The following is a 72,089-nucleotide window of genomic DNA, read 5'->3' as shown; positions in this document are numbered from 1 at the left end:
CTTTGACCGCAGATGCGGAAGTGTTACATAGGCGGATGCTGTGGATTGAGACGCATCCAATGCAAAAAAAAAACGGATATCTCTACCTTAACCTGATGGATTTTTATGGGGATTTTTTTATTATACTAATTAGATTTTCGTGGGGGCGCAGACATCGACCTTAGGGGTTACTGAATTGGTATCCCCAGTGAGTTAGGTGCATGACACATGCTCCCAAATTTTCCATGCTTCTTCTGAATTAAGCAATAAGGCCCGACGGGGTGTGGTATATGGCCAAAATACCACAGCTAAGGGCTGTTCTTAGGCACTACCCAACGCGGATACAGCCCTTAGCCGTGGTATATTGGCAATATACCACAAACACCCGAGGTGCCTTGTTGCAATTATAAACTTGTTACCAATGTAATTAGAACAGTAAAAATCAGTTTCTTACAGGGCAGGCAGAGAGGGAGGTTTTTTGTGGACAGCCAGACACGATCACCAGGCTGGAATACAGGGGCCTGACTGCGGTGGCGGTCGGCTTGGTCCTTCTGCCGACGAATGGCCCTCTGGAGACGGACATGGGCGGCGTCCCAGACCTGTCCGGCCCTGCGGAACCACTTGTTGACAGCGGGCGCATCGTTCTGGCTGGGTGTCCAAGGGGCCAGGGCCGGCTGGTACCTCAGGACACATTGGAAGGGAGTGAGCCCTGTGGAGGAGTGAACAAGGGAGTTCTGAGCATATTCTGCCCAGGGAAGAAACCTCGCCCACTCACCCAGCCGGTCCTGACAGTGGCAACGAAGAAACCTCCCCAGCTCCTGGTTCATGCGCTCCACCTGCCCATTTGACTGAGGCCTATACCCGGAAGTGAGGCTGGCCGTGGTCCGATCTTCTCCAGGAAAGCTTTCCACACTCGGGAGGTGAATTGGGGGCCACGGTCCGGGACGATGTCCTCCGGAAGTCCATAGTGCTGGAAGACCTGTTGGAACAGGACCTCAGCGACCTGGAGAGCAGAAGACCAGTTATTGGAAAAAAACTGCATGATTTTGAGAACTGATCTACAACCACCATGACTGTGGTGAAGCCGTCAGAACGTGGGAGGTCGGTGACAAAGTCTATGGACAGATGTGACCAAGGTCACTGAGGCACTGGTAGAGGAACTAGTTCGCCTGCCGGGGCGTTCCGAGGTGTCTTCATTTGGGCACATACGGAACAGAAGTTGACATAGCGAGAGACATCAGAAGCCAAGTTGGTCCACCAGTATTTTTGTGCTAGAGAATGCAGGGTGCGCGTAAAACTAGAGTGCCCTGCCGTAAGGGTGGTGCGCGCCCAGATCAGCAGGCAGTCACGGACACTGGTTGGTACATTCACGCGCCCCGGAGTGGCTTTGGCAGGCACTGGGTCCTCCTGAGCCGCCAGGTGGATGTCTTCATCCACATCCCAAACGACAGGTGCAATGATGAGTGATGAGGGCAGGATAGGACCCCCCAGATCCTTCCTCTCTACGGTATGGTGCATCCTGGAGAGTGTGTCGGCTTTCACATTCTGGGATCCTGGGCGGTAGGACAGAATGAATTGAAAGTGAGTAAGAAATTGGGCCCACCTGGCTTGACGGGAATTCATCCGTTTTGCTGCCCGTATGTGCTCCAAATTCTGGTGGTCAGTAAGAATCCGGAATGGATGGACTGCGCCCTCCAGCCAGTGTCTCCATTACTCCAGAGCGAGGACCACCGCCAACAGCTCCCTGTCTCCAACTCCATAGTTCCTCAAAGCTTTTTAGAGAAAAAGGCACAGGGATACATTTTCTCTGGCTTACCATGCCACTGGGAGAGGACCGCACACACACCCTCCTCCGATGCATCCACCTCCAGGATGAAAGGACGAGATGGATCTGGGTGTTTTAGGATGGGCGCTGTGGTGAACCTCTCCTTCAGCCTCTTGAAGGCAGCGTCATCCTCAGGGTTCCAGGCCAGCTTCTGAGGCCCACCCTTAAGGAGAGAGGTGAGCGGGGCGGCTATGGCGCTGAAGGACCTGATGAAACGCCGGTAGAAATTGGCGAAGCACAGGAAGCTCTGTAGGCCCTTGATGGTGGTGAGGACTGGCCATGACCTGACGGCGTCCGTCTTCACTCTTTCCATGAACACCCCCTGAGGACTGATCCTGTATCCCAGGAAGGAGATGGCCTGTTGGTGGAATTCGCATTTCTCCCCCTTCACCAACAGGATGTGTTCCCGGAGGGGGAGTAGGACGTGCTCCACAAACGTAGCCGAGTAGATCAGGATATCGTTGATGTACACCACCACCTGTCTACTCAGCATGTCTCAGAACACGTCATTGATGAAGGACTGGAACACAGAAGGTGCGTTGGCGAGGCCGTATGGCATGACGCAGTATTCATAGTGGCCTGAGGTAGTGCTGAATGCCGTCTTCCACTCATCTCCTTCCCGGATTTGGATCAGGTTGTAGGCACTCCTCAGGTCCAACTTGGTAAAGTACCGGGCCCCTCGTAGCTGCTCGATGGCACCAGAGGGAGTGGGTACCGGTACTTGGTGGTAACTGCATTCAGCCCCCTGTAGTCAATGCATGGTCTCAGTCCCCCATCTTTTTTGGCCACGAAGAAGAAGCTGGCGGAGGCAGGAGAGGTAGAGCGTCTGATGAACCCCTGTTTCAGGGTCTCCGCCACATACTTCTCCATGGCCTCAGTCTCCGCCATGGAAAGGGGGTAAATGTGACTCTTCGGGGGGTGTTGTCCCTCCAGCAGGTCAATGGCGCAGTCCCAGGGCCTGTGAGGAGGGAGACACGTAGCCTTTGATGAAGAGAAGACATCGGAGAGATCTGCGTACTCACGTGGAATGTTTGGCTGGAGGGCGGACTCCGGACTCTCCACTGACGTGGAACAACAAACCACCGCCAGGCAGGTCTTCCGGCATGAGGTGGACCAGGCCGTGATCCTCTTGGTGATCCAATTGATGGTGTGGTTGTGTAGTCTGAGCCAGGGCAATCCCAAGACGATCCGGTGAAGGGGTGACATGACGATATGGAATGACAGCTCCTCGTGGTGCTCCGGTAGTGTCGGAATGGTGATGGTGATGGGGAGAGTGATGTGCGTAATGGTGCCTGATCCAAGGGGTTTATTGTCCAGCGAGGTGACGTGTAGTGGAGATGGCAGTGGCACGGTGGGCAACCCCCATTCAGAGACCAGCTCCCTATCTATAAGGTTCCCCGCTGATCCGGAATCTATCATTGCAGTAGAAATGGAAGAGAAGGAATAACCAGTCACCGTTATGGGAACTAAAAACAATGGTTTTGTGATAGGAGATGACGTAACACTCATGGAGCGGCTACGGGAGTCATACCCCCTAGATAGGGAGCTGCCAGGATATCTGTGGTGGTGTAGGGGGTGCTGCCCACCTCCATGGGTGAGGACTCGGAGGCAGGACGGCTTCCATAGCTGAGATGGGGTGAGCGTCGAGGCTCCGGGAGGTGTTGGGAACGCCGTCTCTCTCTCAACATGTCATCAAGACGGATGGACGTGGTGATGAGGGTATCAAGGTCCATCTCGTCGTCCCGACATGGGAGTTCCATCTTAATGTCCTCCTGTAAGCCTCTCCTGAAGACCGTGCGCAGAGCACGCTCATTCCAGCTGGAAGATGTCGCCACCGTGCGAAGCTCAGAGCGTACTCGGACTGTTGTAACTGGAGGAGACGCTCACCCCCGTCCTTTCCCTCCGTGGGATGATCAAACACTGCCCTGAACCGAGCGAGGAAGGTGGAGTAGGGAAGCGCCACTGCCTCCCCTTCTTCCCAGACTGCCGTGGCCCAATCCAGCGCCTTTCCTTTAAGTAGCGAAATCACTAGCACTATCCTGGCTTGGTCAGATGGATATGCCCCAGGCTGACGCGCCAGATAAAGTGAAACCTGTAGCAGGAAGCCGCTACATTTAGTAGTTTTACCGTCATAGCGCTCTGGTAGGGCGATGGTTCCCTCAGAAGTGGGTGATAGCACGGGAACAGGTGGATTGGGTGCACTTGCCGCTCCCTGAGGTGGAACTGGAGCGCTGGGCAGATTATGCAGAGTTTGGAGCACTTCCTGCATGGTGGTGTTCAACTGGGCAAGCTGCTGCTGATGCTGGTCGAGGCACTGGGAAACTCCTGTTGCATCCATGTTCGTGAGTGGTGTGTAATACTGTGACGAGTACATGAAGAGGCAGGACGCAGATGCAGGAATTAACAAGGTAAAGGTTTACTTAATAATGAGAAAGAGAATAACAAAGAGAGCGTAAACGACACGACACTAACAATTACACACAACAATGACTGAACAGTCCAGGGCTATATAGTGGTGGTGATGAGATGATGAGGTGCAGGTGCGCTGGAGGTGATTAGGGTGCGTTGGGTTTTCATTCCTGTGTTTGCCGAGGTGGTGCGCTCAGACCGGTGGCTCAGTAGACCGGCGAATCCGAGCGCCGGAGGGGAGCAATGGGAGGAGACGTGACAGATTTGCTTAATTGATCTCAGTGGTCTGGAACAGGATGGCCCAAAGATATTTATGATGTTTTGGATCTTCCTGAAATTAATTCCATTCAAAAAAGTCCTTTGCTTTGGGGTAAGGATGTTTGGCATAACTTTGATATCTGTATCCAAAATAGTTTTTGAGAAGTACATTTGTGACATTTTGGCCTTACCCTTCTTTAAGACATTACAGTGATGTGTCTATAGATGCTACAAAGTCAGTCTTCATCTAAAACCTTACTGTGTGTTCTGAAATATAAGTAGTGTTTAGATTAAGAATACAAATTGTTAACATACATTTATGGATAACTAAAAATATATCTCAAAAGTACCCTTTTTGATTTTGTTTATTCTTAGACATTTTGTTTGGAACAAAATACTCTTTAAAAACTTCACATTTCCAGAGTGGGTTCTCTGGTACTTTTTAAGATTAGGAATTGCTAGTAAATAACAACAATACACACATTTTGCATGCCTTTAGACTTTTAATTTGACTTACCTTTAGAAAACACATGTGGCCTACAGTGTTGCGTGACTTATGTGAAAATTAATATAGTGTATTGGATGATGTTACACTGTATGGTACATAACATTTGTCCTTACTGCCCTATATACATGTATAATAATAATATTTTATATATATGCTATTTAGCAGACACTTTTATTCCAAGTGACTTACAGTACAATGAGTGCATACATGTTTTGAATAACGGTCCCAGCGGGAATCTAACCCCCAACCTAAGCATTGCTAGCGTCACGCTCTACTAACTGAGCTACACAGGACCATGCCCTTAATGGTTTGTGGCTATGATCAATGGAGGTCAGTCTGACACAGCCTGAAGATGAACCTATATGATGAGAAATATTCCCTGTTTTGTTCAGAAGGGATGGTCCTGTTAGCCCATGTAGTTCCTGTATGGCACAATGATGATTTGATATTTGTTTTGGTTTAGTCCATTTTTGTATCCTTTCCCCTGATGTCCCTCTGTAGCTTAAGTGGCCACAAACTCCACAAACCTCATGTCTTTATAAAGGCCTGCAGCTCAACATCTGTGTAGTTCCTGTAACTGTGTGGACATGAACAAGAGCCAGAGGAATCTTGCTTGTTGTTTTGGGCGGTTTCAGTCTGCATGAATAGTGGGATGGTATAGATATTTTAGGGTGGGGTTAAACGATCATGAAGCCTCCACTGTGCTGTAGTATGGGCATTGTGATGCTAAGTGATAGTTGCAGACCGTGGCTGGAATTGACATGACTGTCTAATTAGTGCGATTATCACACAGCTGTGCAGGCTGAGAGGCTTTGCGGTGGTTTTATCAAAAGGATCACTTACCCAGGGAATGCCTCGTCCTGACAGTACATGCACTGCCACATCCATTTAGGTCTGGGATCGGCAGAGTCCGTCTTGAGAAACACATTGTACATTTCATAAGGGGAGAAGAGAGTGGATGGGAATAATAGTGATAAACGGAGAGGAATGACTTATTGCTCATTTGTATTATTGAACACGAGTAAGACTGCAAAGCTTGATTAGACTAGATGTGGAGTCTTGTTCCAAGAAGGCAGGTCAGTATTGTAGCCAGTCTGCTGTTGCCACGTCTCTGAGGTTATAGGGCCACAGGCCACTTCTAGGAGCTGAGTGGCCCAGTCTTGGTCACAGCTTTCCCAGAATTCCACTCTGATCAGGCATCAGGGGAGAATAGTCCAAGTTTAGATTGCCAACAGTTTCTCACTAGTACTTGGCCATTGTTTTAGTGTATTTTTCTATGTAAGAATCTTCCAGCATCTCTCACTCTCCCCCACCAACCTCAGGTGTAGGATCTTAATTTGATCACTATTTTGTGATGAGAATTTTCCTGCACCGTAGGAAATACAGATGAGCTTTGTGAATTACATATATTCACTGAAAACCCTCACTATCACATGGTTTTATTAACAGTATTCCATTTTTCATGTAGCCTCATTTTGAACAGCTAATAGCCTAACCATTATGGACTAAATGTTCATGTTGCTGCAGGATTCTTTTGCTGCGACAATACAGGTCATATTAAGGTCCTACACCTGTACCTGCAGCTGCCCCTTATTTGCTAGTCTCTTGCTACCTACATAATAATGTATGTGCCTCTCTCATATATTGTTCTCCTCATGCTTCCAACAATATCTCTCCTTTCCCCACATACTCATAATTCCTCGCTCTACCTCCCTCTCTCGTTGAATTGTATTGTAATATGATGCCTCATCCTGCTCGTTAAACCTGGATTGCTCAGAATAATGCAATCCGCCTCTCACTGTATGTGTGTGTGTGTGTGTGTGTCCTGACTGATTGTGTCTCTCTCCCCCACCTCTGCCCTGCTCTGGGTGGGCCTTGGCCTGCAGAGATCCCCTGGACCTGCATGGGTTCCCCAAGCCCCCCTGGAGCCCCAGCGTGCCCCCCGTGGTGACATCACACGTCCTTCTCCGCCAGCAGCTGATGCAGGGACAGCTACAGGAGCAGGACCAGTGGGAACAGGGGGAATAGAGAGAAAGGAGCACCATGCACCCCTCACAGCACCTCCTGCACTCCAGCACCCCCCAGACCCCCGCCATCAATGTCACGCCGCTCCCCAACCTGCCTGCTGTGACCCATGTGTCCATGGAAGTCCTCAAGCTAAGACGACCACAGTCCCAGGCAGGTAGGGTTTGACACTCTCTTTTCACCACTCTGGGTGGCGGTACTAGAGCAGCTGCTAGGAGGTAGAGGCATGGGTTCCCATCTGTAACTTTTGTCTGTCTTTCACTGATAGATTCCTAGGTACATGGGTTCTCATTGTTAGTGCTGCAGTGGAATTGTCTTTCAGTGCCCAGTTTTTCAGAATTTCATTTAGATCCTTGATTAATGTCACGATCGTCTGAAGGATTGGACCAATGCGCAGCGTTGCGAGTGAACATGATGACTTTATTAATCAAAGCAACCACGAAAAACAACAAAAGACGATACGTGAAGTTCTATACTGAATTACGACAAACAGCAACAAAGAAACAATAACCCACAACACAAAGGAGAAAACATACAGAATATATATGGCTCCCAATCAGAGATAACGAGCCGACAGCTGACACTCGTTACCTCCGATTGGGAGTCATCGACCAATCACCACATGACACAAACAAAATGAAACTCACCCATCCCCAACACCACCAAATGAAATACACCCAAACACATGAAAATGAACAACCCTGGCTCAATATAAACGTCCATAGAGCCAGAGTGTCACAGTACCCCCCCCTAAAGGTGCGAACTCCGGGCGCACCAACATCAGGACTAGGGGAGGGTCTGGGTGGGCGTCTGTCCATGGTGGCGGCTCTGGCCCCGGTCGTGATCCCCACCCCACCACAGTCACAACCTGCTTCGGTAGCCTCCTCCTAATGACCACCCTCCACCTAACCCCACCTGGACTAAGGGGCAACCCCGGACTAAGGGGCAGCATCGGCCTAAGGGGCAGCACCGGGATAAGGGGCAGCACCGGGATAAGGGGCAGCACCGGGATAAGGGGCAGTACCGGACTAAAGGGCAGTACAGGACTAAGGGGCAGCACCGGGCTAAGGGGCAGTACCGGACTCAGGGGCAGCACCGGACTAAGGGGCAGCACCGGGCTAAAGGGCAGCACCGGACTAAGGGGCAGCACCGGGCTAAGGGGCAGTACCTGACTAGATGGCGGATCCTGGCTGGCTGGCTCTGGCGGATCCTGGCGGGACGGCTCTGGCGGATCCTGGCGAGACGGCTCTGGCGGATCCTGGCGGGACGGCTCTGGCGGATCCAGGCTGGACGGCTCTGGCGGATCCTGGCTGGCTGGCTCTGGCGGATCCTGGCGGGACGGCTCTGGCGGATCCTGGCGAGACGGCTCTGGCGGATCCTGGCGGGACGGCTCTGGCGGATCCAGGCTGGACGGCTCTGGCGGATCCTGGCGGGACGGCTCTGGCGGATCCTGGCTGGACGGCTCTGGCGGATCCTGGCTGGACGGCTCTGGCGGATCCTGGCTGGACGGCTCTGGCGGATCCTGGCTGGACGGCTCTGGCGGATCCTGGCTGGACGGCTCTGGCAGATCCTGGCTAGACGGCTCTGGCGGATCCTGGCTGGACGGCTCTGGCGGATCCTGGCTAGACGGCTCTGGTGGATCCTGGCTAGACGGTTCTGGCGGATCCTGGCTGGACGGCTCTGGCGGATCCTGGCTGGACGGCTCTGGCGGATCCTGGCTGGACGGCTCTGGCGGATCTGGCTGCTCATGGCTGGCTGACGGATCTGGCTGCTCATGGCTGGCTGACGGATCTGGCTGCTCATGGCTGGCTGACGGATCTGGCTGCTCATGGCTGGCTGACGGGTCTGGCTGCTCATGGCTGGCTGACGGGTCTGGCTGCTCATGGCTGGCTGACGGATCTGGCTGCTCATGGCTGGCTGACGGATCTGGCTGCTCATGGCTGGCTGACGGGTCTGGCTGCTCATGGCTGGCTGACGGATCTGGCTGCTCATGGCTGGCTGACGGATCTGGCTGCTCATGGCTGGCTGACGGATCTGGCTGCTCATGGCTGGCTGACGGATCTGGCTGCTCATGGCTGGCTGACGGGTCTGGCTGCTCATGGCTGGTTGACAGATCTGGCTGCTCATGGCTGGCTGATGGTGCTGGCTGGGAGGCTGGCGGTGGAGGCGGACCCCAGCCTCGGATTGCAGTCATCACCTCCAGCAGGGCGGCTCCCATCTGCAGGAGCTGCTCTTTCTGGTTCCGAACCTGAGCTTCCAGTCTGATATGGGCTGCGTCGGCTCCTGCTGATTCCATAGCAGGTGTATGATTCTGTCTGGCGGAAGGCTCTAGCGGCTCCTGTCTGGCGGAAGGCACTAGCGGCTCCGATCTGGCGGACGGCTCTGAAGGCTCATGGCAGACGGGCGGCTTTGCAGGCTCAGTCCAGACGGGCGGCTTATGCAGCGCTTGACAGACGGGCAGTTCAGACGCCATAGGGCCGACAGGCAGTTCAGGCGCCGTTGGGCAGACGGCCAGTTCAGGCGCCGTTGGGCAGACGGCAGACTCTGGCCGACTGGTGACGCACCCCGTAGGATTCGTGCGTGGAGCAGGAACAGGCCGGGCTGGGCTGGCGACGCGCACCTTATCCCTGGTGCGAGTGGCCGGAACAGGCCGGGCCGGGCTGGCGACGCACATCGTGGACCTGGTGCGTGGAGTAGGAACAGACCGGTCCGTACCGGGAACACCCACCACTGGCCTTAACTGGGGATCAAGAACGGACCGGACCAGACTGGGAACACACTTCAGTCTCTCATGCCGTGCCACAACAACTTCCCTCCCTCTACTCGCCAATGGCTCCCGTAATCCGATAGCCTTCTCTCCAGCTCTACCTGTGGCAGCCTCCTGCTGCCCAGGCACCCAAGCCATGTGCCCCCCCCAAAAATTTTTTGGGGGAGTAACCACGGGCTTCCAGCCTCGACTCCGCGCTTCCTCTTCATACCACCTCCTCTCGGCTGCAGCTGCCTCCAGCTCTTCACGAGGGCGGTGATATTCCTCCTCATACCACCTCCTCTCGGCTGCAGCTGCCTCCAGCTCTTCACGAGGGCGGTGATATTCCTCCGGTTGTGCCCAAGGACCCTTTCCAGCCCGAATCTCCTCCCATGTCCAAAAGTCCTTAGGAGGCTTCCATAAATCCTGCGTAGGTAGGTCCTGTTGCCGCTTGTTACGCCGCTTGGTCCTCTTGTGGTGGGTTATTCTGTCACGATCGTCTGAAGGATTGGACCAATGCGCAGCGTTGCGAGTGAACATGATGACTTTATTAATCAAAGCAACCACGAAAAACAACAAAAGACGATACGTGAAGTTCTATACTGAATTACGACAAACAGCAACAAAGAAACAATAACCCACAACACAAAGGAGAAAACATACAGAATATATATGGCTCCCAATCAGAGATAACGAGCCGACAGCTGACACTCGTTACCTCCGATTGGGAGTCATCGACCAATCACCACATGACACAAACAAAATGAAACTCACCCATCCCCAACACCACCAAATGAAATACACCCAAACACATGAAAATGAACAACCCTGGCTCAATATAAACGTCCATAGAGCCAGAGTGTCACAATTAAACGTGATTACAAATGGATTACAGTTTATAGCATTTTGTTAAGATTGTTAATTTAACATGATTATGGAGTTTCACTACATAAATTCCGGTGACTGTGTCACCTTAAAACTGAAAACTACAGCTCTTTTAGACTGAACTGTGTTAAATCCATATAGGGATTATCTGCTGACAAAATTCCTCTGACAAAAATCCAGACATTTGGCATTCAACATGTTTAATCCTATTTGCTCCACTACATTGACTATTTTCATTGCTTTGATTTCTGGTATGTCATAGTGGACCCTAAAAACTGATGGTTGTATTAGTATGTTTCTGCAATGAAACAAAGGATGTTACAATGTTTTCTCAAGCCAACTGTTAGGAATCAAGATCGGGTAAGATTTGATATTTTCTAAATTGCATGTATTCGTTGTTTTATTTTACTCTCTCTCGCTAGGTTTCCATCCAATTTGCGAAACATTTTCAAACTTACATTTCTCGGATAAAAGACTGTGCGTGATGACCTAGTCCACATAAAAATAACTTTTGCGGTTAAATGCACATGTACCGAATGAAAAATACAAGTTAAATGGGTTTCCAAGGTATTTTCAACTCTACTGATGGTTTTGACACAAAAACTGTTGCGTTATATAGCAAATGTGCCCACTCTTGTCTTGGCAGGTGCGCGCTACCCAACAGCTCGCCGATACAGTGCGGTTAGGCTACTTACGTTATGATATTATTATGGATAAAATCGATATTATTTGCATTTGTCAAATGGCAGCCAAGCATCGATCATCATGTCACCAGAATAAGACCCTCGATATTTATCGGAAAGGAGCATCAAGCTCATCCCCTTGCACATGCACTACCCTGTGAAATTCACCACAATTTATCTGTACTGTAGCCTATTGCCGCATTCAAGTGCTAGTCGGAACTAGGAAACTCTGACATTTCCAACTAGCTAACTACTGCTTGTAGTTATACACGTGCCGCGTTCAACGAATTAGCAAATCGGAAATTTAAGAGTTTCCTATTTCCGACTAGCACGTAAATGCGGCATAATAAACTGCAGGCTTTCCCGAGTCGTAGTGTGAGGACCACACAACATATCATCGCGTGACTCCAAATGTACTTCAATATGATGGTTATTATATCAAATCTCCATATCAAAGGAACCTACTGCATGGAGAATGTGTGTTGTGCTTGTTATAAACAAGAAAGGGGTCAAGCAGCAACTCTCTGCGTTTTAAATGTGTCGAACCCTAGGCCCTTTGGGATTTTGTCTGCCATTAATCTCAGTTCAGAAAGAAAACACCACGTGTAAATTTAACCATTTATTAGAAAAGATAACATTGCATGTCTTGGTGTTAGGGCTCTGCTCCTTCAGGGTAGCGAACTGCCAGAGCGAAGAGACATATTAAGATGATCATATAATTACAGACAGTGAGCACGATATGTTATATGAAATCCCCCGATGCTATATGAAAGGAAGAAACACAGAACCCATAAAGGTGGAGGCTGGGGTGGTGGTGGGATATCAGAACAGCCAGCATTGCGAGCAACAGCTAGTTGCAGCAGCACGGTAGCAAGAGACACCAGCGCGGAGAAGGGGGTACTGATTCGCTTTCCACACACCCACTCGCCCATACTCTGGTCGCCATATTGGGTTCCAGCTACCCACACTTGCCAGCGCATGTGAGCGGGATCCTGGCATCGAGGAAGCGTGTGTAGAACTGGTCAATTTAAATAGACCGCATGTAATTAGAGTGTGAAACCAATTGGTGCAATATCAGCTGATGCACTCGAGTTGCCCTTCTGAACTGGTTAAGCTTAATTGGTTCTATATGTTTGTTACTGTTTACACTGACTGATTGTTTGGCAGGGTGTCCTCTTCTACTAAATGCTCCAGAAGAGATGAATAATCATAAAAATGCATGTGCTGCTGTTGTGGCTGATAAGATATTTAAGTAAAGAATCTAGCAATATTATACCTGTTCTGATTGAGATGGTATTGGTTAACAATCAGAGATCTATGCTAGCGCATTATCCGCTCCTACAGGTGCAGGATCTTCATTTGAGCCAGTTTGCTACAGCTGGAAAATAATTCTGCAGCTACAGGAAATGTGAATTATTATGTGGATTATAATGAATGGACATTGTTGTAGGGGTTGATACATTTATCATAAGGGAAAATAAAGTCTGACATTTTAAAGTGGAAATTACAAACTTCAGAAGCCTTTTGAAACCTTAAATACACTACAAGTTTTACATTTCCTGCATTGCATGAATGTTCTCCTACAACAGGGTGATCAAATTACGATCCCACTGTACAACTGTACCGCCATAGGTAGCCCACAATCGTTTTTGGGGGAAATTATCTTGGTGTTTTTGATCTAAATGTTTTTTGGGGAAGTTTTTGAGTTCTACTTACTTTGTGATAACCAGAGTAGTCTGTAGTGACCAGCAGAGTTAGTTCACATTTGATAGCCTTGTATCTCCTTTCTGCAGATTTATCAGATGTCTTGTTTCTATTTCAGTCACACAGTGGTTGTGGCCCCACCCTCCTAAAGCATTGCACAACACATTAGTTCATGTTTTGTTTAGATAAATATTGTTTTTTTTTCAAGTTTCTTTGGATTTAAGATGGTTGTAATATTTTAAGAGAATATTATACATTTTACATTCAACAACGTTAAAACAGCTGTGAAGCCAAAGCTTTATAGAAGCGTCAAGCTGTTTCCAGGAAAGCTTTGGAGAAATGCTTGACATTAAAGAGCTTCTTAGATGTGTAGGGTTTTCTTTCATTGTAAAAATTACCCACCAGAATCTGACGTCCCTAAACGCATTGTGGCAGTTCGAACTTGACCTGTCTGTGCCTAGATTAATAGGGTCCCTCCAAAGCTATGCAGGCAGGCAAAATTAGCTTAAAGGTACCAGGCAGAGCCGCTGGGCCATGAAAGTGAAAACATTAAGTTTATCTAAAGACTGAGGGGACCCTTAATTAGCCAAGTTACCTCTGACCCTATGAGAAACTAGTAAGGAACCAGTTCAGGGATCAAGACAATGGCAGGCACAGAGTTTTACAACACAGAGAACACTAAGTCAGCAAAGAATGCTCTTAATTAGGCTCAATACTTTCATTCTTGAGCTTGTTTAAGAAAATAAACACTGCATTGAAATAATGATCACAGGATCATATCCAATGAGCTCAAAATCATCACAAAGATACATTATCACAGTTGATGTTTGAAATTTTGGAAAGTACATACCAAACATACCATTTCATAATTACTACATGAGTGACCTTTAAGAAAAAATGTAATGTCATGAAAACCTGGTGAAGTTCATAAATCCCCTCCCTAAGAAGACCAAAATCCTACTTATTGGATTACATGTGAATATTAAAGGGGCAATCTGTGATTGATACTTCAATTTTTGGACTTTTGAAATAATACATAGCCATTGATTCTTGAAGAATATAACTTATAAATCCCTCATGAGATTAGTTCAACTGTCGTACCCCATCAGAACCCAAATTATAAGCTTGTTTTACTCCATTGTTTGTAAACAATTCAATTGTAAACAAACACTGTATAGCTTCTAAACATGGTTAAAACTACAATTTTGATCTCAGGTATGGTCAGTACTTGTATCCATAGCTTTGTCTATGAATTTGAGTGTGGTTACATTTCTCCAACCCCATCCCTCAGCTGTTAACCTAAACAGAGGATGGATGGTGCTTTGTTGTTGTTTGAGCTGCAGATTGCCCCTTTAAAGGAGTCTTAAAAACACAGCCATTCATATGTAGCCACTATAAATACAACCTTCCATATATGTATAGCCATTTGTGTACAGACGTACAGTAAAGTCTAGCTTAACCTCGGTACTGTAGGCCTATACAGTGTTTTAGCTTGTTGAGTCTCAGTGGTTAATGGGATTTGCAGTTCAAACTTGTCTGGTGTTGGGTACTCAAGAAAACACTTAAGTTGTTGTTTGGAGTCCACTCAGCTCTTCAAGTAACGTAAACCCATTCAGAAATAACATCTACTCTGTCATTTTGCTTTGGAGGTTGTGTTGCAGTTATTGGACAAAAGGTAACATTTTCATTTCTGGCATACACAAAGGCATGTGTCAATACAGCAAGTCAATAGTTAAATTAGGAAAATTGCATGAAACCCGAACAGACTAAAATAAACAGACAAAACAGCAAGCAAACGAAATAGACAAGGATTGTTCTTATAGACATTATCTGTGTTGCAAGGGATCTTCTTCAGAATGTAACATTTTGAATTGTTTGGATTAAATCAAAGCTGTGCTGCAGTTATCCAGACTGCGGAAAGATCACATTGTTCCTGTGCGGAAAAAAGTACACTTTGGTACCTAAACCATTTTATAGCACAATAACAATAAAGGATTTATTAGGGCTTATCACTTGAGAGTCCTATTCTCTTTATGGTTGTGACCAGTAGAAGCCATGTTAGTGCTGTGGTGGGTAGTGCAGAATTAGGATAAGGGGTTCTTAGATGATTATCACATTTACATTACAGTCATTTAGCAGACGCTCTTATCCAGAGCGATTAGGGTTTGCTTAAGGGCACATCGACAGATTTTTCACCTAGTCTGCTCGGAATTAGAACCAGCAACCTTTCGTTTACTGGCACAACGCTCTTACCCACTAAGCTACCTGCCGCCCATCACAGCTTGACATCAATAAGGTCTTTTGTACCCATGGAGCTCAACAAAGCTTCACCTGGGTGGGCACAGTAGGAGTAGGAGGGGGCTGAACTGGGAGGGGACTCAGTCTCATAAATAAATAGCCTCATAAATCATCCAAATGTATAAATTGTATGATTTGATATCAAATAAAGATGGCCATTCTGCAATAAGCTGAGACAGTTGACTTTTAATTATCATCAGATTTATCTCCATGTGGAGAGTAGACTTGCTGTCCTTTCCCTCTCTCTGATAGTTGGTAGTCGGGTTTACCTTTGGAAATGCTCAGCTTAAGGCCTAGTGCAGAGCTGCATAAAATCTGGACCCCTACAAATCATCTGGGCTAGACAATCTGGACCCTTTCTTTCTAAAATTAGCCGCCGAAATTGTCGCGACCCCTATTACTAGCCTGTTCAACCTCTCTTTCGTAACGTCTGAGATCCCCAGAGATTGGAAAGCTGCCGCAGTCATCCCCCTCTTCAAAGGGGGTGACACTCTAGATCCAAACTGTTACAGACCTATATCCATCCTGCCCTGCCTTTCAAAAGATTTTGAAAGCCAAGTTAACAAACAGATCACCGACCATTTCGAATCACACCGTACCTTCTCCGCTATGCAAATGACTGCCTCGCCTGGTTCACCAACTACTTCTCAGATAGAGTTCAATGTGTCAAATCGGAGGGCCTGTTGTCTGGACCTATGGCAGTCTCTATGGGGGTGCCACAGGGTTAAATTCTTGGGCCGACTCTTTTCTCTGTGTATATCAATGATGTCGCTCTTGCTGCTGGTGATACTCAGATCCACCTCTACGCAGACGACACCATTTTGTATACATCTGGCCCTTCATTGGACACTGTGTTAACAAACCTCCAAACGAGCTTCAATGCCATACAACACTCCTTCCGTAGCCTCCAACTGCTCTTAAACACAAGTAAAACTAAATGCATGCTCTTCAATCGAACGCTGCTGGCACCCGCCCACCCGACTAGAATCACTACTCTCGACGGGTCTGACCTAGAGTATGTGGACAACTACAAATACCTAGGTGTCTGGTTAGACTGTAAATTCTCCTTCCAGACTCACATTAAGCATCTCCAATCCAAAGTTAAATCTAGAATCAGCTTCCTATTTTACAACAAAGCCTCCTTCACTCATGCTGCCAAACATGCCCTCGTAAAACGGACTATCCTACCGATCCTTGACTTCGGCGATGTCATTTACAAAATAGCCTCCAACACTCTACTCAGCAAATTGGATGTAGTCTATCACAGTGCCATCCGTTTTGTCACCAAAGCCCCATATACTACCCACCACTGTGACCTGTTCGCTCTTGTTGGCTGGTCCTCACTACATATTCGTCGCCAAACCCACTGGCTCCAGGCCATCTATAAATCACTGCTAGGCAAATCCCTGCCTTATCTTAGCTCATTGGTCACCATAGCAACACCCACCCGTAGTATGCGCTCCAGCAGGTATATCTCACTGGTCATCCCCAAAGCCAACACCTCCTTTGGCCGCCATTCCTTCCAGTTCTCTGCTGCCAATGGCTGGAATGAACTGCAAAAATCTCTGAAGCTGGAGACTCTTATCTCCCTCACTAACTTTAAGCATCAGTTGTCAGAGCACCTTACCGATCACTGCACCTGTACACAGCCCATCTGTAATTAGCCCACCCAACTACCTCATCCCCATATTGTTATTTATTTTGCTCATTTGCACCCCAGTATCTCTATTTGCACATCATCTCTTGCACATCTATCATTCCAGTGTTAATACTAATTGTAATTATTTTGCACTATCCTATTTATTGCCTTACCTCCATAACTTGCTACATTTGCACACACTGTATATATATTTTCTGTTGTATTTTTGCCTTTATGTTTTGTTTTAGCCCATATGTAACTCTGTGTTGTTGTTTTTATCGCACTGCTTTGCTTTATCTTGGCCAGGTCGCAGTTGTAAATGAGAACTTGTTCTCAACTGGCTTACCTGGTTAAATAAAGGTGAAATAAATAGAAAATAATAATGCTCCATCATTGTGCTCTTCATTTTGGAGAGGTTTAATGCTTTGTCAAAACCCAGCAATGTGAAAAAGGTATTTGTTTCAACACAGTTCAGTAAGTATACCAACATCACTCTGGATTTCTGAGAACTCTCTTCCTACCTCCATTTTAGGGGCTTTATGGCTAAGGATACCAATGCAATGTGAACTGATATGCTACGTTACTAATATGAGGGCAAAGTTAAAGGGATACTTCAGGATTTTGGCAATGAGCTGCATAAACCCACAGAGCTGGTTTATTATAGCCTGGCATGGGACAATGAGATCTCTCAGCTTAACTTGTTATGACATTGGAAGTCCATTAAACAAGGGAGGTCTGATACTGTACATATAATCCAGACGCTTGGAGTCGAGAAGCAAGTACAAGGGGATAATTTAATAATACAAGAAACATGGCACAAAACAAGCGTAGCGTCTGGACATGAAAAACATAACTAATACTGCCTAGGGAAAGAACCAAAGTGTCACGCCCTGGCTCTGGGGACTCTTAAATGTTGAGCCTTGGTCCACTGTTTATAACGAGCGTGACAGAGGCGCAGCGTGATATGCGTACATTCTTTATTTCTAGTACACACACGAACAAAAACAACAAAACAAACGATACGTGAAGTCCTAGGTTAAACACCAAAACAAACCTTACGGAACAAGATCCCACAATTAACTGGTGCAAAACAGGCTGCCTAAGTATGGTTCCCAATCAGAGACAACGAGAATCAGCTGCCTCTGATTGGGAACCACCCTGGCCAACATTGATCTACACGATCTAGATCATGAACATAGAAATTACAACATAGACACTACACACCCTGGCTCAACATTTAAGAGTCCCCAGAGCCAGGGCGTGACACAAAGGGACAGATATAGGGAAGGTAATCAGAGAAGTGCTGGAGACCAGGTGAGTCTCCTAATGAGGCGCAGGTGCGTGTAACGATGGTGGCAGGCGTGTGTAATGATAATTAAACTGCCGACGTCTAACGCCAGAGAGGGGAGTGGGAACAGACGTGACAGTACCTCTTGCTGTGGGGTCAAGAAGCTCAGAATGCATCAATGTGTCATATCATAAGTTCAGCCATGTATAGCACAACACCAGAAATACAAACTGCTAATGAATGCAATAGGCAGAACGTTTGTTCAATGTGTCTAACATATTTTTTTAACTACTCAGTGTTTCAAAAGTGGATCTGTGGCTGCATTGCAATGCATTTATCAAATCTGAAACCATATCCCTCATCACATCATGGATGAGAGATGTCATAGTCTCATGCCAGGCTATGATAAACCAGCTCTGTCAGTTTATGCAGCTGCACACATAAACTCTATTGTTCGTCATTTAGGCAAGTGTATTTCCTTAATCCCTCATAAATTGGACAATGTTTCCCATTCTGGGCAGAGGGGTTCCATTCTTGTTAACGTCTCTTGCCATAGGCCCAATACCACACAGCACAACCCCTGGTCCAAGCAGAAGACGCCTCTTTGTCTGTGGCCCCTCCTCTTAGCCGAACAGCCTATGGAATCACAGCGGCTCCTATGCCTGCAATGTCAGAGGCTTGTAACTATGGGCTGGGAGGCTAGAGAGCAAAACCCACTGCCTTGGGGCTAGGATGGAATCCAGAGCATATCGGTCACTTAAACACTCACAAAGTCTCTCTTGTTTCCAAGGAAGAGCTGTGTTTCACTGATATGCATTCAGCGTTTTGTTTATTCTCAACAGCTTTCGCTCTGTATCTCTCTCCCACTCTGTTGAACACATCATACCTTCTTGACACTTCCATGCTGGAACATAATATTCTGAGAACCATATGTTTTTTAGAGTTTGGTGAGAGCGTGGTTGTCCTATGGTTATTTTGCATACGACCTTCCCACAACATTCTGGGAGTGGTGCAGAATAGTTGCTTCCCACCGGGCACAGATGTCAATTCAACGTTTATTCCACATTGGTTACACGTAATTTAATTGAAATGATGTAAAATTAATTTTGATTCAACCAGTGTGTGCCCAGTGGGTTGGCTTTGGAACATTCTCAGCACATTTAAGGAACTTGACAAAAACATGATTTACTTGGTATTTCGTTACTTTAACAGAACGTTTCCTAAAAGTTCAAACATGGTTACATTTAATTTCAATTTTGGTTATTTATTTATTTATTTTTATTTCACCTCTATTTAACCAGGTAAGCCAGTTGAGAACAAGTTCTCATTTACAACTGCGACCTGGCCAAGATAAAGCAAAGCAGTGCAATAAAAACAACAACACAGAGTTACATATGGGGTAAACAAAACATAAAGTCAAAAATACAACAGAAAATATATATACAGTGTGTGCGAATGTAGTAAGTTATGGAGGTAAGGCAATAAATAGGCCATAGTGCAAAATAGTTAGAATTTCATATTAACACTGGAATTATAGATGTGCAAAAGATGATGTGCAAATAGAGATACTGGGGTGCAAATGAGCAAAATAAATAACAATATGGGGATGAGGTAGTTGGGTGGCCTAATTTCAGAATGGCTGTGTACAGGTGCAGTGATCGGTAAGCTGCTCTGACAACTGACGCTTAAAGTTAGTGAGGGAGATAAGAGTCTCCAGCTTCAGAGATTTTTGCAGTTCGTTCCAGCCATTGGCAGCAGAGAACTGGAAGGAATGGCGGCCAAAGGAGGTGTTGGCTTTGGGGATGACCAGTGAGATATACCTGCTGGAGCGCAGACTACGGGTGGGTGTTGCTATGGTGACCAGTGAGCTAAGATAAGACGGGGATTTGCCTAGCAGTGATTTATAGATGACCTGGAGCCAGTGGGTTTGGCGACGAATATGTAGTGAGGGCCAGCCAACAAGAGCGTACAGGTCACAATGATGGGTAGTATATGGGGCTTTGGTGACAAAACGGATGGCACTGTGATAGACTACATCCAATTTGCTGAGTAGAGTGTTGGAGGCTATTTTGTAAATGACATCGCCGAAGTCAAGGATCGGTAGGATAGTCCGTTTTACGAGGGCATGTTTGGCAGCATGAGTGAAGGAGGCTTTGTTGCGAAATAGGATGCCGATTCTAGATCTAACTTTTGATTGGAGATGCTTAATGTGAGTCTGGAAGGAGAGTTTACAGTCTAACCAGACACCTAGGTATTTGTAGTTGTCCACATACTCTAGGTCAGACCCGCCGAGAGTAGTGATGCTAGTCAGGTGGGCGGGTGCAAGCAGCGTTCGGTTGAAGAGCATGCATTTAGTTTTACTAGTGTTTAAGAGCAGTTGGAGGCTACGGAAGGAGTGTTGTATGGCGTTGAAGCTCGTTTGGAGGTTTGTTAACACAGTGTCCAATGAAGGGCCAGATGTATACAAAATGGTGTCGTCTGCGTAGAGGTGGATCTGAGTATCACCAGCAGCAAGAGCGACATAATTGATATACACAGAGAATAGAGTCGGCCCAAGAATTGAACCCTGTGGCACCCCCATAGAGACTGCCAGAGGTCCAGACAACAGGCCCTCCGATTTGACACATTGAACTCTATCTGAGAAGTAGTTGGTGAACCATGGGCAAGTTGCAGCGGAGGGTGCAGAGCTGGTGGCCAGGGTAGTGGTAGCCAGGTGGAAAGCATGGCCAGCCGTAGCAAAATGCTTGTTGAAATTCTCGATTATCGTAGATTTATCGGTGGTTACAGTGTTTCCTAGCCTCAGTGCAGTGGGCAGTTAGGAGGAGGTGCTCTTATTCTCCATGGACTTTACAGTGTCCCAAAACTTTTTGGAGTTAGTGCTACAGGATGCACATTTCTGTTTGAAAAAGCTAGCCTTTGCTTTCCTAACTGATTGTGTATATTGGGGTTCCTGACTTCCCTGAAAAGTTGCATATCGCGGGGGCTGTTCAATGCTAATGCAGTACGCCACAGGATGTTTTTGTGCTGATCAAGGGCAGTTAAGTCTGAGGAGAACCAGGGGCTATATCTGTTCTTATTTCTGAATTTTTTGAATGGGGCATGCTTATTTAAGATTGAGAGGAAAGCACGTTTAAAGAACTTGTTCTGTAATGTTCTAGGAATGTTCTCCAACTGGTTTAACACATGGGAATGTTCTCAAATAGTTAAAAGAACGTTAAAAAACAATGTTCTTCTGTGGGAATTTCAGTACTTCAGCATAATGTTTCCTCATGGTTCTATTTAAAGTCATGTTCTCAAATTGTTCCGAAACGTGAAGAAATCTCCATAAAAACCACAAGAATACTTTAGTAACGTTCAGAAAACGTTTTAAGAATGTTTAAAAACATATACATTCCTTTCTCAGCATCAACAAAACTCTCTCTATCCTCTATCTTGTTAAGTGTGTTCAAGTGTGTTGGCCTCGCCCACTAATTGGTCACACCTGATCTTAATGCGTGCTTGTTTCCTTTGAAATGGGTCTGTTTGAATAGACTAAAAGGAACACCTTTGTATGCATTAAAAAACATGTCACGTTAGCTCCATCCTGGTGGCACATTGGACTAATTCCGTGGATAGAAAACAGAAGATTATAGGTTTGAATCTCACTGATGCCGTGTCACAATAAAAAATATATATCCCAAAATAAGCTAGCAGTGTTATTCAAGTCTTAATGAAACATTCAGTGAAAGTTTTAAGGAAGTTAATCAAAAACCTCCAAATAACCATCATTCCGTTCTCAGAGCGTTAATAAAACCTCCCAGGAAAACTTTCAAGGAACCAGAGTAAAACAGTCTCAGAACCTCCATGCGATCTAAAAATAGCGTTCCCAGAAATGTTCACTTCTGTTCTCAGAACATTTAAAAACCGTTCAGTTTTACCGGTCAGTAGTATGGCTTCTTTCTCGCAACCAATGAGAAACCAAAAACATACGTTCCCACAACTTCCAAGGAACCAAATGTGCTAGCTGGGTTATCTTAACCCTGCATTTAAGATATCACAGTCCAAGGGAAGAAGCGGTCAATAAGAGTGTATACGTCCCATCTATAAGATGGTTATGCTAAAACAGGAAAGGGCCTTCCCCAAACTGTTGCCACAAAGTTGGAAGCACAGAATAATCTAAAATGTCATTGTATGCTGTAGCATTAAGACTTTAAAGTTGGCACTATGTATTCGGGCAGGTAGCATTCTCTTGGCATCCGCCAAATCCAGATTCGTCCGTCGGACTGCCAGATGGTGAAGCGTGATTCATCACTCCAGAGAACACGTTTCCACTGCTCCAGAGTCCAATAGCGGCGAGCTTTACACCACTCCAGCCAACGCTTGGCATTATGCATGGTGATCTTAGGCTTGTGTGCAGCTGCTCGGCCATGGAAACCCATTTCCTGAAGCTCCTGACGAGCAGTACTTGTACTGACGTTGCTTCCAGAGGCAGTTTGGAACTCGGTAGTGAGTGTTGCAACCGAGGACAGACAATTTTTACTCGCTACGCACTTCAGCACTCGGCGGTCCTGTTCTGTGAGCTTGTGTGGCCTACCACTTCGCGGCTGAGCCGTTGTTGCTCCTAGACGTTTCCACTTCACAATAACAGCACTTACAGTTGACCGGGGCAGCTCTAGCAGGGCAGAAATTTGACGAACTGACTTGTTGGAAAGGTGGCATCTTAGTAAGGCCATTCTACTGCCAATGTTTGTCTATGGAGATTGCATGGCTGTGTGCTTGATTTTATACACCTGTCAGCAACGGGTGTGGCTGAAATAGCCGAATCCACTAATTTGATTAATTTGATACTTTTGTATATATAGTGTACTTTGATTGTTTGTTTTTTCCAACAACAGAATAACATGACCATTCTTCTGATCACAAGTTACAGACCACACCTTCAACATAGATATTAATTTGGCTCTAGCATTTGAACTGTTTTGTCTATAAACTATTATGACCCCATTCCTGAAAGCTAAGACTGGAATATGGATTACCCTTCTATTCCCCTCTATGATGATCACATGCCGCGTTAGAAGGGAGTGTCAGAAAATCCACAATCCAACCAGGTCTCCTTCATGTCACACATAGGGATGAGTTCAGAAATCTAACACAAGTTTTCAAGTCTCCAGCAAGGTTACTCATCAAAAGAGCATGGTTCATCGAACCACCTCAGTTACATTTCATCCCCCTTTGACCTCATATTCAGAGATAACGGCACCAATATAATATAACTGTTGTCACGGATCCCCCCGGTACTGCTACTCATTCCGTTCACCAGTTCCGGAGGTCTACGTCACCGGCCTTCTAGGTGTCACTGAACTAGATCATTTCCACCACTCTTTGTTTGGGTTACATCCCTTTGACATACTGTATATATACGTGGTTGTGTTAGGTGGAGTAAATAAAAACCCTAATACGTATTCCTGCGCCTGTCTTCTAATCATTATACAACGTGACGTTTACTTGAATTTGTTCTGGACCTGGGGACTGTGAAAAGACCCCTGGTGGTGTGTCTGGTGGGATAAGTGTGTGTGTCAGTGCTGTGTGTAGGTTGACTATGCAAACAATTTGGAATTTCCAACACATTGTTTCTTATAAAAACAAGTGATGCTTTCCTCAACTCTTAGCCAAGAGAGAGTGGCATGCATAGTATTAATATTAGCCCTCTGATTACAATGAAGAGCAAGACGTGCGGCTCTGTTCTGGGCAAGCTGCAGCGTAACTAGGCCTTCCTTTGCAGAACTTGACCATATGACTGGACAATAATCAAGATAAGATAAAACTAGAGCCTGCTGATCTTGCTTTGTGGAGTGTGGTGTCAAAAAAGCATAGCGTCTCTTTATTACGGACAGACCTCTCCCTATCTTTACAACCATTGAATTTATATAGGTTTTGACCATGGCAGTTTACAATCTAAAGTAACACCAAGTAATTTAGGTCATCAACTTGTTCAACAGCCACAGCATTCATTACCAGATTCAGCTGAGGTCTAGAACTTTATTTGTACCAAATACAATGCTCTTAGTTTTAGAGATGTTCAGCACCATTTTATTACTGGCCACCCATTCCAAAACAGACTGCAACTCTTTGTTAAGTGTTTCAGTGACTTCATTAGCTGTGGTTGCTGATGCGTATATGGTTGAATCATCAGCATACATGGACACAGATGCTTTGTTTGTATTTGTATTTATTATAGATCCCCTGGGGTCCAGCAAAATTAAGGCAGTTATACATTTTAAAAACATTACAATACATTCATAACAGATTTCACAACATATTAAGTGTGTGCCCTCGGGCCTCTACTCCACTACCACATATCTATAACACAAAATCCATGTGTACATGTGCGTATGTTATCGTGGGTTTCTATGCATGTGTCTACAGTGGGGAAAATAAGTATTTAGTCAGCCACCAATTGTGCAAGTTCTCCCACTTAAAAAGATGAGAGAGGCCTGTAATTTTCATCATAGGTACACGTCAACTATGACAGACAAAATGAGAAAAAGAAATCCAGAAAATCACATTGTAGGATTTTTTATGAATTTATTTGCAAATTATGGTGGAAAATAAGTATTTGGTCAATAACAAAAGTTTCTCAATACTTTGTTTTATACCCTTTGTTGGCAATGACACAGGTCAAACGTTTTCTGTAAGTCTTCACAAGGTTTTCACACACTGTTGCTGGTATTTTGGCCCATTCCTCCATGCAGATCTCCTCTAGAGCAGTGATGTTTTGGGGCTGTCGCTGGGCAACACAGACTTTCAACTCCCTCCAAAGATTTTCTCTGGGGTTGAGATCTGGAGACTGGCTAGGCCACTCCAGGACCTTGAAATGCTTCTTATGAAGCCACTCCTTCATTGCCCGGGCGGTGTGTTTGGGATCATTGTCATGCTGAAAGACCCAGCCACGTTTCATCTTCAATGCCCTTGCTGATGGAAGGAGGTTTTCACTCAAAATCTCACGATATATGGCCCCATTCATTCTTTCCTTTACACTGATCAGTCGTCCTGGTCCCTTTGCAGAAAAACAGCCCCAAAGCATGATGTTTCAACCCCCATGCTTCACAGTAGGTATGGTGTTCTTTGGATGCAACTCAGCATTCTTTGTCCTCCAAACACGATGAGTTGAGTTTTTACCAAAATGTTCTATTTTGGTTTCATCTGACCATATGACATTCTCCCAATCCTCTTCTAGATCATACAAATGTGCTCTAGCAAATTTCAGACGGGCCTGGACATGTACTGGCTTAAGCAGGGGGACATGTCTTGCACTGCAGGATTTGAGTCCCTGGCGGCGTAGTGTGTTACTGATGGCAGGCTTTGTTACTTTGGTCCCAGCTCTCTGCAGGTCATTCACTAGGTCCCCCCGTGTGGTTCTGGGATTTTTGCTCACCATTCTTGTGATCATTTTGACCCCACGGGGTGAGATCTTGCGTGGAGCCCCAGATCGAGGGAGATTATCAGTGGTCTTGTATGTCTTCCATTTCCTAATAATTGCTCCCACAGTTGATTTCTTCAAACCAAGCTGCTTACCTATTGCAGATTCAGTCTTCCCAGCCTGGTGCAGGTCTACAATTTTGTTTCTGGTGTCCTTTGACAGCTCTTTGGTCTTGGCCATAGTGGAGTTTGGAGTGTGACTGTTTGAGGTTGTGGACAGGTGTCTTTTATACTGATAACAAGTTCAAACAGGTGCCATTAATACAGGTAACGAGTGGAGGACAGAGGAGCCTCTTAAAGAAGAAGTTACAGGTCTGTGAGAGCCAGAAATCTTGCTTGTTTGTAGGTGACCAAATACTTATTTTCCACCATAATTTGCAAATAAATTCATAAAAAATCCTACAATGTGATTTTCTGGATTTTTTTCTCTCAAATTGTCTGTCAAAGTTGACGTGTACCTATGATGGAAATTACAGGCCTCTCTCATCTTTTTAAGTGGGAGAACTTGCACAATTGGTGGCTGACTAAATACTTTTTTTCCCCACTGTATGTTTGTGTTGCTTCACAGTCCCCGCTGTTCCATGAGGTGTATTTTTATCTTTTTTTTTTTACTGCTGGCATGAGTTACTTGATGTGGAATAGAGTTCCATGTAGTCATGGCTCTTAGTAGTACTGTGCGCCTCCCATAGTCTGTTCTAGACTTGGGGACTGTGAAGAGTCCTCTGTTGGCATGTCTTGTGGGATATGCATGGGTGTCCGAGCTGGGTGTCTGAGCTGTGTGCCAATACCTCTCACAAATACAAGTAGTGATGAAGTCAATCTCTCCTTCACTTTGAGCCATGAGATATTGACATGCATATTATTAATGTTAGCTCTCTGTGTACATCCAATGGCCAGCCGTGCTGCCCTATTCTGAGCCAATTGTAATTTTCCTAAGTCCCTCTTTGTGGCACCTAACGTTCAGTCGTGACAAAATTAGGGCCTGTAGGACCTGCCTTGTTGATAGTGCTGTTAAGAATGCAGAGCAGCGCTTTATTATAGACAGACTTCTCCCCATCCTAACTACTGTTGTATCAATATGTTTGACCATGACAGTTTACAATCCAGGGTTACGCCAAGCAATTTAGTCTCCTCAATTTGCTCAATTTCCACATGATTCATTACAAGATTATTGTTTAATGCCAGTGGCAGGTCATTGGTAAAAACAGAAAACAGTAGAGGGCCTAGAGAGCTGCCCTGTGGTACACCACACTTTACATGTTTGACATTAGAGAAGCTTCCATTAAAGAAAACCCTCTGAGTTCATTTAGATAGATACACTACATTGACAAAAGTATGTGGACACCTTCAAATTAGTGGATTTGGCTATTTTAGCCACACCCGTTGCTGACAGGTGTATAAAATCAAGCACACAACCATGCAATCACCATAGACACACATTGGCAGTAGAGTGGCCCATACTGAAGAGCTCAGTGACTTTCAACGTGGCACCGTCATAGGATGCCACCTTTCCAACAAGTCAGTTCGTCAAATTTCTGCCCTGCTAGAGCTGCCCCGGTCAACTGTAAGTGCTGTTATTTTGAAGTGGAAACGTCTAGGAGCAACAACGGCTCAGCCACGAAGTGGTAGGCCACAGAAGCTCATAGAACGGGACCGCCGAGTGCTGAAGCGGTGGAGCAGTGGAAACACGTTCTCTGGAGTGATGAATCACGCTTCACCATCTGGAAGTCCGTTGGACGAATGTGGGTTTGGCAGATGCCAGGAGAACCCTACCTGCCCCAATGCATAGTGCCAACTGTAAAGTTTGGTGGAGGAGGAATAATGGTCTGCTGTTTTTTCATGGGTTGGGCTAGGCCCATTAGTTCCATTGAAGTGAAATCTTATTGCTACAGTATACAATTACATTCTAGACGATTCTGTGCTTTCAACTTTGTGGCAACAGTTTGTGGAAGGCCCTTTCGTGTTTCAGAATGACAATGCCCCCGTGCACAAAGCGATGTCCAAACAGAAATGGTTTGTCGAGATCTGTGTGGAAGAACTTGACTGGCCTGCACAGAGCCCTGACCTCAACCCCATCAAACACCTTTGGAATGAATTGTAACACTGTTCAAATAAACCTACCATTAAAATTATAGACTGATCATTTCTTTGTCAGTGGGCAAACGTACAAAATCAGCAGGGGATAAAATACTTTTTTCCCTCACTGTATATATACTATATCAAAGGCTGCACTGAAATCTAACAGTACAGCTCCCACGATCTTCTTATAATAAATTTATTTTAACCAATAATCTGTCATTTGTGTTAGTTTAATACATGTTGAGTGCCCTTCTCTATAAGCATGCTGAAAGTCTGTTGTTAATTTGTTTACAGAGAAATAGCACTGTATTTGGTCAAACACAATTTTTCCCTTCAGTTTGCTAAGAGCTGGCAGCAAGCTGAGAGGTCTGCTGTTAGAACCAGTAAAGGTTCTTGGGTAGCGGAATGACTTTGGCTTCCCTCCAGGCCTGACAAAGACTTTCCTCTAGGCTCAGATTAAAATAAAATAAAATAAATTGTTATTGGTCGCATACTCATGTTTAGCTGATGTTATTGCAGGTGTAGTGAAATGCTTGTGTTCCTAGCTCCAACAGTGCAGTAATAGCTAACAATACAGACAAATCTAAAAGTAAAATAATGGAATTAAGAAATATAGAAATATAGATAGAATAGTATATGTACAGCAATAGTTGAATAGGATGGACTTGACTAGAATACAGTATATACATATGAAATGGGTAAAACAGTATGTAAACATTCTTAAAGTGACCAGTGTTCCATTCTTAAAGTGACCAGTGTTCCATGTCTATGACAGATAGGAGTGGCTATAGTCAGCTACCATCATCAGTAGCTTTCCATCTAAGTTGTTAATGCCAGGAGGTTTGTCATTATTGATTGATAACAATTTTTCCACCACTCCCACACTAACTTTAGAAAATTCAAATTTACAATGCTTTTCTTTCATTATTCGTTTTTTTATGCATGAGTACGTTGGCTCACTGTTCGTTGTTGGCATTTCCTGCCTAAATTTGCCCACTTTGCCAATAATTGGCAACATCAAATTGCTTTGTGATGAATAGGCCATCTGATTCAATGAAAGATGGAGTTGTAATTTGTCTTTGTCACGATCGTCTTCCAAATGAGTAGACCAAAGCGCAGCGCGTTGAGCGAACATGACTTTATTAATTCAAAGTCTGGAACAAAACAACAAAACAAGAACGATTCGTGAAGTCCTCTGCAATACTGACAGAACATGGAACAAAAACCCACAACACCCAAAGGAAAACATACAGATTAAATATGGCTCCCAATCAGAGATAACGAGCCGACAGCTGACACTCGTTACCTCCGATTGGGAGTCACATGACTACACAAGAACTAACCAAAACCACACACACCCAAAATAAACACACCCTATTCCCAACCTAACCAAAACAAACCCCAACAAAACGAATACACCCTGGCTCAAATACAAGTCCCGGAGCCAGAGTGTGACAGTACCCCCCCCTAAAGGCGCGGACTGCGACCGCGCCTCAACTAGGGCTAACCAAGGGAGGGCTGGGTGGGCATACCTCTTCGGCGGTGGTTCTGGCTCTGGTCGTGGTCCCCACCCCACCATAGTCACTACCCGCTTCCGTAGCCTCCTCCAACTGACCACCCTCCAACTTAACCCACCCGGATTAAAGGGCAGCACCGGACTAAGAGGCAGCACCGGACTAAGGGGCAGCACCGGACTAAGGGGCAGCACCGGACTGAATGGAGGATCCTGGCTGGCTGGCGGATCCTGGCTGGCTGGCGGATCCCGGCTGGACGGCTCTGGCGGATCCCGGCTGGACGGCTCTGGCGGATCCCGGCTGGACGGCTCTGGCGGATCCCGGCTGGACGGCTCTGGCGGATCCCGGCTGGACGGCTCTGGCGGATCCCGGCTGGACGGCTCTGGCGGATCCCGACTGGACGGCTCTGGCGGATCCCGGCTGGACGGCTCTGGCGGATCCCGGCTGGACGGTTCTGGCGGATCCCGGCTGGACGGCTCATGGCTGGCTGACGGATCTGGCTGCTCATGGCTGGCTGACGGATCTGGCTGCTCATGGCTGGCTGACGGATCTGGCTGCTCATGGCTGGCTGACGGATCTGGCTGCTCATGGCTGGCTGACGGATCTGGCTGCTCATGGCTGGCTGACGGATCTGGCTGCTCATGGCTGGCTGACGGATCTGGCTGCTCATGGCTGGCTGAAGGCTCTGGCTGGTCCTGTCTGGCGGAAGGCTCTGGCTGATCCTGTCTGGCGGAAGGCTCTGGCTGCTCCTGTCTGGCGGAAGGCTTCGGCTGCTCCTGTCTGGCGGAAGGCTCTAGCGGCTCCGGTCTGGCGGACGGCTCTGAAGGCTCATGGCAGACGGGCGGCTTAGACGGCGTTGGGCAGACGGGCAGTTCAGGCGCCGTTGGGCAGACGGGCAGTTCAGGCGCCGTTGGGCAGACGGCAGACTCTGGCCGGCCGAGACGCACTATAGGCCTGGTGCGTGGTGCCGGAACTGGTGGTCCCGGGTTGAGGACACGCATCTCAGGGCTAGTGCGGGGAGAAGGAACAGGGCATGCTGGACCCTGGGGACGCACCTAAGGCCTAGTGCGTGGTGCCGGAACTGGTGGTCCCGGGCTGAGGACACGCATCTCAGGGCTAGTGCGGGGAGTAGCAACAGGGCATGCTGGACCCTGGGGACGCACATAAGGCCTAGTGCGTGGTGCCGGAACTGGTGGTCCCGGGCTGAGGACACGCATCTCAGGGCTAGTGCGGGGAGTAGCAACAGGGCATGCTGGACCCTGGGGACGCACATAAGGCCTAGTGCGTGGTGCCGGAACTGGTGGTCCCGGGCTGAGGACACGCATCTCAGGGCTAGTGCGGGGAGCAGCAACAGGACGCACAGGACTCTGGGGACACACAGGAGGCTTGGTGCGTGGTGTAGGCACTGGTGGTACTGGGCTGGAGCGGGGAGGTGGCGCCGGAAATACCGGACCGTGCAGGCGTACTGGCTCCCTTGAGCACTGAGCCTGCCCAACCTTACCTGGTTGTATACTCCCCGTCGCCCGACCAGTACGGGAAGGAGGAATAACCCGCACCGGGCTATGTAGGCGAACCGGGGACACCATGCGTAAGGCTGGTGCCATGTAAGCCGGCCCGAGGAGACGCACTGGTGGCCTGATGCGTTGGGCCGGCTTCATGACATCCGGCTCAACGCTCAATCTAGCCCGGCCGATACGTGGAGCTGGAATGTACCGAACCGGGCTATGCACGCGTACAGGAGACACCATGCGCTCTACTGCGTAACACGGTGTCTGCCCGTACTCTCGCTCTCCACGGTAAGTACAGGGAGTAGGCGCAGGTCTCCTACCTGACCTCGCCACACTCCCTTTAAGGCCCCCCCCAAGAAATTTTTGGCTAGTGCTCACGGGCTTCCAGCCTTGCCTCCGTGCTGCCTCCTCATATTGCCTCCTCTCAGCTTTAGCTGCCTCCAGCTCTACACGAGGACGGCGATATTCTCCCGGTTGTGCCCAAGGACCCTTTCCATCCAGTATCTCCTCCCATGTCCATGAATCCTTTGTAGGTGGATCCTGTTGCCGCTTGACACGCCGCTTGGTCCTAGATTGGTGGGTTTTTCTGTCACGATCGTCTTCCAAATGAGTAGACCAAAGCGCAGCGCGTTGAGCGAACATGACTTTATTAATTCAAAGTCTGGAACAAAACAACAAAACAAGAACGATTCGTGAAGTCCTCTGCAATACTGACAGAACATGGAACAAAAACCCACAACACCCAAAGGAAAACATACAGATTAAATATGGCTCCCAATCAGAGATAACGAGTCGACAGCTGACACTCGTTACCTCCGATTGGGAGTCACATGACTACACAAGAACTAACCAAAACCACACACACCCAAAATAAACACACCCTATTCCCAACCTAACCAAAACAAACCCCAACAAAACGAATACACCCTGGCTCAAATACAAGTCCCGGAGCCAGAGTGTGACAGTCTTTCTGCCCATAATTTCATTTAAAGTACTCAAGTTTTTTTTTATCCATAATTCTTTATATCATTGATCTTGGCTTCATAATACAGTTTCTTCTTCTTTTTATTGAGTTTTGTCACAAATTTGTCAAAGTCAGCCAGTCAGATATGCAGCCAGACTTATTAGCCACTCCTTTTGCCCCATCTCCTTCAACCGTAAAGTTTTTAAATTCCTCATCAATCCATGGAGCCTTAACAGTTCTAACAGTCAGTTTCTTAACAGGTGCATGTTTATCAATAATTGGAAGACGCAATTTCATAAATTCATCAAGTGCAGCATCTGGATGCTCCTTATTAATCACAGACCAACAAATATTTTTAACATCATCCACATAAGAGTCACAGCAAAGTATTTTGTATGATCTCCTATACACTATTTTAGGCCCAGCTTTTGGAACTTTGGCTTTCCTGGATATAGCCACTATATTGTGATCACTGCATCCAATGGGTACAGATACAGCTTTAGAACAAAGTTCTACAGCATTAGTAAAAATGTGAACAATACTTGTGGATGATCTTGTTCCTGTAGTGTTTGTAAACACCCTGGTAGGTTGATTAATAACCTGAACCAGATTACAGGCACTGGTTACAGTAAGAAGTTTCCTCTTGAGCGGACAGCTTGATGAAAACCAGTCAATGTTCAGGTCCCCAAGAAAGTAGACCTCTCTGTTTACATCATATACCCTATCAAGCATTTCACACATATTATTTAGATACTGACTGTTAGCACTTTGTGGCCTAAAGCAACACCCCAAAAGTTAAGGATTTAGATGTGCCAAGTGAACCTGCAACCACAACAATTCAATAACACTTGAAATAAGATGTTCTCTAAGCATGACAGGGATATGGCTCTGAATATATACAGCAGTACCTTCCCCATAATCATTCCTGTGTCTTCTATATAAGTTATATCCTTGAATTGCTACTGCTGTATCATCAAATTAATTATCTAAGTGAGTCTCAGAAATTGCTAATATATTAATGTTATCTGATGTTATCAAGTTATTGATTTCATTAACCTTATTATTGATTTCATGAACCTTTCTAAGGCTACATATATTAATATTAAGTGATCGATATGGTCGGTGTTGATAATCATCCCAGCTCTACTAAAACAGTTTTGTGACATACAGGAGACCTGGTTCGAACCCAGTCAGTAAGTCAAGAGCAAGATTAAATAGGGAGTGGAATGGCTATCCTTAGAAGGGCTATGATAAGGCTATTCAACGATATTATTATGTGGGCCCCCAAAAAAATTTGTGACACTCCCTTCTTACGCGACCTGTGATCACCAAAGATGGAAACAGAAGGCACGTCTATGTTCCAGAGAGTCTTAGCTTTTTAGGAATGGGGTTATAATAGTTTACAGCCAAAATGCTAGTGCCAAATTCATAGGAGGAAAATAAATTAAATATGCCACATTGTCTTCAGAAACCGCCAGAAGCTTCTGTTGACCACACTGAGTGTTTAATTCTAGCTGTTCTCCTCTACCTTTCCTGGCTGACAAAGTACCAGGATGTTGTCTCTGGTTTTGAATCTGAATTTAGAGAACTGAATTTGAAAACTGAATCTGAATGCATCTGAGAAGTTGAATATATGAAACTTTGATAAACTTGAAATTATAGTTTGTAAACTTGATACACAGACAATGAATGCAATATCTACCATATTGAAACTTAATATATAAATATTGAATTTGAATATTAAATTAAATTAAATTGAAATTGAATTTGAAAACTGAATGCAACATTCACTCAATTCAGTTTCAAATCATGAAATACAAGTTTAATTTATTAATTCAATTATTACATTTGTGCATTACAATTTTTTAAATATTACATTCTAATTCAATATCCAAATACAAATTCAAACTTATGGAATTCAAATACAATTTTTGTTGGCACTGAAATCACTTCATAGTTCTCTATCGCTATCTGGAAGGCCTCTCCTCCACCCGAAGTCACGGTTTCCAGTAATCCCAACAATGACATCATACTGTGTCTCCTCCCAGCTAACAACAAACGTTCCCACAACTTTAGAGAATGGTCCGTTAAGAGTCTCAATAGGTCATTAACTAACGTTTTCATAGGAATGTTCATGTGGTGTGCATGGAATGTTTCCAAGAGACCATTACCTTAATGTCAAATAGAACTTACCCAGAACGTGTTTACCATGTTCTCAGAACTTAAGATATTAATGTTCTAGACACGTCAAATGAGAACGTTGCAAAAATATGAATGTGTCCAGATTTTGGAGGGTTAGGAGAATATTCCATCAACGCCCCACCAAACATACACAAAACATGGTTGCCATGTTCTCAGAATATGAAATATGAATGTTCTAAAAACGTTTCATGAGAACGTTGCAAGAACATTAATGTGTACAATTTTCTGATGATTAGGAGAATATTGATGAAATGTTCTCAGAATATTCATGTTCTCGGAATATAAGATATGAATTTTCTAGAAACATTTCATGAGAATGCTGGAAGAATGGCTGTTTTACGGCCCCCTAACCAATTGTGCTATTATGTGTGTTTTTTCGCGTTATTTGTAATTTATTCTGTACATAAATCTCTTATGACCAAAAAGAGCTTCTGGATATCAGGACAGCGATTACTCACCCCGTATTGGACGAAGATTTGTTCTTCAACGAGTCGGACGCGAAGGATATTCTACAGACACCCGACAAGGCCCAAATCCCCGTCATTCACATGAGAACGAGACGGAGATATCGTGGACGTTGTTCAGGGTGCCTTGTAAGGATCCGACGGCAAGCAAGTAATCTGCCTCTTCCATCAGTCCTATTAGCCAATGTACAATCATTGGAAAACAAAATGGACGCCCTACAATCAAGGATATCCTACCAACGGGACATTAAAAACGAATATCTTATGTTTCACTGAGTCGTGGCTGAACGACGACATGGATAACATACAACTGGCGGGATATACGCTACATCGGCAGCATACAACGGCTGACTCCGGTAAGTCAAGGGGTGGCGGTCTGTGTATATTTGTAAACAACAGCTTGTGCACAACACCTAACATTAAGGAAGTCTCGAGGTTTTGCTCGCCTGAGGTCGAGTATCTCATGATAAGCTATAGACCACACTATTTACCAAGAGAGTTTTCTTCTATATTTTTCTTAGCTGTCTATTTACCTCCACAAACCGATGCTGGCACTAAGACTGCACACAATGAGCTGCACAAGGTCATAAGCAAACAGGAAAACGCTCATCCAGAGGCAGCGCTCCTAGTGGCCGGGGACTTTAATGCAGGGAAACTTAAATCCGCTCTACCTCATTTCTACCGTCTGTAGCCACAAAGTGCTTTGAAAGGCTGGTCATGGCTCACATCAACACCATTATCCCAACAACCCTAGACCCACTCCAATTTGCATACCGCCCCAACAGATCCAAAGATTATGCAATCTCTATTGCACTCCACACTTCCCTTTCCCACCGGGACAAAAGGAACACCTATGTGAGAATGCTATTCATTGAATTACAGCTCAGCGTTCAACACCATAGTGCCCTCAAAGCTCATCACTAAGCTCCCTCTGCAACTGGATCCTGGACTTCCTGACGGGCCGCCCCCAGGTGGTAAGGGTAGGTAACAACACATCTGCCACGCTGATCCTCATCACTGGGGCCCCTCAGGGGTACCTGCTCAGTCCCCTCCTGTACTCCCTGTTCACCCATGACTGCATGGCCAGGCACGACTCCAACACCCTCAAGTCTGCCGACGACACAACAGTGGGAGGCCTGATCACCGACAACGATGAGACAGCCTATAGGGAGGAGGTCAGAGACCTGGCCGTGTGGTGCCAGGATAACAACCTCTCCCTCAACATGATCAAGACAATGGAGATGATAGTGAACTACAGGGAAAAAAAGAGGACTGAGCACGCCCCCATTCTCATCGATGGGGCGGTAGTGGAACAGGTTGAGAGCTTCAAATTCCTTGGTGTCCACATCACCAACAAACTATCATGGTCCAAACACACCAAGACAGTCATGAAGAGGGCACGCCAAAGCCTATTCCCCCTCAGGAGACTGACAAGATTTGGCATGGGTCCTCAGATCCTAAGAAAGTTATACGGCTGCACCATCGAGAGCATCCTGACTGGTTACATCACTGCCTGGTATGGAAACTGCTCGGCCTCCGACCGCAAGGCACTACAGAGGGTAATGCGTACGGCCCAGTACATCACTGGGGCCAAGCTTCCTGCCATCCTCTGACACCGCCTGGTATAGAGGTCCTGGAAGGCCCTAAAAATTGTCAAAGACTCCAGCCACCCTAGTCATAGACTGTTCTCTCTGCTACCGCAAGGCAAGCGGTACTGGAGCGCCAAGCCTAGGTCCAAAAGGCTTCTTAACAGCTTCTACCCCCAAGCCATAAGACTCCTGAACAGCTAATCATGGCTACCCGGACTATTTGCTGCTACTACTCTCTGTTTATTATCTATGCATAGTCACTTTAACTCTACCCACATGTACAAATTACCTTGATTAACCTGTGGCCCCGCACATTGACTCTGTACCGGTACCCCCTGTATATAGCCTCCCTACTGTTATTTTATTTTACTGCTGCTCTTTAATTATTTTATTTATTTATTTTTTACTTATCTTTTTTTTACTTAACATGTATTTTTCTTAACTGCATTGTTGGTTAAGGGCTCGTAAGTAAGGATTTCAGTGTTGTATTCGGCGCATGTGGCAAATAAAAATTTATTTGATGTGTACAATTTTCTGAGGGTTAGGAGAATATTCCATCAATGTCCCACCAAACATACACAGAACATGATTGACATGTTCTCAGATCATAAAATATTAATGTTCTAGACACGTTTCATGTGAACATTGCAAGAACATTTATGTGTCCAAAAATAAATCATTACACATCACGTCTTATTACTGTTGCCGAGCCAATCAAGGCCCTGATTGGTGAACCACTGATCCATTCACAGCTCTTTGTCTGTTTACAAGGTTAGGGATAGTCATACACAAAGTGGTTTTAAGATATAGTGTTTTGAACTTACATATTTGACACACTTTGACATACTTGATTACATTGTGCATGTTCAATTAGTAATTATTATTCAACATGTCCTGAACTGGGATTTGAACGCATAACCTCTTGGTTCACTGTACTTATTTCTGCTATTCTGTATAGTTGTTTAATGTTGGAGGGGCATATTAACTTGTTTTAATGATACTCCTGAATCACTATGATCAATAAAATATTTTATTGAGTGTACTTTTAACAGAGCTGAGATTTAATACAAAGTGCATTCACCCAATAGCTTAGACCTATCAAGTTGTTTCAGATCTACACGTGCCTAGGGAGAAGGGGTTAGGGTTTCTTCTGGACATGGCCTAACTATACTGGCCCAATAAGCACATGTCCTAGAGATCTACATTATTGGGAGAGTGGTTAGGGAATCTTCTCCTAACCCTCAGAATACTGGACACATGAATGTTCTTGCAACATCCCATAAAAGGTGCCTAGAACGTTAATGTTGTATTTTCTGAGAACACTGTAACAATGTTCTAGATAAATTCTGTTTGGCATTAAGGGAATGTTCTCCTACCTTTAACACCGAAACATGGTAAAAAGGTTCTCAGAATATTTTTGCTAACATATATAGAATTTTACCCTAACTAACGGAAATCTGGACACTCAAACAATAGGGGAACATTACGGGAAACATTACGAAAACGTTATCTCTCCCTAGATCTGTTAGCTGGGCTCTCTGTGTTTAGGTGGTGATGTTAGACCGTTATGTTAGTGAGAGGGCTATTGATATCGCTTTATCTCATGTGAAGATCCTCATCAATTTGGACTCATGGCTGAGCAGTTTGTTTGCCAACTTCGTCACCTCATTCATAGACCACATCTGTGGAATTGTTCTGAGAACTGCCACTGTTAGCATCATCATTTTGAATGCTCCTCTAGTCAGTTACGTGAGTATGTAATGGGGAAATATGCATGTCCCGACAAGCAGTTCAGTGTCTTGTGTCCTCATCTCTTTGGATTTTTCAGTCAAAGAAATACAAGTGTTATGGTGACTGGCAAATAATGTCATTAACTGCTCCCAAGAGTAGAATTTACATTATCAGTTTACACTTAGACCCATTCAGAACAATGTTGGTCCCTTTGTATAGTTCTCTGAAAATCATATTATATTTTACAAAAATTCATGCCACTCCATTTAGTATGATATGTTACTTTCTGTTAGGTTACATTACATTGGCCTACGTAAATCCGGAACACTCAAATTAGTATGATATATTACATTTGGTATGACAGTAGGTTACGTAAGGCAAAAACAAAAGGAGGGTGGTGGATCGGGGTGGATGGGTTGGTGTATAACGCGAATGTCTAGAAACCCAAAGGTTGCGTGTTTGAATCTCATAACGGACAACATTAGCATTTTAGCTAACTAGCAACTTTGCAACTACTTACTACTTTTTAGCTACTTTGCAACTACTTAGCATGTTAGCTAACCCTTCCCCTAACCCTAACCTTAACCCTTTAACCTAACTCCTAAATCTAACCTTAGCCCTAACCTTAACCCTTTAACCTAACTCCTAAATCTAACCTTAGCTCTAACCTTAACCCCTAGCATATCATACTAAAGCAGTAGAGCGTAATATATCATACTAAACAATCAAGACGTAGGATACTATACGTTCTGCAATTCGTATTATATTGTACGACCGCTATTACATTAGTAGGCCAATGTAATGTAACTTAACATAAAGTAAGATTTCATACTAAATAGAACCCCACAGTGGAGGTGTCATAATACCCATAAAACCTAGCAGTCAAACAGGGAAATGGTTCCAATCGTTTTTTCCATCATTCATTTTTCCCATAGGGAATTTTAGAAACACTTAAAATAAGATATATTTGCCTTGTGGATACAGGCGAATATATTGATAAAAGTCACCTTGTCCTAGAGAGATTTATACGGTTAGCTAAATGTCACACCAAGGTAAGCCTACACGAAACACAGACCTTATTGTAAGTGTTTCTAAAATCCCATATGGAAAACATTAAAGGTGGAAAAACGATTGGAACCATTTCCTTGTTTGACCGCTAGGTTTTATGGGTATTATGACACATATTGCGGTACTCTATGGAGTGGAATGAATTTTGGTAACATATAATACGTTTTGCTCTGAGACCAGGTTGCTCTGCATTACAGGTGTTGGCTCCAGGTATGACCCCTGCAGTTAACTCTAAATGACTGCCCCAGAATAATGGGCCAGCTTTGTTAGAATAGAATGGTCAGTTGTGAGCTTAACATTTCTGGTAGTGGATTTTGGGGAAAGTGTGGCGGGTGTTCCTAATGAGGATTTTTGTTACGATTTGTGGATGTAAAGATTTTCTAACAATTTTTGTAACGCACTTCTCTATACAAAAAATGAATAAACGAATAGCTCTATCCATAAGCTAATAACTTTTTTTGTTTTTTGCATAGTGGAAATCCCAGTTGGCATATATAGACACACTCTGCTCATAGCTTGTACATGGAGAGACAGACCAAAATCGTTCAAAACAAATGATCTTCCTATACAAGGGTGTGAAGATGAGATAATATTCTTGGTCGATAGGGATCTCAACTGATTTATATACAGTACAGTTGGCCCTTGTGTTAGATACAACTACGTACAGTGTCTTTTATTTCTTCATATTTGACATGGTTTTGGAACCATGAATGGGCACGTGTCTTCTGAAAACCAGATATACTATAACAAACTTCGCTAAGCAGGGTTGAACTTTATTGACATACAGGTCTAATGGTCTGGATCAACTATTAAACTGTATTGGCATATATTAATCTTCCTAATTAAACAGTCATATTTGTTTCTGATAATGTCATATTCCAGAGGTGTCAGACTAGCAGTGATTCTACTTTTGTGCCATGCATGTGATCCATTTTTAAACTGAATTTGTGAATTTGTAAGCTGCAGACTAAGTAGGAACTGGCTATGACTTAGTAGACTAGTGGATCCTGGTACACCATTTGGGAACCACTGAGACTAGTTTTAATATGTAACACTAGTCCGAAAGTTGGTAGTGGGATGGATGGTTTGTTCTAAAAATCTACATTTTTGGATTTATCTTTTCGTACGCAATGTTTGTAATGGAACAGTGGTGTCAATTCTATTCCTGGTTCTCAGAACAAATCATGTTTTATACTAGATGAGCGGAACTAAAGATGAAAGGTCAGTTAGCCATGAGCGAGTTTCAATTTGGAGACTGGTAACCCACTAGCAGAAAGAGTCCTTTGTGAGACGGAGATGTTGATGTCAAATGAACGCTGTGAAGACATAAATTCTTAGTTTAGCTAGAACAACACAACACAGGAAGGATGAGCCCTGGTATCCTCCCCGTCTCCTAACTTGTATAACTAATTAGGGGTTTGCCTTTAATAAGTTCAACTGACCAAGCCGGTCCTCTTGTTTGCATATGTTAGCCTTGTATCCACACAGTTGACTGATCAGAAAAAAGGAATATCTGATACATACTATCATACAAATTACAATATGTTGGAGATGCTTGAATACAACCATTGCCAGGTGAGATGTGTTACTGAACTGTTGTTTTTTTTTTTTTTTGGGGGGGGGGGTTTCTATCAGGATGCAGTATTACTATCTGTGTTAGTGTCACATGTATTAGTGTATTGTCATATTTATGTATGTACATATATTTGTACATACATAAATAAATACATTGTATTCATGACATTGTCCTCAGTGCACTGTATAATTCACTGTCATTGAGAAAAAGAAAGAAAGAAAGAAAGAAAGAAAGAAAGAAAGAAAGAAAGAAAGAAAGAAAGAAAGAAAGAAAGAAAGAAAGAAAGAAAGAAAGAAAGAAAGAAAGAAAGAAAGAAAGAAAGAAAGAAGCATATAACTGGAGACTGATTGAAAAGGTTTGGTTTATTGTTTCTCGTTGTGTCATATCCATGTGTTGATCTTCAGACATGCATTCAAGTCTGAAGATCAATCCACAGAATCTCACAGATCTGTATTGTGAGACATTTTACAAAGAACAAAGCCACATTTCACTGGATAACTATACGTTGCCATAGGATAAGATGATCTACCCCCAGGAACCTCATTACCGACACTGAACAAAACTAACTTTGGAAAAATGTTCACCGTCTTCCACCGTTTCTCGTTTTCCCCCACCAAGGTGCAGACCCATCTGGAGAACCCCACCAAGTACCACATCCAGCAGGCCCAAAGGCAGCAGGTGAGGCAGTACCTGTCCACCACCTTCGGGGGTAAGCCTTGCAGCCAGGCCAGCATCCTACAGTGCCCCAGCCAGCCCCCAGAGCACGGGATGCCCCCCGGCCCAGGCAGCAGTGCCCCCAACAGCCCCATGGTCCTGCTGACCCTCACCTCAAACTGCGAGAAGGAGGTAGGCATAAAAGAGAGGACACAGAGATCCAATGCATATACCATTCACCCTGGTTTTTCATTTGGATCTCACAATGGATTTATAACTACTTCAGGAATATGGCGAACTGGGTACAAAATACATATAGATTTTCCAATGTTGTCTATCATAACATTTTTTTTATACTAATCTGGTACTCTAGGTTGGTTTATAATGTTTTTTTTCATTATTATTACAGATGGACGATGTCATCGATGACATTATTAGCTTGGAAACAAGTTATAATGATGATATTATTGGATTTATGGACCCCGGACTCCAGATTACAAATACGGTAAATTGACATCCTTCCCAATGTAAACAACTTTTTCAAATGTTAAGTGCAATAGCAATCACTCTAATCTTCAGGCGGTACAACATATTTACTGAAAAGGAACTACAGCTTTGCATGCTATAGAATATCAATATCTTTCTGACATGTTGCATTGCAATCATTGAATGTTCTATTCCTTTCCTCAGGTCCCTGTATCTGGTAACCTTCTGGACATGTATGGAAACCAAGGACTTACCATCAGTAACTCCTGCCCTGGTAGCTTATCCAACATCAAAAGGGAATTCTCAGGTACGTTAGGTGTCTGCCGGGTGTAACCCATTATTTACCCGACACCCTCAGCAAAGCAGCTCCATATTAATAATGTCAACCCTGTCAAATCACAAAATATTTTTTTCTTCTTCCGTTTTTTAAACCATTGTAGTGATATACTAATAGTATACTAATAATATACTAATACTAACAGTTAAAGAAGCAAATATGCATCAATATTGTGTGCAATTTGTAAAATGCATAATATACTGTTAGCTATAAATAAATAAAAATACAAATAATTGACCAATACTCAAGCTCCTGGCATGATGCACATACTTGACAAGACTGGATCCTGTGGCCAGTTTGACAACTACCCAAGGCCTGAAGGCTTTCCAGTTGGTACGTTGTCACTAGATTTTCATATTTTCTAACCATTGTTAATTTCCTTTTTTGAAATTCATTATTAAACTATTTTGATGGTGGCTCACTAATGTACCTGAACTAAAATGCCAGTGGGGATTCATAATAATCTATCTCAGATTGAATATTTTTGTGATATTAAATGCAGCATTAAAGGCAGTTATTTACAATTGCCTCTGTGAAGTATTTTGTGTATATTGACAAATTGGATCTGTATATCAGTAAAATTGAAGTTAAGATACCCATTGGGTTACATGAATGGTAGTTAGCTTAAAAAGGGTTGAAACCATCTTGAGTATGTAAGAAATAGGACACCTTCACTTGTCACTCAAAAGTGTTTCCCTTCCGTCCAGAAGCTGAGGTTCGAGCGATGGCCAAGGAGAGACAGAAAAAGGACAACCACAACTTAAGTGAGTTTCAATGGCAAAAAGGAGTAATCAGTTATTTGGGATACATTGCTCTTTTTCAAGTGTTGATTTGCAGATGTCCTCACATTATATTATAACTGCCTCCATATTTTCTGCTTTTCTTCACCCTGTAGTTGAACGAAGAAGGAGGTTCAACATCAACGATCGAATCAAAGAGCTTGGAACCTTGATTCCTAAGTCAAATGATCCGTAAGTAGCCCAGTTTATCTACCAAAAATGTTGGCTGCGTCCAGAGGACATAAATGTTCATGCAGTTTAAGGATCAGCTGCTTAGTTGCTACGTACTGACTGTAGACTGTTGTCCCCTGCGGTCCCTAGGGACATGCGCTGGAATAAGGGCACCATTCTGAAGGCCTCAGTGGACTACATCAGGAAGCTGCAGAGGGAGCACCAGAGAGCCAAGGAGCTGGAGCTTAGACAGAGGAGGCTGGAGCATGCCAACCGCCATCTGATGCTGCGCATACAGGTACGTCACACCAGAGGGAGCCAGTGAGCGTAGCACAAGGGCACCTTGAGAAAAAAACCTTTCTACTTAAATCTTGGAAATGTTTAGCCAGTATAAGTATCTATGTGGTCTTGTGTTTTCTGTGTGTGTCTGTGTAGGAGTTGGAGATGCAGGCGCGGGCTCATGGTCTTGTGGTTGTGCCGTCGTCTTCCCTCTACTCCTCTGAGCTGATGGCCCAAGCCATCAAGCAGGAGCCCATCCTAGGAGACTGTCCCTCAGACCTGTACCAGAAGTCAGGCCCCAACATGTCCCCTACCACCACACTAGACCTCAACAATGGCACCATCCACTTCAATGACAGCCCTGTGGATGCAGGGGACCCAGGGGCCTATGGCTCCAACAAGGCCTCCACTAAACTGAAGGACATAATAGACAACACCCTGTCTCCCATATCATCCCTTCTGTCCTCAGTGTCTCCAGACGCCTCCAACAGCAGCAGCAGGTGTAGCAGCAGCTCAAGCATGGAGGAGAATAATCATGGTTGTTAGCACTGCACACAAGCTCAAATCACATTTTAGCATTGTTATTACTGGGGGGGACACTAGATGCTGCTATGGCCTATTCCATGAGATGCTTCTCTGCTAGCATCCTAAGCTGTCCTCCAACTTTCCTTCCCTTGTTTTCAGAAGTTATGTCTTTTGTTTTTGTTTGTTTTACAATGTCATTGTGTCTCTTTCTGGAACCAAATCTGACTGTTCAGATGAGGCTACTCTACTTCTAAACTGGCTGCTGAGATTTACTGTACAATAAGATTAACTTTTCATGTGGGAATTATTTGAGAGAAAGTGCACAATAACTTGACAAGATTTGATTACATATATAATATTTTGATATTTTTTTAATATCATGACTTGTTAAATTAGAGTTTAAAACATTTGTTTATTATATGATATCATACAGAAATATATATTTAGTTGAATACTTATATGTTCAATTAACTGATTATAACATTGTACTAAGCATTTAAGATGAGATATGACTTCTTACCCTTAAATTAAATTCAGAAGCAATGGTTTGAAAGCTACAATATTATTTATGAATAAGAATTAACTTGCAGAAACAATGAATTCATCTGTTATTTTGTTTCCTACATGGTGATAGCTAAAGTGAAGATATGTGTAAAAAAACAACACTGTAAATATAAACATTTTGTTTTTTTAAAGTAGGTCTTTAATTAAGTATTAAATTAAGTGAATCCATTTTATTTTCATTCCCCTGGCTATTACCATATAATTTACATCTTTGCTCTTATCCCATACAAACTTGTAATGCACATGAAGATAATATTGTGCACAGTTCAACGAATGACATTTAGCTCAGTAGGAGCACCTGCCACCATTGTTCTTGTATGTCAGACTGCTGAAATACTATCCCAATATAACTTTATAATTCCTAATATTAATTCCTAATAGAACTTTCCATAAGACCACTATATGGTTGACTGTAGGAAATAGCCAATTTGTAAATACTGTAGTTAATGTAACCAACACATTCCCTTATCTGACCTAACCTTAATATTAATGTTATTATTGATTGTGTTGTGCAACTCAATTCTCTACTTGCTCTAATCATGTGGTTGCTGGACCCGTGTACGAGGGTCAGAGGTATGAAGTGATTTTTTGTACTGTCTATCATTGTGTTATCTTAGGTGGCAGGTAACATTATACAGTTTAGTATCAGTGGAGCTCTGAAACAAGTGCCTTTCATTTCAGAAAAGTTAGGGGTCGTTTAAAATGCATTTACTGAGCCTCAATATACATATTTTGTACAATGTTAAAGTGCATTGTGCTTAAAAAATGTGTTTAATTATGTTTTTAAGACAAAATTAGGAAGTTCTTAGACATTATTTAATTGACAAAAAAAGTGATATCAAAAACATCAATAGCAATAAAAGTCATAAAACATACAGTTTTGATGAAACTCCCTTTTTGTAATGTAGTATTAAAACTGTGAGGGGTTGGTATTGTTCAATATGACAAGACAGGACATGCAATTTTCAATCAAATCAAGTCAACCTGAAAAATCAACAGCACCTACAAATATGATCTACAACTATGAAAAATTGTTGAGCATTCCAGATATCTGTGCCAATGTGTCATGCAAAGACACATCCTTGTTTCAATAATTTCAATCAATCCAAATAAATCATCTACAGCAATACAAAGTATTTGGACCAGTTCAGGTCACTGTGGTCGCAGCTCATCACACCACTTCTCAAACGCTCTGTACAGGCTTTCATCACCCGTGTCATTGAAGATCTCTGCAGATGGAGAGAGGAATGTGATTGTTAACATCATCTTTGAAAATATATGCATTTTTAATCTTTGTTAATGTACTGAACTCTAGTTGACAAAATAATTTATATCTCCTTACCTGCGTGCCCTAGGCCAATGGGTAGAGGCATCCTGACTAGTCCAGCAGAGTGCTTCAGCCTCTCACAAAGTGAGTGCTGCACCAGTGCCAAGGTAACGTCCTGATGCCAAACAGGCAGCTCCAGCCCCACCATGCAGCCTATAATCCGCAGCTTCTCCTCCTCCGTCATGAGGCCTCTCTCACGGGCCACGTACACCATGTAGGACATATCGATGTTCACCGCCTCTCCGTGCAGTAAGGATGGGAGCACCTTCTGCAATCAAGAGGGTCAGTGTTCAGTACTATATCCATGCACAACTCTCTAGAGTGGAGTATTGCCCACAGCCACACCGTTTCTAGCCGCTAGCTAACATGAACAGGTATGAGTAAACTTGACACCATGCTCATCTGGCACATAGTTACACTCAAAATAGAACAAGAGGTGACAATCTTGACATGATGACATAATGGTTCAAACCCAGTTACATGCAGTAGCTCCTGTAACTATTTGGCTTTGTGGTTATTTAATGTGCAGAGGTACATAATTGGTTCTACTGTACCATTTCCAGCTCTGGGCTGATAAGGTGACCAAAGTCCACCAGTCTGTCCAAATCGTCCTCCCACAGGTTGGGGGCCAGCTCCTCTATCATGGTTTCTATGGCCACACGTGTGGACACGGAGGCAGCGTCTTTGTTGTCCCCCTGAAGACCGCTGTCAGACTGGAACTTGGAGTCCAACAGGAACTGGCCGTGGGTCTCCAAAAGCTCAAAGAGCCCTCTGTGTTTCATCAAAGCCATCTGTAGAGCATACATTTACATTAAATACCAGTACATAAATCAGATCTACAGAGCTAAATCTACAGATCTACAGAGCTTATTCTCTAAGACTGATAATGTACTGTATATTGCTCGCTACCGTATACAGTCAGATAGTACAGTATTGTATCTTAAAGCTAGAATCCTTAGTTGTTACATACATTTTTGGACTTATATAATTATATAAACCCATTGATTCTTTGAGAATATAACTTATAAATGCCTCATGAGCTTGATTCAACTGTCATACCCCATCAGAGCCCAAAATGCATGTTTGTTTTACTCCAATGTTTGTAAACAATGTAAATATAAGCCTCAAAACATGGTTAAAACTATAAGTTTGATATCATGGATGGTCAGTCCTTGCATCCATAGCCGTGTCTATGAATTTGAGAGTGGTTACATTTCTCCAGGCCTATCCCTCAGCTTTTTACCAAAACACAGGTGGGGTGACCGCTTTGTTTTGTTTCAATTAAGGATTCTATCTTTAAGTTCATGAACAGTCATATATCCAATCCATATCTGTCGCTGTCAGGCATTGCTACTGTACCTTTAACATTTCGGCCAGCCCATTGGAGATGTGTCTTCGAGAAACAGTTTGAATGAAGGAGCGGTCTAGAAAAGCAGCCACCGGGGGTATGTAGCCACCCAGCTTATTTTTACAGTTGGCAAAGTTCACCCCAGTCTTTGCCCCCACGCTGGCATCGACATAGGAGAGGAGGGTGGTAGGGACACGGATATAGGGGGTGCGTCTCCTGTAGAGGGAAGCCGCGAGGCCCACGATGTCCAGGCAGACCCCTCCGCCAATAGCAATGATGGGCTCTGTGCGTCTGTCCAGGGAGAATTTATGGACCTCCTCCACGATCTTCATCACCAACTCCATGGACTTGTTCTCCTCGGTGGTGGGCAGGGGCAGGATCCTGTAGAGAACATTACGGGCCTCAAAGTAGTCTGTGAGCTGGCAGCCATAGAGGTTGTAGACGGTCTGGTCCATGACCACGAAGCGTCTGAGGGGCTTGCTGCTGATGCTGCTCCTCAAGGCCTCCTGCTGCTGGGGATCCCTGATGTGGCCCAGGAGCAGGGTGTCGTTGCTGGGGTCCAGCAGGCCCAGGGTCTCAATCACCTTGTAGGTGAAGATGATGGGACTGACCACTGTCCAGGAGGTGCCTTGCTCCGTGGTGCTCTCATAGCTGGAACATTATGTATTTGTTTGAGTTGCCAGATTATTTAATGTACAGTTTAGTACAGTATGTACAGTAGATGTTTAGAGAACAAAGCCTGGGGGTAAATGTAACTTCACACCATTTCACTTTTTCTGTGGTGGTAGCTAAATAATGTGTAAGAATGTGTTTGCAAATGACTATGATAGTGTTGTCTTGCTGGGTAAACATAATGACACCTCTTCACATTGTGAAATAAATATTCACTGTCTAGTGGATCTAAGAAAATAAAAAACTAATTTAGATGTATAAACCATGAACCATATTTTTGTATACCTTTTATACCTTACCGCTTTAATAGATTTTAATCAATCGCAGACCTTAATTATATTTTAATAAAAGTTTTTACTCACATTTTGGCATCTGATACTTGACCCTTCAAGTTTTTATTACAATTATTACCCGTTTTGCGTTTCCATGTGCCCTTGACTTGAACTAAGTGAAAGTCCTTATTCTTTACAACTGAAATGTTGTGGCATTGCAGTGGCTCTTCCACGTATGTCTTCCCGGTGATTGCAACACAGGACATCTTATGTATTGTAAGCCAATGAGTGACAGATGCTGAGTGAAGAAATAGAGCATCATGTTCATCTCTTATTACTGTCTGTATATATACCCGACACTCGACAGCAGATCACCAAGGGAGGAGCGATAATGATCAGCGTGCTTACGAAAGTTTTGCCAAAACCCTTAAACTGTTCAAATGTAGCCTACACGAACCTTACACGTGGCCCCACGTGATCGAACCTTATACAATTTGGTTGAGTGACGTAATGAAGGTAGAGATTTATGTAAAGAGGGAATTACACACTTTTTATATAGAAAATATTTAGGCTGCTTAATAGAAAACGACTGCAATTAATTGCAAGCAGCTTCTGACTCCACATCAATAATTTTAATACATATTTAATATGAGTAATTGCATTTGATCCCACATATGTTTTAAACCTGAGTCAAGCCTTTAAATTCACTCAAAACATGCAACTTGCAAGATGCAAGCTAAATACATTTGTAATAGATGAACATGCATTGCACAGTAAGAGTCCATTTAGGAATAACTACTAGGCAGCCTATCAGGATGATGTATTTAGCCTACTTCTGACCCAAGTTACATTTATATTTTAGTCATTTAGCAGACGCTCTTGTCCAGAGCGACTTACAGATAGTGAGTGCATACATTTTTCATACTGCCCCCCGTGGGAATCGAACCCACAACCCTGAGGATGCCTGATATACTGGACAGCTCATAAAGTTTAAATGTCCCAGGACAGATACAGTAGTGCATGACTTGGCATGCAATAATGCAGTCTTTCGCACACACGTGAAAATCAGCTCCATTGACATAGTCCGCAACAGAAGAATGTTTTGTGCCCACGTGATGTCAGTAAAAAGACCCTCACTGTGGAGAATAAAGTTTGTTGGGAAAGGTTTACACCAAAAGTTTGTCACTGATATAATATTTGTCAACGGGCACGTGGGCGGAACGCTTTTCTAGGAAAAATGCATCGTTTTTTCGGGTTGTTTCGTTAGCCAACAATCAAATCCATTTACACAAAATAAGCTGTGTTTTAGGTAACGTTAGATATATAGTCTCAGCTGCTTCGCTAGCCCCTCTTCTGGAACCTAACAGAGTTGACTACTTGTTGTGCATTTAGTCTTACGAACGCCGTGGACATTCACCATGCAAGCTGCCAAAAGCATGGGCGAGATACAATGTCATTATGTTGACGTTTTAATAGATCTGTTTGATTTGATTATTATCCCACGCGCGCACCCTTGAAGTGCCTCTATGTCGGTCATTCCCACATAGTGATTGCAGAAGCTCGAATGAACAACCTGGTCTCAGAGCATTTCGTATTATTTTGTACGTTATTCCGTTATGTAGCGGCCCGCACAAACAGCTGTGTGTTATGTGTTATGCTATTCATTAGTTGTGTTGTACTTACCAGTACCCAGTGTTCGTGCGGTCTGACATGCCAGTCAACCTGCTATCTGCCAACCACAGAAATGCCTGGAATGTTCTGGTGCCGGGCTTCCTGGTGTTGGTGGAGCGCCGCCTGGGGTGTGGGGGGGTTGGCAGGGGGGTGGAGCATCGCAAGTTTAAGACCATGCTTAGCCATTGTTCTCTCTCTTTCATCTGGTCTTAACAAGAGGTGGTCACGGTTGTTTTATACGGGTATCCTTGATTTATTTGGCGTGGGCTATGGCCAAACAGTAGCCTGTGTTGAGTTTGGTTAATAAACTGGGAATTCGTAAACTCAAACCTCTGTCTGGACAATTGTTCATTTATTTACATTTACATTTTAGTCATTTAGCAGACACTCTTATCCAGGATGACTTTTATACTATTCCAGGTATTCCTTAAAGCGGTAGGGTTTCAAGTGTATCCGGAAGGTGGTCAGTGACTCCGCTGTCCTGGCGTCGTGAGGGAGCTTGTTCCACCATTGGGGTGTCAGAGCAGCGAATAGTTTTGACTGGGCTGAGCGGGAACTGTGCTTCCGTGGAGGTAGGGGGACTAGCAGGCCAGAGGTGGATGAACGTAGTGCCCTCGTTTGGGTGTAGGGTCTGATCAGAGCCTGAAGGTAAGGAGGTGCCGTTCCCCTCACAGCTCCGTAGGCAAGCACCATGGTTTTGTAGTAGATGCAAGCTTCAACTGGAAGCCAGTGGAGTGTGTGGAGGAGCGGGGTGAGATGAGAGAACTTGGGAAGGTTGAACACCAGACGGGCTGCAGCATTCTGGATACGTTGTAGGGGTTTAATGGCACAGGCAGGGAGCCCAGCCAACAGCGAGTTGCAGTAATCCAGATGGGAGATGACAAGTGCCTGGATTAGGACCTGTGCCGCTTTATGTATAAGGTAGGGTCTGAACCTGCAGGATCGGGTCACCGCTTTGATGTTAGCGGAGAACGACAGTGTGTTGTCCAGGGTCACGCCAATGTTCCTTGCACTCTGGGAGGAGGACACAATGGAGTTGTTAACCGTGATGGCGATATTTATGATCTAGCCAGGTCATTACAATGGTGTAAGAAGTAAAAACATGGATAAAAGTTAGCCACCTAGCTAGCTGACTACCATGGCTAGCTAACGTTACGTGGAGAGAAGGGGTTGAAAATGCTTCGAGGGATTACGAAAGTGAAGGTGGAGGTAGGGGACAATTATGGCCAAGGAGGTGCATGTGCATGGATGTCGGAGGATCTTGACGAGGAGATCGCAAGGGCATCAGAGCACAGAGGCCACTTGAGGGTGACCGCTAGAATGATGGCGGCTGAAGCGTGCATGAGTGCTTCATCGACTGTGCTTCACGCGGATTCTGGGGGCCGGACCGAAGGGGTGATGTCTATGGTGCATGACGAGGAGGCTGGGGCTCAGGATGTAAACAAACATGGCGGCGCCCAGTCACCGATTGTGTCCGCATCTGTTAAGATCCCAAAGTACTCAGGTTGAACTGTTAGCTCATTTTGGGGGGTGGTCAAATGAAGATAGGGCACTGCAGTTCGCTTTGTGCCTCACTGATGATGCTCTGTCCTGTTTGATATTGATTAGCCCCGAGGACAGGCGTGTATATGGGGCTTTAGTTGGAGCACTGAGGAGGCGCTTTGGACAGTGTGTACAGCCCTGGCTGCTGCGCTCCAAACTGAGTAATAGACGCAGGCAGCCTGGAGAGCCACTACGGGTGCTAGCTAATGACATTGAGAGCCTCTCTCGGCAGGCATATGCTCACATGCCCCCCTCTGTGCAGAGCGAGCTAGCACGGGACCAGTTCAAACAGGTGTTCTCTCCTACAGAGCTGCGCATACAGACCCAGCTGGCTCATCCTGAGTCATTGCAGATAGCCTTGGAGATGGCTTTGGAGAGGGAGCTTGTGTGGGCTGGGGATTCAGCTGGGGCTTCGGTGGGGGTGCAGGGAAACACACCCACTGTGCGGGCTGTGGGGCAGAGCAGCCCAGAGCCGGAAAAGCCTGCATGGGTGGCTGAAATGACTGAACTAATTCGTGCTGTGTTGCTACAGGTGGCACGCAACACACGCCCTGGTCCCATGGTCTGCTGGGGGTGTGGCCAGCTAGGTCATCTGCGCTGGGATTGCCCCATGTCCCTCAGAGCTCAGGGAAACAGCGGGGCAGTGCGGACCCCTGGCTCTCTTTCCCAACTACCACCATCGCCAGGAGGAGCCCACCGTCACGAACGGGGGAGCAAGGCTCCACGCCCCCCAGAAGCAGACGAGTGCAAGCGGATGGAGCCTGTTGTGGTGGGCCAGACCTGTGTTGGGGACTTTTGTCATGTCCCTGTTACTGTGGAGGGGGTGCCCTGCTCTGCCCTGGTGGAAACTGGGTCCACAGTAACCCTGGTGAAGCCGGATGTTGTGCCAGGTTGGACTCAGTTTGAGCCCACAACTGTGCAGCTCCTCACAGTCACAGGTCAGCTGGCAACCATGAAAGGGAAGGGAATAATGACTCTGACAGTAGGGGGCAGGACTGTGCGTCATCCTGTGTGGGTGGCGGCTGTGCAGGACCCTTGTATCCTGGGGTTGGACTTTCTTAGGAGCACAGGCTGCCAGTTAGACCTAAATGGGGGCACACTGAACTTCCAGGGAGGGCCGGCAGTCACCATGCCCCCCCCCCCTAATGTCACATTCACACAACCCAACAACCCCCTTACTCCAACAGTTAAAGCAGCAGAGACTCATGGCTGGCCCACCCCCACCGACCAGCATCAGCTGAAGAGCTTCCTGGGCCTGGCCTCGTACTACAGGAGGTTTGTACGGGGCTTCTCAAGCGTCGATGCTCTCCTGAACTGCCTGCTGCAGAAAGACAAGGCCTTTACTTGGACAGTGGAGTGCGAGGTGGCCTTCAACACCCTCAAACGTGCACTGATCGAGGCCCCTGTGCTCACACCCAACCTCACCTTGCCCTTTATCCTGGACACAGACGCGAGCAATGTGGGCATGGGTGGGATGCTGGCCCAGGTGCGGCCAGAGGGGGAGAGAGTGGTGGCATATTTCAGCAAAACATTCAACAAACATGAGCGCTGCTACTGTGTCACCCGGCGGGAGCTCCTCGCTGTTGTTGCTTCCATCAAACACTTCAAGTACTACCTGGGTGGCCTGCCCTTTACTGTAACGACTGACCACTCTGCTCTCCAGTGGCTCATGTCTTTCAAATAGCCGGAGGGGCAGGTTGCACGCCTGCCCTCCTGGGGAGAGAGATCCGCACCCCTGCAGAGATAGCGTTTGGTCGGCCCCTGGATAGCCCTCCTGTTCCCCAGGGACCCCCACAATTCCCCTCTCTGGCAATGACATTCCTCAAGCATCCACCCCCAGGCGCCGCAGACAAGGCTCCAGACAGCCCACTCACCCAGTCTCCCTTACCGGAGCCACGGACTTTATTCCCCGTTCCCTCATCCTTGTCCCCCATGTCCCTTCATCCCCTGGGCCCCAGAGGGGCAGCCCCCTGCCACGGACTGAGCCCCCTGTTCCACATCTGGACACTCTGCGACCATCATGGCCACGTAGGCAAAGGAGACCTCCGGGTCGCTTCAGAGACTTTGTTTGTTCGCTCGGGGACGAGGGACTTTGTGGTGGGGGGGGGGGGGGGCTGTATAGCGACCCGCACAGACAGCTGTGTGTTATGTGTTATGCTGTTCGTTGGTTGTGTTATACTTACCAGTACCCAATGTTTGCGGGTCCGACATGCCAGTCAACCTGCTATCTGCCAACCACGGGAATGCCTGGAATGTTCTGATGCCGGGCATCCTGGTGGTTGGTGGAGTAGCGGCGGGGGGGGGGGGGGGGGGGGGGGGGGGGGGGGGGGTGGAGCATCGCAAGTTTAAGACCATGCTTAGCCATTGGGTTAAGGTTAGGGTTAGGGGAATGGTTAGCTAAAATGCTAGTTAGTTACAAAGTAGCTAAAAAGTAGTAAGTAGTTGCTAAAACACTCACCACCTTCCGGAGACACTTGAAACCCCACCTTTTTAAGGAATACCTGGGATAGGATAAAGTAATCCTTCTACCCCCCCTTACCACCCCCCCCCCCCCCCCCCCCCCCCCCCCCCTTTATATATATACATATTGTAAAGTGGTTATCCCACTGGCTATAAGGTGAATGCACCAATTTGTAAGTCGCTCTGGATAAGAGTGTCTGCTAAATGACGTAAATGTAAATTAGCTAAAATGCTATAGTTGTCCATGATGAAAACCTTTGGGTATACCCCACCCATTCACCACGACCAACCACCCTTCTTTCGTTTTTGCCTTAAGTAACCATCTGTTTTTGTAACCATAGCAAACGTAACATATCATACTAATTTGAGCGTCCCAGATTTACTTTCTAGTCAATGAAATGAATGAGCTGCAGTTGTTGATAGGCTAGGCTACATAGTTGCTGTCTGTAGGATGCAGGAGGTCAAATATCAACTAGAAAGATGAAAGGAAACTTGAAGGTAGTATACACAAAATCGATTCCCAGTTAGCAAAATGACGTTGAAAATATGTATTTTTCAGACTTTGAAATTAGGTTCATTTTCGTCTCTGGATGAAAGTTGAAAATACGTTTTTTTCTGGATGTTTAAAATACATATTTCCCGGACATTAAAAATACATATTTTACCGACCTTGAAAATGCATATTTTTTTGGTCATTGTTTCTATGGGCAAATTTAAAATGTCAATGAAGAAAGCATTATATCCCATTACATTATTAAAATAGGAAAATTGAGCAAACTTAAGATCCAGACCGGACCAAATCTGAACCAATCATAAACGTCTATGTTTGGGCCAAATCAAGTCAAGTCCGGACCAGACATCTGTGGACGTTGAAATCAAGGCCGGTCTGGACCGGACCAAATCTGAACCAATTTGAAATCAAGACCAGGGACGGACCAAATTTCAACATATTTTCAACGCCCATGGATGTGGCCATCGGATGGTGCTCATTGGGTTATATTTGCTTCATAAAATGAAACATTAATATTTATTGGAATTCAATTACCGTAAATAGGCTACAAATACGCAGAAGTTATAACCCCACCTGTTGCGGTTATTCATAGGTCCTCCTTCCAGGTCTCATCAGTCTTTGGTAGAGCTCTATGTCCACCTAGTGGTATAGTTCTGTCATGACACAGAGAAGTCTGAATTGTCATATTAAAACACATATCTTTCATTAGAATCACTCCTTCACCTTAATCATCACCTTATTTTTGGCCTCCCTGTCTCTAATTTTGTATTAGTATAATGGTCTACAGTACTCAGTAGGCCTATACAGTATGGGCTTGTGTACAGTTTGTTTTCCTTGTGTTCTCTGCAGTCTCTGACACCCCGATGGCAGATGGCATTGCCAACATTCCAGAGGAGCTGAGGGTACCACCTACAGAAAGCCCTGGACATAGCGTGTGGTCTAGACAGCTACCTGGAGAAAATGAGTAGCCAGTAAAGTGCACCTCTCGCTGAGCTGTATGGGTGAGTATTTCCTGTGTCTGTCCCACAAACACAGTACACCTGTATGGTTTCTCATGCACATTTCTTACTTAATCTCTCACTGATCTGTAGGAAAACGATGGAACACAACTGGGATAAAGTTTTCGAGGAGGGCAAAACTCCGTTTTGGCTTCCAAAAGAGTGCGTCACTGGTCCACATGAGTAAAGTCAAGAGGAGATAGGCATGTTCACAGGCTATGGGGCTCTGTCAATTGCTAAAGGACTGCCCGAGGATGGTTCACTGGTTGCCTGTGAGCTCGAGCCATATCTTAAAGAATTTGCTCAGCCCATATTTGACAAGTCTCCACATGGCAGGAAGATAACAGTAAAGATTGGTTCTGCCATGGATACCTTGAAGGTGACTAGTTAAAGCATGATGTATTTGCCTGCAGTGATTTCACATGTTGATCTGCTCGTTTAATAACCAGGTTATGAAGTTATGTGGATATACAATGCAAACCAAATCACTTATGGTAACATAACTATTTCTATTAAAAGTGTAATACATATGATGAGTGCAATAAGTAGCCTATGCTATATAACATAACCATTACCCCTGTTATTTGAGTGACTGGCAGGGGTACATGGAAATACACTTTATCAGTACATCTAGCTCATTGACAGTGAATGGTTCAGTGCTCTGATAATATTGTCTCTTTTAAAGGAATTGGCTGCAGCAGGCGAGCAGTTTGACATGGCCTTCGTCGACGCAGACAAGAACAACTACATCAACTACTACAAGTTCATCCTGGACCATAACCTCCTAAGGCTGAGTGGTATGATATGTGTGGATAACTCTCTGTTCAAGGCTAAGGTCTACCTAAAGGACACCTCTGATGAAAACGGACTGGTGCTTCGAGATTTTAACCAGTTTGTCATGAGTGATCATTGTGTGGAGCAGGTCTGTGGAGAGACATGGCTTGTAGTGCCTGATTATTACAGGGTATTGTCTCTTGTGTTAATTAAGAAGTGTTTGGTTTTCAAGGTCATTGTTCCTCTTAGAGATGGGATCAGCATCATCCGCAGAGTACCCATGGCACCAGCATGTGTAAGACACATTCTCAGAACCATATTTAGTTAATATTTTGTCTGATTTTACTTTTAGCACAGGCACTACCATTGTTCATTGGCAACGGTGGTTACTACTACCATAAGTCAAATGGTGACTTTACAGTACTTAACAGCTCATACAGACTTTTTCCCTGATCACTTACAACTCACAACTTGTGTCTCAGAGCAAGGTAACATACAATTAGGTATTCCGTACTGTGAACGGGAGGACAATCCTGGGCCGGATGCGTCTGGACGGCAGGGTGTTCTATGTGACGGGGGCAGGCCAGGGTATAGGCAGGGCGTTCGCACATGCTCTGGGAGAGGCTGGAGCCAAGGTGGCTGTCGTGGACCTGGACCAAGGCAAGGCTGAGGGTGTGGCAGAGGAGTTCACACTGAAAGGTAAGGGCTTGTCATTAGCACACAACACTATGATTATATGTTACAATCTTGGCTTTTCATATTACACTTCCATGTATTTGCCAGCAGATGGTGGTCTACTGTCAGGGAAAGTAGAGGAAATACTGTATATTGTAAAATTCCAGGGCCAACTGGCTATATTATATGTCAAAAAAACGTTCATTTGCACCATATTTTGCATATGAATTCAAAAAAGAATATCAAGGATTTCAATATTATCAGTCTAATCTAGAGATGAATATTTTCCCGAAAATCTACCAAGTTTCAATACCGCGAATAATTCATATTTATCCGAGAGTCCCAGGAAAAAACAAGAAGTGCCCATTTAAAGTGTTTAAAACCAAGATATGGTCACTATGCCAGTGTGCTCCCCAAATAAGAGGGGCGCTGCACCAATTTGTTGACTGCCCCACTATGTAAAGATTTCAGAGAAAATAAAACGTATTATTGGTAGTGATAAAGTAACTATCTTTGCTCGCCAGTGACATTGTACTGAATTGCGAAACAGGCCGTTCATAAATTTTGAGCATTATCATGTTCCTCAATTAATTCAGCGCATTTCAGCATTAAGCTATCTCCACACAGAGCGCACTCCAGGGCGCACAGAGCGCACCCCGAGTATAGCTTTGTCGAATCATACAAACTTTGTAACTGCAGTCAAACTAAAGTCAAATGACCAAAGTTGCTAAGCTTGCTAGATAACCTCCTTCAACTAATGACAGAATATCTCCTATATTTGGCAAAATCTAGTTGATGATTATACAGATAGCAGATCAGCTCATGAATAACGGGGAGATGAAAAGTGGGAATAGTTTAAATATCAAGGTATCTTAACGGGGACCAACTCTGTTTTAATAATATCCGTATCTACTCTCATACAGTTTGTTGATCACACATTCTCTACCGAAGCTCACATATGGGCAGCAAGTACGGGATAGGGCAGAGAAGCGGGGGACATGTTATACCAGGATTTTGACATGCATAGGCGAGAGACGTGTTTTGTTAATGCTACCTATCGATTACATAATAAAGTTAGGAATTTTCATGCGAGACAGGAGTCAGAATTTTGGGTTTCAGTGGGATTGGGACTGGATAGAAAAATAGCCTAGGCTCTAGGACAGGAGAAGATGATAGAATTTTCCCTCATGCCTATGACTTCTTAACATACTTTATGTCTGTGTCAGAGATGCCTATGTAGTGAATTGTGCATAGGCCTGTCAAATTTGCGACTGTCTGAAGAGTCGCAATGACATCTCAAAGAGACATGTTATTTTATAGGCTATACTGTAGGGGTTTCCTGTAGGGTTTGTTAACTGTATTCATGTCGCGTGTGCAGTCTGGCACTGTCAATTATGCGTGTGCTTTGAATTTATGGTGACTTTGTGTGAAGTAAATACACTAGGCTAAAGGCCTCCATGCGACAACCTGTTTGGATAATGTGCTATTTCATTTTTGGCTAATTTACTGCTGCGCATGTTGTGCATTTTGTGGAATTGCATTAGTGCTACATTTGGGGAAAATGTTGTAATTTCCTGTGTCTTGTCATATTTTTTTTCGGGAAATGTGAAGATTGTTTCCGGGACAGTCCCGGGATCCCGGTTGCCCATGTTAATCCTTAGTCTAGACATGTTGACTATTGTCACATTTTAAACAGCCACTCCTTTTTAATACAGGGATAAATTGTATCCGGGGATGTTGAGAGGATGATTGACAGCATTGTGTCCAAATGGGGAGAGATCCAAATAGCATGCAACAATGCAGAGATCAACATGAACTCAGCCAGTGAAGACACCATTCTGGAAGAGTGGGACCAAACCTTTGATGTCAACTTGAGGGGGACTTCCATGTGCTGTCAGTGTATGTAACTCCTCTACTGTATACTAGTGTAGGCCTGTGTGATCTATTCCATCACTCAGAGGGTCATACTGTAACTGTGGCAAAGGCCTGTTGGAAAATGTGAAACATGTACAGTAGTTTACATTTCAGTTCAGCTTACAGGTCTAACTGTCTTGGGGGGAATGTTTGGCCTGTTTTTGAATTTTTTTATTTTACCTTTATTTAACTAGGCAAGTCAGTTAAGAACAAATTCTTATTTACAATGACGGCCTACACCGGCCAAACCCGGACGACGCTGGGCCAATTGTGCGCCGCCCTATGTAAGTTACACATGGAATATATAGGAGAGTTTGAGTTAGGGTCTTTGAGTAAGTATGAATAATAATGAAAAGTGTACACTAATGCTCTTTAATTATTTGTTATTTCTTTTTTTTCTTTTTTTCTTCTTTTTTTCTTTTTACTTATCTATTTTTCACTTAACACTTATTTTTCTTAAAACTGTATTGTTGGCTAAGGGCTTGTAAGTAAGCATTTCACTGTAAGGTCTACACCTGTTGTATTCGACGCATGTGACAAATACAATTTGATTTGATTTGATATAATGGCGCTTTTCCATTGAGACTTACCCCCACACCAGTGATCCGTTAATGTAAGCTTTAGTGTTATTGTGTTCTGTTTTATTGTCACGTACAACGGATAGGTGCAGTGAAATGTGTTGTTTTACAGGGTCAGCTGGAGTAAATTAGGGTTAATTTACTTGCTCAAGGGCACATCGACAGATTTTTCATCTTGTCGGCTCGGGTAGGTAGCGACAGGTAGCCCAACACTCTAACCGCTAGCCTACCTGTCGCTCTAAAGACTAAAGACTTGTGGCGTGCAGAATCTCCCAACCTCTGCATCATTCAACATTGTTGCTTTGTGAGAAGGTGTTAAAGTTCACAGTTAGCCCTTGTTATGTAAATGACAGCTGAAAAGTACCCAGGGCCTTGCCTTGGCTCCAAGTTAGAGCCGTACCGCCGGAGCCATGGCCCAGTGAGACACGGGTGCCGGCCTGCGTAGATGGAAACAGAAGATTCTGAGACTTTAGGGTAAAACACTGGGGTAAATCTTCAATGGAAATGCAGCAATAGGGTGTCAATACTAAAAGTGTGAAGAATGTTCCTAATATGCGTCCATTCCCCCTGAATTCTTGCCTCAGGCTGCAGGTCATGTGATGCTGAAGCAAGGATATGGGAAGATTATTAACACAGCATCCATGGCCAGTCTAATAGGTGAGTGATGATTCTATCTATCCTGTACATTTGTCTTCCTTTCATCTCCATGTATTGTGAGCCAAGTGAAGAATGGTGAGTTAAGTGAAGAATAATGAGATGAGCTTTGTTGCCTCATTGATGTCTCCTAGGCTGTGAAGTACATGTACTACACATCACAGTGTTGTTTTGCACCAGAACATAATTGTATACAGTTTGTTTCTGTAGTGTTGCAAACAGACTTGACTGGGCTTGACGTTCTATAGTAATTCCATGTCAGTGTCTTTTAGTGAACTAAAAGTGACATTAGAGGAAGAAAACTTGGTGACCCATTTCTCAAATGCAATCTATGTCTAACAGTATAATTGCTACTACTGCTAATTTTCACCATATAACTGTTTATTCAGGCCAATGCTATAGTGATTGATCCATCCACATTATTCTCCCACTGCAAACACACAGTTGTGATTGCTGCTCATAAAGGCAGTTTTGCATCATAATAAACATCTGTCTCCTGAGCTGTGGGGAGGATGTGGAAGGAAGGCAACATGAGGTCCAACATGTAAAGGGTGTTCCTGTGCAACAACTCTGCCTGCCTGACTGCCTGCCTGCCTGTGCCAAGGGCCATGCTTAAGCAGCGGAAGATGCTTTTAGATTTTACTGAGTGCATTGTAAAATCTGAGATATTCACAGCCCAGTTGAAATCCTCCTACAGGTTCCTCCAGAGGAACAGCAGCACTTCATCAGCAGTATAGTCAAATCGCCAATAAACTGCTGTGCCATATGGGCCTCAGTCCCAACTACAGGGGCAATCTGTAAAACAGGACCATGCTGGTAAATAGAGGCCAGCATAAAAAAGTGATCAATTACTCACATTACCAGCAGTCCTGAAGGAATTTACTTTATTGGACTGGACATCTGTTATAATATTGTCATAATGCATAATCAGATGGGACTTGTTCTAGCCAAGTAGGGTACCAAAAAGCAGCCGTGAATGTCCAATTAAAATGCACAATGACAGCTTTTTGTCCATCTGCTGAATAAAATGTGTTTTTCCCCCCTCCCTGTAGATCTCAAGAGAATGATGGTAGGACACACAGGAGGAGGAGCATTAAATGTACACTACATAACCAAAAGTATGTGGACACCTGCTCGTCGAACATCTCATTCCAAAATCATGGACATTAATATGGAGTTGGTACCCCCTTTGCTGCTGTAACAGCCACCACTCTTCTCCACCACTCTTCTGGGAAGGATTTCCTCTAGATGTTGGAACATTGCTGCGGGGACTTGCTTCCATTCAGCCACAAGAGCATTAGTGAGGTCGGGCACTGATGTTGGGCGATTAGGCCTGGCTCGCAGTCGCCGTTCCAATTCATCCCAAAGGTGTTCGATGGGGTTGAGGTCAGGGCTCTGTGCAAGCCAGTCAAGTTCTTCCACACCGATCTCAACAAACTATTTCTATATGGACCTCGCTTTGTGCACGGGGGCATTGTCATGCTGAAACAGGAAAGGGCCTTCCCCAAACTGTTGCCACAAAGTTGGAAGCACATAGAATGTCATTGTATGCTGTAGCGTTAAGATTTCCCTTCACTGGAACTAAGGGGCCTAGCCCGAACCATGAAAAACAGCTCCAGACCATTATTCCTCCTCCACCAAACTTGACAGTTGGCACTATGCATTCGGGCAGGCAGCGTTCTCCTGGCATCCGCCAAACCCCAGATTCGTCCGTCGGCCTGCCAGATGGTGAAGCATGATTCATCACTCCAGAGAACGCGTTTCCACTGCTCCAGAGTCCAATGGCAGCGAGATTTACACCACTCCAGCCGACACTTGACACTGATCTTAGGCTTGTGTAAGGCCATGGAACCCATTTCATGAAGCTCCCAACGAACAGTTCTTGTGCTTACATTGCTTCCAGAGGCAGTTTGGAACTCGGTAGTGAGTGTTGCAACCGAGGACAGACGATTTTTACACGCTACGCGCTTCAGCACTTGGCGGTCCTGTTCTGTGAGCTTGTGTGGCCTACCACTTTGCTAATTCACAATAACAGCACTTACAGTTGACCAGGGCAGCTCTAGCAAGGCATACATTTGACGAACTGACTTGTTGGAAAGGTGGCATCCTATGACGGTGCCACGTTGAAAGTCAATGAGGTCATTCTACTGCCAATGTCTGTCTATGGAGATCGTATGGCTGTGGGCTCGATTTTGTACACCTGTCAGCAACGGGTGTGGCTGAAATAGCCGAATCCACTAATTTGAAGGGGTGTCCACATACTTTTGTATATATAGTGTATTTCTACATGCTAACAATAGAGGGAGTCATAGCAGCGGCACTCTCATTTAGATATACAGTGGGGAGAACAAGTATTTGATACACTGCCGATTTTGCAGGTTTTCCTACTTACAAAGCATGTAGAGATCTGTAATTTTTATCATAGGTACACTTCAACTGTGAGAGACGGAATCTAAAACAAAAATCCAGAAAATCACATTGTATGATTTTTAAGTAATTAAGTAATTAATTTGCATTTTATTGCATGACATAAGTATTTGATACATCAGAAAAGCAGAACTTAATATTTGGTACAGAAACCTTTGTTTGCAATTACAGAGATCATACGTTTCCTGTAGGTCTTGACCAGGTTTGCACACACTGCAGCAGGGATTTTGGCCCTCTCCTCCATACAGACCTTCTCCAGATCCTTCAGGTTTCGGGGCTGTCGCTGGGCAATACGGACTTTCAGCTCCCTCCAAAGATTTTCTATTGGGTTCAGGTCTGGAGACTGGCTAGGCCACTCCAGGACCTTGAGATGCTTCTTACGGAGCCACTCCTTAGTTGCCCTGGCTGTGTGTTTCGGGTTGTTGTCATGCTGGATGACCCAGCCACGACCCATCTTCAATGCTCTTACTAAGGGAAGGAGGTTGTTGGCCAAGATCTCGCGATATATGGCCCCATCCATCCTCCCCTCAATACGGTGCAGTCGCACTGTCCCCTTTGCAGAAAAGCATCCCCAAAGAATGATGTTTCGACCTCCATGCTTTACGGTTGGGATGGTTTTCTTGGGGTTGTACTCATCCTTCTTCTTCCTCCAAACACGGCGAGTGGAGTTTAGACCAAAAAGCTCTATTTTTGTCTCATCAGACCACATTACCTTATCTCATTCCTCCTCTGGATCATCCAGATGGTCATTGGAAAACTTCAGACGGGCCTGGACATGCGCTGGCTTGAGCAGGGGGACCATGCGTGCGCTGCAGGATTTTAATCGATGACGGCGTAGTGTGTTACTAATGGTTTTCTTTGAGACTGTGGTCCCAGCTCTCTTCAGGTCATTGACCAGGTCCTGCCGTGTAGTTCTGGGCTGATCCCTCACCTTCCTTATGATCATTGATGCCCCACAAGGTGAGATCTTGCATGGAGCCCCAGACCGAGGGTGATTGACCGTCATCTTGAACTTCTTCCATTTTCTAATAATTGCGCCAACAGTTGTTGCCTTCTCACCAAGTTGCTTGCCTATTGTCCTGTAGCCCATCCCAGCCTTGTGCAGGTCTACAATTTTATCCCTGATGTCCTTACACAGCTCTCTGGTCTTGGCCATTGTGGAGAGGTTGGAGTCTGTTTGATTGAGTGTGTGGACAGGTGTCTTTTATACAGGTAACGAGTTCAAACAGGTGCAGTTAATACAGGTAATGAGTGGAGAAAAGGAGGGCTTCTTAAAGAAAAACTAACAGGTCTGTGAGAGCCGGAATTCTTACTGGTTGGTAGGTGATCAAATACTTATGTCATGCAATAAAATGCAAATTAATTACTTAAAAATCATACAATGTGATTTTCTGGATTTTTGTTTTAGATTCCGTCTCTCACAGTTGAAGTGTACCTATGATAAAAATTACAGACCTCTACATGCTTTGTAAGTAGGAAAACCTGCAAAATCGGCAGTGTATCAAATACTTGTTCTCCCCACTGTATATACCTGCAGTTGCCACCAGCGTGTTAACGCACTTAAGAACAATGAATCCTTTCTTTAATAAGAGCCAATCTTTCTGTCCTGAGGACTTGAGTCTGTGTAGGCCTGCCTGATGAAAGGGCTTGTTTTCCCCCCACTTAGAATGGGCAATAAGTAGCAGGGTGGGTGTTAAAGAGGGTTTTAGAGAGTGCTCTCTTTCTACCTCTCTAAGGATTACTGCTCTTCAAGACGGAAAACATCAATGCAGGTTTATTTGAAGGATGAAGGCCTGTTTTGAACGGTATTTTGGAGCCGTATCATCAGGTCTTCAGTGAGGATTAGCACTGTTAGGCTTTTTTAGCTCTGTTTCCTGTCCTGATAAGTCAGCTTTCACCTTCAATCTGGGTGTAAGCCCTGGGCTCTGCTCCTCCTCACGTGCTCCTCCTCTCCTCCTGGGCTGAGGCCCTACCCAGGGGCCTGCACCTCCTCCTCAGCCTCCTCACTCCATCATGGAAGCATCCTCTCCTCACATCAGCTATTTTACTTTCTAGACAGAAGCTCCAGTCCAGTCTGTCTCCCCAGGACCGGCCCCTGCCTCTCTGCAGCTGTGCTATATTTATCATCTCAGTCCCGACCGAAGCAATTTGGCAGTGAGATCACGGGGCGACGAGGTTAACTACTAAAGTTGTATGTAACTTGGAGGCTTCCTTGTGATGATTAATCAACCAGAGGAAAACGAGCCGCTGTCCCAGCATCCCATGCAGTGTGCAGCATCTGTGATAGTCAAGGCAAACAAATGGTGTGTTGCCTTTGTTGCTGAACATGGTGCAGAACCGGACATTACAAGCAATTAATTTGACATGGCTTCATCCACGGGGTCCCCAGCAGCTAATGGAGGTGTTTTCATGTAGGATCCAGTATGAAAGCAGGGAGCTGAGTTATGATTGAAATTAAGTAATGCTCCAAATGAATTACATGCAGGGGTACTCTCGGAGAAAGTGTGTATTTGAATGTGTGTTTCATGGTTAATAAAGGGGTGAGGTTTGTTTTTTAGACATTGAGTGCAACTTATATGGTCAGAGATCATATATATGTTCAAGTTGGTTGACAGTGGTATCTTTGTTCTTTTGCCTGGCCTTTCCTCTGCAGTGCCCCATCCACAAAAGCAGCTTGCCTTCAACACCTCAAAGGCAGGAGTGCTCAAACTGACACAGACACTTGGTACAGAGTGGATTGACAGAGGGGTCCGAGTCAACTGCATCTCACCGTAAGTGTTTTTCTCGCGTTTGTTATAAACAGAATAGACCTACAGTATAGTATCAGTGTCAGGTACTGTATCCCCATGCCACAACAGTTTACACATCACAAATAGGCATAGATAAAAAGGAGAAGATTTCAATCCTAACTTGGATTAAGAATGTAAACATACAAAAAGTCCATGTATTGTTTTTTATTGAGCTGCCAAGTGTAGTATATTACATCACTATAGTGATGAGGAGTGATTGAGTGTTTTTCTCCATTGGAATAGCTCCATTTGAGAATGAGGCACCAATTTAAGTCCTCAAACAATGTGCTCAAGCTTAATTGGATGACGTCTTGAGGGATGAATCAACCAAACACTTGCTCTAATTGTTATATTCAATTAGGGAATCAAATTACCATCATCACTACAAGTGTCTCCACAACAATAGCTCGTTGTTTGTATCTGTTTGTCTGTGAAGCCGTGCGGCGGGAAGACGAGAACTGAGAAAGAGCTCTGCCTGTGTTAAGTGGAGCATCCCTTAGCCACAGCCATCCCTGAGCACATCCGTCCGGTGGCTTGGCTCGGCGTGCGGGCCCCGTCACAGCACTAGAACAAAGCGCCCGCTCATGCGCCAGTCACCGCTTTGCTTTATTTATCGCCAGCTTGTTTGCTAATTTTAATTTGCAAAGAAGCAATTCTTTCCCTCTGCTAACTGGCTGTCTCAATGGGCCGCTGATTTCTTTGAAGTGACAGTCGGTAAATATGCATAAAAAAGGGACACAATTAGCGAGTGCGAGGTTGACTGCAGCCTGATTTCATTGGCAACTTTAGCCGCACCGGTGATAAGCTGCATTATCTACAAAATTGGTTGAGGGAAAACAGCACCTCTGATTGCCAGGAAAGGTTCCAGATAACAGGGCGCTGAAGAGAAATATAATTGAGGTGGAATATGTTAACCAAGGTGTCACATGCTCCTTGGAGCCGCTAATTTATCCAAATGTTGGAATTTGTATCAAGGCACAGCCAGGAATACTGTAGACCTAACATGTTGGGTCTGGGCTAAAGATGAGTCGACCGTGAAGCTTTTAGCTACTGTCATATTGATTGTGTGAAAAGCCTGAAGTCGTCTCTCATTAGACACAGCTGTGTTGACATGTTTATCCAAATTATATATTTCATTAGGTGGAGAAAACATAATTGGTCATGATAGACTAATACTGACATTACACTGGAAGAGGCACCGTCTAGACTTGAAAGTACCTATGTCTCAGAGGAGGAAATCAGAGGAGGAAATGCCTACAGTACCAACACACCTGTTTCCTTTAAATGCCACTTAAGCACACTGCCTGAGAATCAAACCAGCTCAAGCACATATCAGGCAGGAATCAAAGTGAGATTGTGAGCGAGACGCAGAGAAAGTGCTTATCTACAGGCTCCTGAAGGCAAATTACACCCAGGGTCCCGTCGTACCCGGTGGCGCTTCCATCGACGTGCCAGTCATTAAACGCCACAAGTCTCACTGTAAATACCATCAGAGATGCTGCGCCGTGCCCTTTCTCTGAGGATAATTGGGTTTATTTTTGTCACCAGAGTGGTGGCTCTGAAACACCATGCTGCTGTCACTCCTGGCTCTGAAGTCTGATGTCTCTGATTCCTCTTGTTGATTTTTTTCTCCCTCCATCTTTGTCTCTCCCTCTCTCATTTCAGGGGGTTTGTTGACACCCCTCTCATTCACTCAGAGAGTCTGAGGCCTCTGGTGCAGCGCTGGCTGTCAGATATCCCTGCTGGACGACTGGCTCTAGTGACAGACCTGCAAGCTGCAGTGGTCTACTTGGCATCTGACGCCTCCGACTACATGACAGGGCATAACTTAGTCATAGAGGGTGGGCAAAGTCTGTGGTAGAGAGAAGGAGATACTTTCTTTGTTCCACCCTTGGATCACACAGAGACGGAGATACTTTCTTTGTTCCACTTTTGGATCACTCTTGGGAATAGGCACCTACTGTGAATAATCTCCACAGGGAGAATAGCATAGAGAGATTAGGTCAGGGTGATTACCTCACTGGTTTACCATTATGTCAGATTGGAGATTATTTTGTTAAGTTACATTTCATACAGTACTCTTCCAATAAATGGGCCATATTTATTTAAACACAATTGTGCTTTTATATTACATCTATGTTAATTTTCTTGATAGTAATACACACTTTGTTGCATATCCTTTTTATGCTGATCATATCCCTTCTACATGGTGCAAATCTGTTTTTTCATACAGAAACCCTTCACTCGCTTGACTCTGTGTGTGACTCTTATAAACAAGTATTCAAACCATTGGCCTCGTCAGAGGTATTTTGTTTATCAGTGCCAAGTAGTTGATAAGGATCCATACAGGAGTTCAAGATATTAGTACACTAAACTCATGCTCTTTTCGACTGTGCAAGCAAGTACAGTACATACTGGATTGGGCACAGTAGATGGAGAAAGGGGATCCTATAAAAGTTGCTCCATTGTACTGAGAAGTGTATGGCAAGATATTGTACACAAGGCAGTCTGTCCCTCAAATAAACACAATCAAACCTGTAAAATACAACTTTTTTTCTAACAAAAGAAATACGTTTATTCTTACTGTAACTTAACCCTTATGGGGACTGTACACTTTAGTAACGTTTCTAAACTAGCTACACATTGTTGCATAGAAATGTGTAATATCTCCCTGTTTGACAGGCTCCTGGGCTGTGGTTGTGTGTTTCTCTGGGTACCATATCATACCTCTGTCCCTCCCCTCTTCAGCTCTTCTCTCTCATGGTTTTGCTGATTGGTCCCCCAAGTGATGCTTACGAGCCGCATCTTAATTGCTCCCTGTACTGTTTATGTGATGCAAAACAATACTTAAAGGAGAGGTTAGCTGAGGGCACGGCCTCAGTCACTGCAATTATACCAAAGGAGTGTCCAATTAGCACCATCTATGCAATGAGACAGTGCTCGTGTTTGTGTGAGCAACTTCTCACTATTAGTGGCCGTACTCAGATTTACATAATGGGGTCTGGTCATTAACTGGGCTAGTGAATGAGAGGATCCCATTTAGATATGGAAAGATCTGATGATCTCTGCATTTCAGTTGGATTTGATGTAGAAGACATCCCAAACCTGCTTGGTAGATACACAACTCTGAACTTTGATTTGTTTTATGTTCCTCACAGGACAATATCAGAAATGAGATTTCTGTAATCAGTGAATGTGAGAATTTATTGAGAAGGAGCTAATAAACATGTAAATGTGCCTAGAGCAGGTTCTTTGTTAGGCATTTCATCAGATGACCACAAAGGGGCGGTCTAGAGACAGGGAGCTACAGATAATTGCCATTCTCACTCTGAGTCAGGATACCAGCTGTTTGAATGTGGGGTTATAAAGGACGTTATTTGCCATTATCTGAGAGCAATAACAATATATATGAGGAAATGATGATAAAAAGGATGTCTCTGCAATTCTGGTGTGCAAACAGCTGGACATGGGGATGAATACATGTTGAAATGATGAATAAATGCAATGTACTTTTATTAAAATGCAGTTTAACTGAAATGGTTACATTTCCAATGTATGAAAAATGTAATAACGGTATAATCTGTTGCTGCTTGCCAAGAGAGTAATTGAAATGCTACCTAACCAGTTAATATTGAGAATTATAACAACTGGTTTGCATCTATTGTTGCAATTATTGTTGTCTATCAACAATGACAAGCCACCGGAGTCTGACAACTTGGATGGAAAATTACTGAGGATAATAGCGGACGATATGGTCACTCCTATTTGCCATATCTTCAATCTAAGCCTACTAGAAAGTGTGTGCCCTCAGGCCTGGAGGGAAGCAAAAGTCATTCCGCTACCTAAGAATAGTAAAGCCCCCTTTTCTGGCTCAAATAGCCAACCAATCAGCCTTTTACCAACCCTTAGTAAACTTTTGAAAAAATTGTGTTTGACCATACAATGCTATTTTACAGTAAACAAATTGACATCAGACTTTCAGCACGCTTATAGGGAAGGACATTCAACAAGCACATTCTTGAGTTTACTAGCAATTATAATTATTTGGGTCTTTGTATTGATGAACATATTACCTTTCTATACGGAACATCTGCCCTGGCCAACTCAGCAAGTAGAGCTCTTCGGGAATTACTGTATAGGAAAAACAGAAACACTCAAAGATATTGTTTATGCTACGTATTCCAAACTGTGTCAGACATGCGTGTGTCCTGTTCTGGTCTATTCAGCAGGAACGTAGGGTGCTAAGAGGTATCACAAAAACGACCATAACAGAACAGTATGTTACTTTTTAGGCACATATACTTGAAATAACTGGGGATATGGGCTGGGAACCCTGTGAGGTGAGATGGAAGGCGTGTATGGTGAGACTTTGGAATAGACTGTTGAAAATGCCAACTGCCAGAATAGCTAGTAAAGTTTTTCAATGGGATCTATCCATAGGGGGAGCCTGGGCAACTGAAATGTCTGACCTTTTTCAGCAGTCTGACTGTGAACATCTGTACGAAAACCAAAGTAAGGGAGACATAGATATTATTAAAAAACAACTGTTTATGCAATATGAAAAAAAATGTGTGGAGGATCATAAACCCAAATTGAGAACCTTTTGTTTGATTAAGGGTGAATTTGTGTGTGAGAGATATATTATGTATAACCTACCTAAAAGCAAGGGATTGCTATGTGCACAGGTAAGATCAGGGATATTGCCTCTGCGTATTGAAACAGGTCGGTATTGTGGTGAAATGGAAGAGGAAAGACTATGTAACTATTGTGACCTCGAAGAAATAGAGAATGAAACTCATTTTATCCTCTACTGCCCTTTCTACCACAATATAAGTTTACTCTTATTCCAGAAAGCACACCAGATATACCCTGGGATTATGTGGCTGAGCGATGAGGAGAAACTGAAATGTTTCTTTGTCCATTGTGTATTTCCGTTTGCAGAATATTTAGATAAAGCCTGGAATAAAAGAAAAAGGGCTACCTATAATTAAATTATAAAGATATTTCGCTTCTATGTGGTAAATGGTACATATGTATATAGATTGTGTATAGGCTTGTCTCCCACATGAATCTTCTCTTTGTGCCAGACTGGGTTCAAATGTTTATTTTTTCTGTATTTATTTATCTGTATATGTTATGGATGTGAGTATGTATGTATGTATCTACAGTGGGGAGAACAAGTATTTGATACACTGCCGATTTTGCAGGTTTTCCTACTTACAAAGCATGTAGAGGTCTGTAATTTTTACCATAGGTACACTTCAACTGTGAGAGATTGAATCTAAAACAAAAATCCAGAAAATCACATTGTATGATTTTTAAGTAATTAATTTGCATTTTATTGCATGACATAAGTATTTGATCACCTACCAACCAGTAAGAATTCCGGCTCTCACAGACCTGTTAGTTTTTCTTTAAGAAGCCCTCCTGTTCTCCACTCATTACCTGTATTAACTGCACCTGTTTGAACTCGTTACCTGTATAAAAGACACCTGTCCACACACTCAATCAAACAGACTCCAACCTCTCCACAATGGCCAAGACCAGAGAGCTGTGTAAGGACATCAGGGATAAAATTGTAGACCTGCACAAGGCTGGGATGGGCTACAGGACAATAGGCAAGCAGCTTGGTGAGAAGGCAAAAACTGTTGGCGCAATTATTAGAAAATGGAAGAAGTTCAAGATGACGGTCAATCACCCTTGGTCTAGGGCTCCATGCAAGATCTCACCTCGTGGGGCATCAATGATCATGAGGAAGGTGAGGGATCAGCCCAGAACTACACGGCAGGACCTGGTCAATGACCTGAAGAGAGCTGGGACCACAGTCTCAAAGAAAACCATTAGTAACACACTACGCCGTCATGGATTAAAATCCTGCAGTGCACGCAAGGTCCCCCTGCTCAAGCCAGCGCATGTCCAGGCCCGTCTGAAGTTTGCCAATGACCATCTGGATGATTCAGAGGAGGAATGGGAGAAGGTCATGTGGTCTGATGAGACAAAAATAGAGCTTTTTGGTCTAAACTCCACTCGCCGTGTTTGGAGGAAGAAGAAGGATGAGTACAACCCCAAGAACACCATCCCAACCGTGAAGCATGGAGGTGGAAACATTTTTCTTTGGGGATGCTTTTCTGCAAAGGGGACAGGACGACTGCACCGTATTGAGGGGAGGATGGATGGGGCCATGTATCGCGAGATCTTGGCCAACAACCTCCTACCCTCAGTAAGAGCATTGAAGATGGGTCGTGGTGGGTCTTCCAGCATGACAACGACCCGAAACCCACAGCCAGGGCAACTAAGGAGTGGCTCCGTAAGAAGCATCTCAAGGTCCTGGAGTGGCCTAGCCAGTCTCCAGACCTGAACCCAATAGAAAATCTTTGGAGGGAGCTGAAAGTCCGTTTTGCCCAGCGACAGCCCTGAAACCTGAAGGATCTGGAGAAGGTCTGTATGGAGGAGTGGGCCAAAATCCCTGCTGCAGTGTGTGAAAACCTGGTCAAGACCCACAGGAAACGTATGATCTCTGTAATTGCAAACAAAGGTTTCTGTACCAAATATTAAGTTCTGCTTTTCTGATGTATCAAATACTTATGTCATGCAATAAAATGCCAATTAATTACTTTAAAATCATACAATGTAATTTTCTGGATTCCGTCTCTCACAGTTGAAGTGTACCTATAATAAAAATTACAGACCTCTACATGCTTTGTAAGTAGGAAAACCTGCAAAATCGGCAGTGTATCAAATACTTGTTCTCCCCACTGTATGTATGTATGTATGTATGTATGTATGTATGTATGTATGTATGTATGTATGTATGTATGTATGTATGTATATATGTATGTATGTATGTATGTATGTATGTGTATATATACAGTATGTATGTATGTATGCATATACAGTTGAAGTCGGAAGTTTACATACACCTTAGCCAAATACATTTAAACTCAGTTTTTCACAATTCCTGACATTTAATCCTAGTAAAAAGTCCCTGTCTTAGGTCAGTTAGGATCACCACTTTATTTTAAGAATGTGAAATGTTAGAATAATAGTAGAGAGAATGATTTATTTCAGCTTTTATTTATTTCATCACATTCCCAGTGGGTCAGAAGTTTACATACACTCAATTAGTATTTGGTAGCATTGCCTTTAAATTGTTTAACTTGGGTCAAACGCTTCGGGTAGCCTTCCACAAGCTTCCCACAATAAGTTGGGTGAATTTTGGCCCATTCCTCCTGACAGAGCTGGTGTAACTGAGTCAGGTTTGTAGGCCTCCTTGCTCACACAC

General features: G+C 44.5%; 2 protein-coding genes and 1 pseudogene across 5 annotated transcripts; 2 read left to right on the top strand and 1 right to left on the bottom strand.

Moving 5' to 3' along the window:
* Nucleotides 1–40,366: 40,366 nt before the first annotated feature.
* LOC311133138 (microphthalmia-associated transcription factor-like) lies at nt 40,367–43,652 on the top strand (the record flags this gene model as incomplete). Of its 3 annotated transcripts, none has more annotated exons than XM_084166573.1 (9): nt 40,367–40,399; nt 41,019–41,246; nt 41,464–41,559; nt 41,751–41,847; nt 42,127–42,210; nt 42,585–42,641; nt 42,773–42,848; nt 42,978–43,125; nt 43,263–43,652. In XM_084166573.1, the coding sequence occupies 9 exons, from the start codon at nt 40,367–40,369 to the stop codon at nt 43,650–43,652; spliced, it is 1,209 nt and encodes a 402-aa protein (XP_084022699.1). The 3 variants fall into 3 exon arrangements, with proteins under 3 accessions (XP_084022699.1, XP_084022698.1, XP_084022697.1); XM_084166572.1 differs by having other exon boundaries at nt 41,745–41,847; XM_084166571.1 differs by having other exon boundaries at nt 41,745–41,856.
* A 1,695-nt stretch (nt 43,653–45,347) lies between these two features.
* On the bottom strand, nt 45,348–48,080 carry eevs (2-epi-5-epi-valiolone synthase; the record flags this gene model as incomplete). The annotated part of the gene is made up of 5 exons (XM_084167281.1): nt 45,348–45,424; nt 45,538–45,790; nt 46,077–46,313; nt 46,882–47,521; nt 47,905–48,080. The coding sequence occupies 5 exons, from the start codon at nt 48,078–48,080 to the stop codon at nt 45,348–45,350; spliced, it is 1,383 nt and encodes a 460-aa protein (XP_084023407.1).
* Nucleotides 48,081–50,733: 2,653 nt separating this feature from the next.
* Nucleotides 50,734–66,668, top strand: LOC311133442 (annotated as a pseudogene). The gene is made up of 14 exons: nt 50,734–50,922; nt 51,290–51,796; nt 52,355–52,663; nt 52,986–53,055; nt 54,848–54,999; nt 55,090–55,375; nt 55,682–55,918; nt 56,003–56,065; nt 56,274–56,469; nt 57,672–57,681; nt 58,190–58,343; nt 59,522–59,594; nt 64,672–64,789; nt 66,473–66,668. The product of its transcript is annotated as an uncharacterized misc_RNA (transcript).
* The last annotated feature ends 5,421 nt before the right edge of the window (nt 66,669–72,089 follow it).

This window comes from Coregonus lavaretus, assembly GCF_964263955.1.
Source record: "Coregonus lavaretus genome assembly, chromosome: 8".
NCBI lineage: Eukaryota > Metazoa > Chordata > Actinopteri > Salmoniformes > Salmonidae > Coregonus > Coregonus lavaretus.
This window is presented reverse-complemented; position numbering and strand designations above follow the sequence as displayed.